The following is a 70,100-nucleotide window of genomic DNA, read 5'->3' on the forward strand; positions in this document are numbered from 1 at the left end:
ATTTAGTATATAATTGTATTGATTCCTGATGGAAAATATATAAATAAATACATGCTTTCGTATATGCTTTCGTTACGAAATTTATATTCTATATATATATATATATATATATATATATATATATATATATATATATATATATATATATATATATATATATATATATATATATATATATATATATATATATATATATATATATATATATATATATATATATATATATATATATATATATATATATATATATATATATATATATATATATATATATATATATATATATATATATATATATATATATATATATATATATATATATATATATATATATATATATATATATATATATATATATATATATATATATATATATATATATATATATATATATATATATATATATATATATATATATATATATATATATATATATGTATATATATATATACATACATACATTTATATGGCATCAAATATCAAAATAAAACTGAATAAATAAGACCGTGATTAAAAATCACTGCTTTTGTTTGTCAGCACAACTACAAGAAGATGCATCAATAAAACGTTTTCTCGTTTAAAATCCTTAGAAATCAATTTCCTTTGTGCGAAATGAAGAAGTCATTTTAAAGTGCGATCATAACGGTTTTAATTTGTGTATTCATTGATGTATTGATTGAATGATTGGAATCCCTGCGGGTGGAGTGAACATTAGTTGTGGTTCCTAACAATCATTTTTGTTTTATTTTTTTAAGCAAAAAATAATTTAACACTATAAATTGTACATGTTTTGATTAGAGTAGGTGAAAATATTCTTGAAATTGAAAAACAGATGAAGCAAATGTGTACAATAAAACATTAACGCCAACATGTAATACAGCAATAAAATGTCTAATCATTCAGGACTGCTAAACGCACCGTTTATATGGATGGCAGTGAATTTTTTTAACTGGAAAATGAAAGATATTTGGCACATTGAAATTGTTAGCAATGAAGACCAGACATTAGTCAGTTCTTTCAAAAGGTTACAGTGGAAAATATTCATCCGTATTTATAATCAGTTTAAAAGTATAACTTTTAAAGATTAAAAATGTGCATTTATTATCATAAAAGGCCGAGGAATTTGAAGAACTTGAGTTGAAGCTAAAGAGAACCATTATTCAGAACATTTTTAACCACAAAAACGGTTCTACTTTGTTTGTTTATAGGCTTTGCCACCCTTTGATTTGAATGTGTTTTTCTCCTGTTGACCATTTTTACGTTTTATACAGACGCAGGTTTTATTTATTCATTCCCTTTGTATTTTCATTACAAATGGACATTTTTACAGATCTATCTACTTTTGGGCCCGCTGTATAGATGTGTTATTATACGGTGTCAAACAAGTAGAATGAAAAATTTCGAAAAAAAACTTGTAATAAAGATGTTTTTCTATTTAATTTATAAAAAAATATTTTTAATCGATCTCATAAAATGTGAAAAATAAACGATGTCCTGGTTGTGTCGTTTTTAATAAATCCACCTCATATCTTTCATGAGGTTTTAAAGGAGTGTGTAAACACACACACACACACACACACACACACACACACAAATGCACACACACACACACACACACACACTCGGGTACAGACTCCAGTATTGTTCCACAATAAAAGGTTTTAACCCCAATTGTTTTTTTGGTTCATCACACACGTTTAAAAACAAACACTTTATTTTGATCAATATTACACATTTTAACAAGAGTCATCTGATATTATTAATTGAAATAAAACAGGTACACATGCTTGCAGCCGGAAATGTTTTCCCGAAATGAAATCAATCGCGAGATATTTTAGGAAGGGAAATGGACTGTGGTGTTGAAACTATTTTTTACTATTATTATTTTTATCGTTGTTTCACCAGAACTGCGGCCAACGGTTTGAAAACTAATGAAAAGGTTGATATAATCTTCTAGTTCAAATTTTCAATAGAAGCCCCAAAGATCGATTCTCAGTAGATTCAAATATAATTTTGCATTATCATAACAGTTTCGAATTCAATAGAAAAAGCATACCAACGTTAATTAATTCATGACGTTTCTGCTCTAAGAGAGACTCAAATTCTATTTTATTCAATTCGTTTTCATTGGAGGAACAATTTCCTGAATATTGAATATTAATATATAATAATAGCGTTATCTGTTATGTCTTGTGGTCTACAAATCATCCATTTCCAAACAACTACAATTGATATCATTTTAATGACAGTTTTATATTTTCCTTTCCTCTTTAAAGACAAAAGAAGAATGCATTGTGAATAGAACCCCTTCAACACTTTTAAAAATGTTATTCGTTTACCCAAAATTAATTGAAGAATAATTCCAGAAGATTTGGTTTGATTTCCATGCAAACGCAAAACAAAGTTTTTCAATGAATAAAAAATTGCTAATCCTAAAGGTGAAGTACACTTTGAATTTGAACATTTCTTTTTCATTTATTTTAGTGTTTACTTCCGCTAAATGTTAAAAACAGTGACGCAGTCATTTTAGAGTTGTTGTTTAATCAAAATACTGACACATGCGCACGCAAGTTTATGTCCCAGATCTCAAAACCGGAAGCCTGTGACACACTGTAATGTGCTGCTAACCTACATACATGAACGCGCATGGTGGATGTATTTTGTGCACGTGCACGTCAGCAGCAAAAAAAATGACAAAGAATTTTAATAAGGTCAGCTAGCTTTATTTCGTAAAGATTGGAACTTTTTCTTTTTCCTTCTCGCTCTTGTTTTTTTTCTTTTGAGGTTAAAGCGACACAAGAAGAAAAAGAAAAAAGAAGACATTCAAAAGACAAGCAGCAGAACATTTTGGGGAGCCCAGAAGACGAGCAGACATGTTGTTGGTGTCTTGGCAACAACAAAAAAAGTCCAGTCTGGTCAGTAGAAAAGGGAGAAAGAAAAAAAGAGGAAACAGGAGGGTTGGTTTGCGTCAGTCGACTGCATTTTACATTTCTTCAGTCAGAAATTAACAATTGTAAAATAAAAACTTTGTCACGAATAATACTGAAACATGTTCAAGTGTAAATGTTGAGCCGAAATAGGAAAAAAAATAAAAACTAACATTCTAGTCGACATGACACCCGCACGCACTATTTATACACACGAATCCAGAACACGAAGAATAATATTAATAATAATGATAATAATAATAATAATATTACAAAATACCTGGAAACTTCCCGTTTTCTTTTTTTCTTGTTCTAAACTTTTTTTCAGTTTTGTTTTCTTTATACGGATGTAAATGTTCCACTTACAGTTGCGGAGGCTCACTTGCGCCAGTTCGGTTAGTGGATCAGCGGGTTGGGCGCAGAGGCTTGGTTCTGGTGTGTGAAATAGTCAGAGAGGCCGGCGGAGAGTCCGGACGAGAAGGCCGGTAGAGAGGCGCCCATCGGCGGCCTGAGGGAGTCACACGAGGCCGCCTGCGGGGAACCAGATGCCGGTGCACGGACAGTGGGGCCTCCTCCGCTTCCGCCTCCTCCTCCTCCACCACCACCGCCCGGCGTGCTCACTGGGACGTGCGGGAAAAAATAGCTGGTCTGTCCAGAAAGCAGGTTGACCGAGCACGGGTTAAGGGAGTACGTGGTGCCGGAGCAGGGCACCGACAGCCCGCAGGGCATCGCCGAAGCCGCCAGCGCTGCCGCGGTCAGGTGGTGCGTGGCGTAGGGCAGTTCGCCGCCAACTAGCCGCTCCATGCTTAGGCCATTTGACGGCGGGGGGAAAGGGTGCCCGGCGCCGTGAACATTCTGGCCGAGCATGGCGCCATACGACATGGGGTGCCCTGGGTAGGCCGCCGCCGCGGCCGCGGCCGCCGCAGCCGCTGCCGAAGCGCCGTTGTAGCCCACCGTGGCGCCGGCCCTCGGGTGGTGCAGCGAGAGGAAGGGAGACACGGGCCAGTAAAGCGAGCCGGCCCGCTCCATGAAAGTGAGGCCGGAGGTGAGGCGGGCACCCCGCTTGAAAGCCAGTTTGGCCCGGGAGGTGGTGGAGCGGCGGCGGAGTTTCCCGGTGGTGCCGCCGATAAAGACGTCGTCGCTGCTGGGGTCCAGCATCCAGTAGTTGCCCTTGCCAGGGTCGTCGTAATGGCGGGGCACCTTGACGAAGCACTTGTTGAGACTTAGGTTGTGGCGGATGGAGTTCTGCCAGCCCTGCTTGTTCTCTCGGTAGTACGGGAAGTTTTTCATGATGAACTCGTAGATGCCGTTGAGGGTCAGTCGTTTCTCGGGGCTCTGGCGGATGGCCATCATAATTAGCGCGTTGTACGAGAACGGAGGCTTCTCGAACTTGCCGCCCTTTTTCTCGGGTTCCTTGCCGCCGCAGGCGTCCGCCGAGGAGGCGTCTTTTCCCTCCTTCTTCTCTTCAGGCGTCTCAGCAGCAGTAGGAGCCTCGGTGGCCGTCTCGGGAGCTACCGGCACGGAGTTTTCTGACCCCGACACCGGCGGATCGCTCAAGGCTTCCGCCTTGCTGTCATGCTGGGCGGCGGCGGCGGCGGCGATGGTGGTGGTGGTGGGCCCGGCGATGGTGGTGGTGACAATTGCGGGCTTGAGTTCTGCGTCGTCCCCTCGGTTCTGGACGTGGTGATGGTGGTGGTGATGGTTGTGGTGGTGGTTGCTGTTGTTGTGGGGGTGATGGTGGTGATGGTGGCTGTGGTTGTCGCTCTGCACGGCCTCGGGCACCAAGCTGTGGATGGTGAAGGACGATTTGGGGATCATTTTCAGCTCTTTGCGTTCGCCCATGTCCAACATCACCGAACGGATTCGGAAGTGTGCCGCCGAGCAAAGCGCGCAGGACGGGAAAGGGAGAAAGGAGGCTAGGAAGGGGGGATGGATGGAGGACAAGGAAAGTGTAGCCCGACAAACTATTTCATGTTCGCTTTGGGGAGAAAAAGGGAAACACACACTCTCATACACACACACACACGCATGCAAAAACACGCACCCGCGCACGCACACACAAGGATAGGAGACAGATAGCAGCAATTAATTAGCGAGCCGCAGAGGCTCAACACATTGGTCGGCCTTCCTGCTCCTCGGCCAATCAGCGCCACGTCATCTCCGGACTGCAGCCAATAGGATTCCGCGGGGAGCTCTCGCGCACGCGCAAACTCGAAGAAGTTTCCTCCCAGCAAGGACGCGATAAGGGAAAATGTTTTCTTTCCTATCGTTTCCAGTTCACTTCACGTCCGCAAAATGTTCGCGTGTTGTTACACAAGTAAAAATACTCGCGTTAGTCAAGACCACAAATATTAATTGTATTCTTTGTCGAAAAACGAAGAACTAAAAAATAATATATTCAATTACAAAAAACTCTTGTCTGATGTACTAATTTAATCATTCATCAAGTGACTATGTAACTAAAAAAGTAACATTGGACATTATATATATATATATATATATATATATATATATATATATATATATATATATATATATATATATATATATATATATATATATATATATATATATATATATATATATATATATATATATATATATATATATATATATATATATATATATATATATATATATATATATATATATATATATATATATATATATATATATATATATATATATATATATATATATATATATATATATATATATATATATATATATATATATATATATATATATATATATATATATATATATATATATATATATATATATATATATATATATATATATATATATATATATATATATATATAATTTGGGTCGCAGGGGGTGCTGGAGCCAATCCCAGCTGTCCCCGGGCATATATATGTAGGCATAATGAGGATTAGCGGGTTGGAAAATGAATCAGTGAATGAATACACTGGTTGTGGCTTAAAACACCCTTCAAAGTTGATTTTGTAAATTAAAATTAAGTTTAGCAATGAATGAAATATTTATAGAAACGAAATTCACTTTAAAAAAGAAATATAAAGAGAAATTCCCACTGGATATAGCCCTTATAACCCTCTGAAGTTGATTCTTATATTTAACCCAGTGTCCATCCATTCTAGTGATAGAAATCCAATGTATTTAAACGTGGAGGCCTGCCAGTAAATATAGATTTTTCCGTGCCTTAGACGTTCAATCCATTATGACTGGGACGGTTGGCAGCAATCATTTGCGCTTAGCCTGTCTCCGTCGAAGTGGATCGTGTCGTCAATAGTAGCCAATGTTACATGAATGCCTTACGAAAGTCAAAATTGCAGAATCAAATGCAAATGAAGTATAAAATATTTTCCATGGTTAGAGAGAGTATACAGGCAAAACTCTTATTTCCGTTTGGAAAAGTACTCCAGGATAAAAGTGTGAACTAAAATTTCAACAATAAATGTAATCTGCTGATTGACTCAATCAAACACACCCAATCAAAATATTGGGGCTACTTTGTTTGGGTCAAATTGATTTGAAGTTTATTGCAGTCAAAGGTTATTTTTTGTTAGCGTGACAACTTCCTGCTTCCTGTTTTTTTTTTTCGCCGTCACCAAAAACCATGGTGACAATAATGTCCCTGGAGATGACCTTTGAACCGTAGGGTTCCTAATTAAGTTCTTCTACCTGAGAAGGATGCTGTCAATTATGATAAAGTTTCAAAAATATTAATAAATCTAACAGTTAAGTCTATATTTGTTTTTGAATTATATCTTGAGGCTTTAGTTTTGTTGTTGAGTTTTTATGTTATTAGTCATAATATGAAGTAATTTTTAAAGTCTTTGCATTAATTCCATAGGTTTCATCAATGTGAAAAGTTGTTAAGAAGTTCCATCTACATTGAAAGTCTTCATGTATTTTGATGTCGCATATTCGGGTGGCCCAGTGGAGTGAGTGGTAGCACATCGGCCTCACAGCCGTCCATCTGTGTGGAGTTTGCATGTTCTCCATGGGCCAGCGTGGGTTTTGTCCAGGTACTCTGATTTCCTGACTCATTCCAAAAATATGCATGGTAGGCTGATTGGACACTCTAAATTGCCCCTAGGGATGTGTGTGAATGTTTATGGTTGTGTGTCTCCTTGTGCCCTGCAATTGGCTGTCCCCTGCCTCCGGCCTGGAGACAGCTGGGATTGGCACCAGCACCCTAATGAGGATAAAGAAAATGAGATGAGACAAGAATTTAAGTATTAATATGTTATCAGTTTCCATGTTCTATTGTTGCATTCAAATATTGGAAATGTTGAAAAGTTGAATATTAGTGGTTTTCTAGGATTATTCATGTTCCAAGCTGCCGAATGAAGAGGACGCGGGGTATAGCCTGAATAATTTGCCATCCATTTGAAGGCTACAAGTAGACGACCAACCTTTAAGACACACCTATACCAAGAAATAATTTGGAGAGCCTACCATGCTTGTTTATAGGATGTATAGGAGGAAACCAGAGAAATCCCATGTATATGTGCCTGTGTGTATGTGTGTGTATATATATACATAAATGTGTATAGGAGAGAGAGGGGGAGAGAGAGAGAGAGAGAGAGAGAGAGAGAGAGAGAGAGAGAAAGAGAGAGAAGAGAGAGAGAGAGAGAGAGAGAGAGAGAGAGAGAGAGAGAGAGAGAGAGAGAGAGAGAGAGAGAGAGAGAAAGAGAAAGAGAAAGAGAGAGAGAGAGAGAGAGAGAGAGAGAGAGAGAGAGAGAGAGAGAGAGAGAGAGAGAGAGAGAGAGAGAGAGGGGGGGGGGGGGGGGGGGTATCCGTTTGGGGTTTCCTTACTTCGACGTTAGAGAAGAGCAAGGGCGCCCCCCAGGGGCCAGAAGAAAAATACGGTCATGCAGTAAAATGTAAGTGATCCAAAATATGTCCTTTTGCATTTACATAATCATAAAAGTGTATAAAGTATACATAATCATGATTTTTTTAAATATAAAAATCAAAGTGTTTTGGTTTAGTCTTGTGATTTCTTTATTCAATAATGTATGAATGTGATGAATTGGAAAAGTTTTGGAGCTGCAGTAGCGCCTGCTTCAGGTTAGTTAGAGCGTCTGCAAAGTAAGATACTGACATCAGGTGGCCAAAACATAAACTACATCCATCCCACAATGAGAGGAAAGTGATGAAAGCAAATAATTTTACGATTCAACGATTACATAGTGATGTCTTGATGTTTTGTTGTTGTTGTTGTTGCTGTTGCTGTTTTTGTTTTTCTTGTTTGAATGAAGATTTGACATGTGAAGTCAGTTTGGATTCAAAGTAAGAGACTCTTTTAAAGAAACTGATTTTTCTATTTAAAAGTCATACTTAGATAGAAACTTAAAATTGAAGTCAGTTGTAGTTATTATTTAAATCATTAAATTATGAGAAATTATCAAAATCATTTTTAAAATTGCAATTCATTATCATCCAGGGATCAACTATCTCCACAACAAATGTAACATTTAATTTAAATAAATTAGAATAAATATAAATAAAAACGCAGCCTGGCAAATAAGGGGTTAGCACCTCGGCCACACAGTGGGGGTCTTGGATTCAAATCCAGGACAGTCCACCTGTTTGCATGTTTTCCCCGGGCCTGCGTGGGTTTCCTCCTGGTACTCTGGTATAGGCTCCAGCACCCCCCGCAACCCTGATGAGGATAAAGCGGTTTAGAAAATGAGATGAGGCCTGATATAGAGAAAGAGAGTGAAAAGATTTGTCTGCTTTGCATATTAACCCTCATGTGTCCCCTGATCAATCACAGGGGGTCTTTCAAGAGAGTTGGCAACCCAATTAGCACCTGACAGACAGATCTTCAATTAACGTCTGTCAAGTTCTCTTGCTAAGCAGGAGTATGTCGCTCCTAGGTGCCAAGGTGTTATTATGTGCACAGCCCATTGGAAAGGCCAACCCTTTAAGACAGTGACTAGAATTCACTGCAAAAAAAGGTTGCTCTTTTATTTGTGCGATTGATGAACAGAGGAGTTACTTAAGTCTTTTGTTGAAACAACAGCTGTCCATCTGATTAGGAAGATTTGGTTTGTGCATGGCTTGAAAGCAGTTTTTGGTTAGGTACCTGGATGAGTGTCAGAGCATGCTAACTCTGGTCTTGATGAAGTCCATGACGTTGCTCTGCCTGGTTCCTCCCAATATGTGCTGCAAAAATAGGTGAAATCACAAATATTTATTCATTTCCATACTGCTTAACTGTGCAAGGGTCATGGGGGAGGGGGTGATGGAGCCTATCCCTGAATTGGTTGCCAATTATACGGCACAAGAAGATGGACAACCATTCATGCTCGCAACTCGTGGAAATGTATCCTGTTCAAACAGTCTACCATGCATTTTTGGGATGTGGCGTGGAAACCAGAGTGCCCGGAGAAAATCCACAGAGGCCTGGGAGAACATACGGCTTTCACAGGATTGAACCTTAAAACTGTGAGATGGATGAACTGACGACCATATCTTAATGGGTCACCCAAATCTCAAATATCAAACTGCAAGAATACAAGGCTAACTACTGCAAATATACAAGGGTAAATAACATACTAGAGGTTCTGTATCTCTTCCCGAATGGCAACATTCTGCAGGTGTGTTGGCGGGCATTGAGTTGGGTCCCCTGGTTGCCACATGAGTCCAGTCGCTTCTCAGCCAAATCCAGTTGCTTCATGAACTCATCAAACGTTCTCAGTCTTAATCTGTAATCCTCATAAAGCGTGATTTATGAGTGAGTGTGTGTGTGCGTATGTTAAGATTCTCTCGCTACGTTTGTCCAAGCCATGCAATGCAGAGAGTTTATTTTATTTATGGTGGCCAGAAACGGCTGTCGGGCCCTAATAGACAACTGCATTTCTTCACCTTTTCTTAGTGTGGGAACTCAATCTTTTATTTGCCAAACACCAATTTTTCAAAGGAGAACCTTTTAAATGGCACAACTATTCTTTTAAATTCCTCGCTCATCCTACTCCAGTCCTCCTCTTGCTCCTTAAAGTCCACCTCTTGTTGTTTACTCGAGATATCTACATCAGTCCTTCTTTGGATTGTTTCAGTACTTTCCATATCTGAAACTAGAGTTTCAGGCCTTCAATTAAAAAAAATGTTAAAGGTTTAAAAAAAGCAATTCCTAGACAAGTCCCTTTCTAGTTTCGGTGGAGTAACAAGCAAGCTGTTGCTTGCTTAGTCGAGACGGCATAGCAAGATATTCCCAGGTCATTCATGTTAAGAAGGTCCAAAATCTCTGTCGAGCGAAGACCGTCCAGTATCAACTGTGTCACAGTAGAGACCAGACACCATTAGACCTCTGCATGAAGATCCTACCCAAGCAGAGAAATCCTTCAAAAATCCGGCCCGGTGGCTAGATCCAGCTCATCACATCATTTTGCATGTAAATAATGTGCATCAACTTCGTGTTCCTTTCTAAAATAATACCTTTTGTTGTCCCCAATGAAAGCTCAAAGAATACAGAAATCAGAGAACCTATATTGTATTTTCTGCACTATAAGACGCAACTAAAAGACTTTTTTTTCTCAAAAGCCAGCCGTGCGATTAATAATCTAATGCGCCGTATAACTTGATCAATATTTGTTCATCATTGAATGAAATTCCCTATAGCACAGCTCCATTTAGTTGATGTATAACACAAGTCATAACCACTACTATTACTATTACAACTCCATCTAGTGCTGTGCTTCTCAAATAGCAAATTCCAAGAGGGGGAAATATAACAAAGCAAATGCATATGAAAACACACATCTGGAAGCAGTGCAACAAGGGGGAAAGCAATGAAAGGAAGCTAACATACAATTTGGAATTATTTAATAAGTATTGATGGACAAATTAAAATATATGATTCAGATATTTCTTAGACCAGCAGAGAAGGCCTTGAAGGCCCTGACGGCCCGCCACTGTGAGGGCTGCCCCTAGTTGGCTGGGATAGACTCCAGCACCTCCCTACTACCCAAGTGAGGACAAAACGGTTCAGAAAATTAGATGAGAAGAGATGAATTGATTGATGAAATGATGTTTCATCGTTGTGTCCAGAGGGTATAGCATGTTAAAAACTATGTGTGTGTTAAAAACTGTGTGTGTGTATATGTTGGGGGATTACATGTCACGTTTGATTGGTGGCAATCAGATCGCCACCTTGCTTCTCAGGAAGTTAATGGCAACGGGATTGTTCTCCAGGAAGTTGACCCTGAGTCTGTGGCGGCTAGGCGGCGCCAGCACTTTACCGGAGATTAGTTCCAACAGGCATATCAGAACCATATGGCTCTTGAGCTCTGTGTACAAATCCATCAGATCCGCCTTCTCCTGTACACAACGTACAGTTTAATATTATCCAAGGCTTTGAGCTACACTTGAACATGTTGACAATTAGTTTGACATATTTTGACATTTCCTTTCAAAATAAAATGTGGGATGTTTCCAAATGGAAGGTGACAGGTTATCCTACGAGAGAAGTCCTCGGCCAGACTTCCTGCAACTGTTGCACAACTTCCTGTTGGCAAAGGCAGAGAGGCTAAATGTGTCTCCAAGGCTTTGAGTTGACATTTTTGATGTATTTTAACGCTCCCAATAAAACTTTACCAGTTAAATTAACTTAGCTGTGTGTGTTAGAGGGAGGACTAGGAGGGCCAAAAGGAAAAAAAATACATTCATTCGCCTGACTTCGGTACAGACAAACATGAGAGGTATTGTGAATGCAAATGTAATTTCAATATTTATGACAACATGTACTCATTTTCAACACATTTATCCCCCTAAGGGCTCATGAGAGCTGGAGCCTATCCAGGTGGCTTGGGCCAAAAGGAAGACTACACCCTAAATCGGGGGTGGGCAAACTATTCCACAAAGGTCTGCAACGGGTGTGGGCTTTCATTCAAACCCATAAAGAGGACATCTTTTAACCAATCTGGAGTCCTACAAGTGCAATCAATCAATAGCAGTCAGGTGCTTCTTATTTTCCGAAAATATCATTGGTCAAAATGTCTTTGCTGGATTGATTGGAACAAAAAACTGAACACACAGGGGCCCTCTGGCCCGGAGTCAGTTGGAATAGGCTCCAGCACCCCCCGTGAGCCTAATGAGGATAAAGCGGTTCTGTTAATGAGAGATGTATATTGCGAGCCATTCGACAGACTTTGGTGCGGGCAAGCGCGGGCTCGATTCCCACACGGGGCGGTATATTGTGAGTGTAAATGTTCATCCGTCTCTCTTTGTGCCTTACAGCTGACTGGCGACCAGTCTAGGGTGTAGTCCGCCCTTCACCCGAAAGCAAACAATTATGAGGATGTGTGGTATGGAAGATGAATGAATGACATTAATTGAAGTTATTCAAGTAACAAAAAAAACATGTTTTCCGAAACTGCTTTGTTCTAATCAACCAATCAGAAGGCAGAAAAATATCATCATGTGATCTGTCCTTATACTGAGGACCAATTTAAATTGCCATTGGTTAAATGAAATAATAAGCATCATTCCAAATAACAGAATTATGATTGTAAAGATTAGGTTGACACAGAAAGATATTTTAGAATCTGATTGAACTTAAACAAGGTGCAGCAAATAGAAACATAACATAATGGATAGAAATACATGAAAATTATACATAGCATTTGACGTAATATTGTGTATGATTCCTCAAGAAAGGAGTCGGGTAGGATAAATTAGATTTTTGTTAACTGCTTTTAAATATATTTCCGTTGGCAAAGCTTTTATTGTGAAAAGGGGTGCAGAAGAGGAAGGCACACACGTAAAGAATGCACTTTCTCAAAGACCATTCCTCAAAGACCACAAAGAGGTTTTGGTGATCTTTTCATGAGAAAAAAACCTGGCACAATATGAGGAACAAGTTAAACAAGGAGGAAAGAGAATAGGAGGAAGAAGACCAATAACAAAAAAAGAAAATGAAAAGATCAAGAACACATGAGGAAAATAAACAATAAAGGAAAAGGAGAAGAAAAATTGAAAACCAAGAAGCCATCAAGATAAAAAACAAAAGTCAGAAGAACACAAAATAACAAGAAAAACAAGATGAACAAAATGAAGGAAAAAGAAGAAAATTTGGTATAAAAAAAATTAAGAGCAAGAACCAGAAGAAAAAAAATCAGGAACAACCAAAAAGACAAAAGAATATGAAGAACAACTTGGACAATGAGACAAAAACGATATTTGGAGAACCACGGCTTTGGTCCGAGCACAGGAAAAACTTTTTTTTGTGAATCATGAAGAACGGGTTCATCCCCAAAAAAATTCTGTGTGTATAGCATATAAAATAACAGAAGCATATTCCTGCCAAACCCCCCCAAAAAGGTTCATATGCTGTTTTTACATATTAGTGTCAGGTAAAACCTTGCGAAATATCATGTGAAATTGTGATAATGTATCATATAAAAACATGTGATGTAAGAATGTAAAATATAAAAGAATATTTGGACACAATTTCTGTACGATTTGGCAGTCAAATTGTTTATGCGCCCACTTTTTTTTTTAATCTTCCATTCCGCTTATCCTCACAAGAGTTATGGGATTATTGGAACCCATCCCAGCCAACTACAGGCACCAGGTGAAAGACAGTCTGAATCGGTAGCTAGCCAATTGTAGGTCACATTGAAAAGAGTTTGCATTCAATTCCCAAAAAGAATAGTATGTAAAAATGTCATCCCTTTTTATTTTTTAGTTTGGCAGCAATATGCTTCAATAGCAAATTAAAGCAGGTGCGCTCGGGATATTTAGTTATTTTAGTCTTCGGTGTGGTTATAGAGGGCATCAGCTTCATGGTGCTTGCGGTGGGCAGGTGGCACCAGGTGCAGTGGAAGCTCGGTAGGTAGCTCATAACCTTCCAACTTAACCTTGATGAGGTGCTGAGCTAGCGCAAACTCCTCATCGTCCAGACTTCCATCCTGGTCACAGTCAGCCAGCTTCCATATCTTTCCCAGCACGGTGTTTGGCAGACGCGAGTTCATCATCTCCTTCTTAGCGTTGACGCCGCTGATTTTGCCATTGACCGGCATGAGCGTGTAGAAGATCTCATCGTAGCGATGCTTGTCCCGACTCACGATCCAGTCCTCGGCATCGGCTCCGGCGCTGATGCCTTCCCCATAGCCGCGGCCGAAGGGCCCGTCCTGGGAACCCTCAAAGGCACCACCCGACACCATGGCCGGCGGAGCTTTAGACTCCTCTTCGCGGATCATTGCCATCAGACCGGAAATCTTGGAAGACAGCATTTTGTCCACCGATTCAATTAGTTTCATCTTCAGAGAGGGGAACTTGCTGAAGTCGTAATGCTGTAGCATGTCCTGGCGAAAAAAAGGAAAATTTGTGAAATCCTTAACTTACAAATTTAATTGATTTCAAAACTCTTTTCGTAACTTGTATTTTTTATAAGCAGAGTAGTACAGTGTTCCCTCAGTTATTGCGGTTAATGGGGACTGGGACCACCCGCGATAAGTGAATTTCCGCAAAGTAGGGATGCCCCTTCAAAAATGCTTAATTTTAATTTAATTGATTTTTATTTTGTTTATTTTACTTTAAACCTGTATACAGTACACCATATAGAATACGGGTAGAGACTGAAATTCATGTTATAACAAAAAATACGTTGTCTCAATGTAATATTTGTATTTTTTTTCCAATAAAAAACGCAAAGCTCTGAATCCGCGGTGGCTGAACCGCGAAGTAGCGAGGGAACACTGTACTTAATATGTAAATTCTGTAATTTGTTCCACAGTCCTAAAAAAAGCTACCAAATAAACCCTTTAAAAATGAACAAAGTGACCCAATTTTGTATAAAAAAAATGTAAGAAACACAAAAATTTGGGAAAATATGAGAAAAGGTTTCTTTATAGGACTAGGTGTTAAATATCCCTAATGTTCAGCACATCAATTGACAGAGATTGGAGATAACGTCTTACATGGGGTGGGATTTGGCTAGGATCACGCGGTGCCACCTGCACGCCACATCATCAGTTGTTAGCCCCACACGTCATTGGGTGTTTCAGCCACTTATAACAAGACACCCTCTGCAGAGGTTGGCCCACCACAGGATGATCAGCCCCAGGTGTGTGGCGCAAGGTGGAACCACGCGGTCACACCCCAAATCCCTCCGAACCATAGCTCCCTTTCAGGCCTTCAAGATGGACAAGGTCTGTGTCGGTGGACTCATGTCCGTTGGTGGATCCGTGCTTGGTTGAGCTTCGTCTGGGGTTCTGATACCCTGTGGACTGTGGTGAGTGTCCCGCCACTGGGCTTCACTCGACTTATTTGTCCTACCTCTGAGGAAGTAGTGGTCAATGCGAGGCCCCTCGCTAAGCTCTTCCAGGCACTTTTTCCTGCCCTGGTGGATCTTGAGACCCCTCTCTGATGTAACCTTTTCCCGGCCACAGATGCAGCTTTGTATCTTGTGTCCTGCCAGTGCTGTTACTCCGTCAACTGTTGTGCCGATCATCTGATTCGTTGTCGTTTCCTTTGCAATGTTCGTTACCGTGTGGTCCGCTGATGAGTCATCTTCCGCCCCCGCTCTCGCAGACTCCAGGGGTGTTTTTCCTTTAGAAATCTTCAAAGCAATAATTGGGTGGATCCAAGACACTGTGTAGTGAAAGGCTCCTGCCAGCAAGGGTAGCTAACCCTTGCCAGCCCCGTTGGGGTCTATTCCCTCCTGCCAGCAGTCTCTTCAGGCCGTCACCAGGTCTTTCCCAGGTTGTCAGCTGCCCTTTCGCAGCGGTCACTGGTTTTGACACCAGACATCAGGTTTCTTTATAGGACTAGGTGTTAAATATCCCTAATGTTCAGCACATCAATTGACAGAGATTGGAGATAACGTCTTACATGGGGTGGGATTTGGCTAGGATCACGCGGTGCCACCTGCACGCCACATCATCAGTTGTTAGCCCAGTTGTTAAGTATTGGAACATAGCCAATGAGAAAGCAACTCCACCATAACAATTTTAAACAAAAATACCAGATAAAAGAAGTATATTTACATTTTGGGTTATAATTGATTCTTTTACTTAGATTTTTATCTTGGGACAAAATGCTTCCCATTGAGGCTTGTTGTAGCCTGGATATTTTGTGTACATACCTGCATTTTGGTGACATTAGGGAAATCTCCTGGACTGATATGGTGCTCCCTCTGTAGGATGGCATAAATCTCCGGCAACCTCATGATAAGCTCCTCCTTTTTCTTCTCTCGCCCGAACAGTGATGGCATCTCCTTTTTCAAGTAACTGATGATGTAGGCGTGTACCTAGCACGCAGAAGGCAAACGGGACAAAGTTTATCTACGGGTGAGGGGTAGGAGTTGACACCAACCCAGTATTAAACAGACAGGAATGTCCTCCCGGTACATCGTGGGAAGGAAGGATACAGCACTTCATGCATCATGATCCACATATAACAGCAACGCCTGATTGCGTCAGCCGCTCCACCGACAGGAGACAAAGTGCAGGAACATACTGATAACGAGTCCACTCCGCATGCCGTTTGTTTTCACAGGAATATTACATGGCGCCAGCAAGTGAGCCGCCAGTCACCATCATGGAATGGAACATTGTGGGCATTCCACAAACATTTAAGGTATGTTTGGTGCCTCATTCCAATCAAGTTTAAATGGAAGGCCTGGCAGTGACTTATCAGGTTTCAGTGCAATTGATAGGAAAATACATATGGACTTGGAGGGATGGGAGCAATTGGTGCGTATGCATATACATACGCCTCTACATACGCGCCTACGTACGCGTCTACGTACACATGTACATGTATAGATACAATATCTATACAGTAATACCTCGACATACGATTGTCCCGACATATGAGCAATTTGAGATACGAGTAAAACTTCGAGCAAATATTTTTCTTGAGATACGTGACAAATTTTGGTATGCGAGCATGCAGCGGATACGAGAGGTAGCTCATAAGAACATCATGGGCACTGTCTTTCTGGTCACAGCTACCTCGTGTTATGTCTATATGAGCACTGGGCGGAGCGTTGCATTTTTCAGTGTTTTGGAGCTTGTTCATGAATACGAGAGGAGTACCACTTTCCAGGCAAGTTAAACGGAGCAATCATGGGGAAAGGGGTTAAAAAAAAACTAATAAAAAGTTTGGATTTCATTTACTGCGCGCCATATGATTGCTGCTGCGCAGAGAAGACTAGAGTAGTGCGCAATCGCGCACGCGCGCGGCTTAGAGGGAACATTGCATAGGAGCTCAGTCCCGGAATGCGTTAAGCTTGTATCTTGAGGTACCACTGTATAAAATGTTTGCCTATGGAAATAACCCTTTATATACCATCCATAATGGAGCCACAGTGTGCGTAGGAACCATGTGGGAGACACCTGGGATACAAGGGCCCATGTTAAGCCCACCTAGGCTTTTTTACATAAGGCAAATGTACAATAAACTTCAAATAATAAATTGCAAATAAACAACACGGTAAAGACATCCCATCTCACCTTAGCCAGCCTGGCTCGCTTGATGAGGTCGTTGAGTTTCCGCAGCGCCGCGTTCCTGGGAAGACTTTGAATGTCCCGAAAGAGATCCTGAGATTCCGCCTCAAAAAGACGCCTGAGGACCAAAGAGAGGTTGAATTTTCTGCTCGATTGCGTGATGGCCATATCGCACTGGACTATACCTATTCTCTGTATTCTGCAGAGGCTTGGCCCAGAAAGAACCCAAATAAACTCGCACCACCTCAGGTGTGTTGATCACTTTACCCAACGACCACATGAGGGCTCCGTATACTCGCATCAGCTGCTGTGTGTCCACCTGCAATACAACAGAACTGATTGAGAACGGATAGGGGAAGTTGATAATTAGAGGGCAATGGGGAGATTACTGACTTGATCTGCTTTGTTAAGGACCACCCTAATTTTGTCATCTTGTCCTTTGAGGGCTCGGATGGCCTCGGAGAACTCATCCGAGATGTCCAACTTGTGTGCGTCAAACAACAGAATGATTCTGTCTACTCGCTCACCAAACCAGCGCAGAACCTCAGCAAAGTCGTAACCTATGTACACGCACCAAAAAATATTTTGGTACTGGAATCAAAGGTTATGTTCCAAGACACAACAACAATCAAAATCTAACACTTTGTTACCAAAATATTTGCATTGCAGACCTGGATGATTATATAATCATCATTGTTGATCATGAAAATGTGAGGTGGATTTGGATGAGCAGTTTAATTCACAAAAGTTCTGTCGGACTAGAAAGCCAAAAGTCCCATGTTGATTTAAGACATTTATTAACCCAGTTGAACTAAACACATGACGAATCAATCACACCGCGAGAGAAATTTAGTCTACTGTCATCTGTTGAGGATCAAAAACACTATACAAAGTCCAGTAAAAAAAAAAAATAATAATAATTCTGGAATTCTGGAAACATTTTAATCACCATAAAATAAAATAAAAACACTAATGTCTATGACATTGAATTCGTAAGTCTCCATATAATACTTTGAGGGGAAAAAAACAAAAAAATTTGGGAAAACCTACACATGAAGTACTGCTGATTACACAACTGTTCATCTAATAAACCCAAAATTTCCACATGAACATAATCACTGATTAGGTTCTTAAATGGCTGTCAATTTACAGTTGGTTACTATGAAAATAGCTGCCATAGTAAGACTAACTAATTAGTTAGCATTACCAGTGAGGGGCTGCAAGTAAATAATAACGTTTTAGAATAAACATCTAATTCATGGAAATTGAGTTTCTGGTTCAAATAAATTGGACGTCTATCGCCGAAAATAGCAGGCATTCATTAAACTGCCAAATACAGTAATCCCTCGAATATTGCGGTTAATGTAGACCAGACATGGCCGCGATAATCAAAAAAAATCGCAAAGTAGTCTCACCCATATTATAACTACCTTTTTTTCCTTTAGTGCTAAGTCCTAGTAGCAAGAGTGACTTCCACTTACGGGTTTCAGCGTTTTTTTATGAATTAATTTTTTTTTTCAATTTAATTGATAGCAGAAAAAAAATTACGAAGAATTGAATTCACGATAAGTGAATTCGCAATCATCGAGGGAAGACTATAATCCCAACATTTTCTGTTTGTCATCAATAAATCAAGAGTGTGACAAAGACAACACTCTCCGGTGTCAGGTTTCATCAGTGTTTACTTCAGAAATCCTGTTGTTGACTTCACAGTTTCCATTTCCTCTTCTAAAGAAATGCTAGTTGTCAAAAATCCTGCTTCCCCTTTCAAACGACAGTGACACACAAACATGCGGCAACTATCGTCGCGTATTGACTCAAGAAAAACACACGCACTTTCATTCATTGTTTGTTGCTCCACAGACACATCCTGGTGTAGATCAGGACCTGCAGGCAGAGCTCGCCAATTGAAAGGCGTGGATCAAATTTCACTTGCTTGATTTTGCGATGTCATCACTCAGCTTGACTTTGTAATTGTGAGACTCGACTACATTAATGTCCTTTTGTAATTCAATTTCTAGCCAACTGAATGTTTCCAGATGACTTGAACCCTTCGCCCCCATGACTCCACCCATCTTGCTGAAGCTTTAAACTGATGATGTCATTACACAGCAGAGCACCAAAAAGCCACTCGGTTTGGACTCAATAGCGTCTTTCAGGCATTGAGAATATCGAAGAGACCCACCGGTGTGTCTAAAAGCATAGCATTGAATGCTTCTCTTTCATTGGTATTGATTTTGATTCTTCCAATTTAAATGAATTGAACATTTAACACCATCAATGGCAGTCAATGCCCTAATTGTTTAATTCTCTAGGTCAGTGTTTCCCAACATTTTTTGAGCTGCGGCACTTTTTGCATTGAAAAAATCTCAAGGGACACCACCATCTGAAAATCTTTTAATTTAAAACTATGTTGTCTAAATTAACAGTAGTCATTCTCATCAACGTTTTTTTCAGCAGGAATGACATAAACCTCCAAAATTAGAAAAATAAGCAACAAAATGACTTTTTCACAATTTATATATACATATAATAATAGTATAATCTATAATTTAACATTCATCATATTTTGATTTGAACCTTGTAACAGTTCAATTTTAATCTCATTATATTCATATTAATTTTCTCTCTGAATATTACATTGTATTATGCTCTAGGTTAGGTATTCAAAATAATAGGTAAATTTTTTTTTTTGTTTACCTGTGTTGCAGTTATATATACATCCATTCATATAAAATATGTATAATTAAATTAGAAATATTACATAAAATAAATTTAGGAATATTACATTCATTCATTCATTTTCAATTAAAAAAAAACAACAAAAAATGATTTTATAAAATGATAATAAATTATTAAAATAATAATGCATAGAATTAATACTCATTAAATAAATCAAATAGATAAAAGCACAAACCTCTGCTGATGCGCTGCTTTTCTCCGGAGAGAATCCCTGGTGTGTCAATGATGCTGATGCTTTGAAGAACCTGATTAGGCATCTGTGAGCAGATAAACCTAAACACACATATAAATCAATGGTGAGGTTTTTTTTAATCAGCTCATTCAACAGGCGACTAACTAGCGGTAATTTCATCTCATTTTTCTGAACCGCTTTATCCTTACTCGGGTCGTTGGGGGTGCTGGAACCTATCCCAGCTGACTTCGGACCACAGACCAGAAGACACTGTGAATTGGTGGCCAGCCAATCGAAGGGCACAAGGAGACAAAGAACCATTCACGCTCACACATAGGGACAATTTAGAGTCTCCAATCAGCCTACCACGCATGTCTTTGTAATGTGGGAGGAAACCGGAGTACCTGGAGAAAACCCACGTAGGCCCGGGAAGAACATGAAAACTCCACACAGGTGGACCCACCTGGATTTGAACCCAGTTCTAACCCTAACCCCTAACCCCTAACTCTAACCCTAAAAAAGCATAAATAGTAGTAAAAAAGTATAAAAAGTCCCATCCCGGCCGGCTAAGTGAATTCTAAAATATTGCACAGAATTTTAAAATATTGCACAGATTTCTAAAATATTGCACGGATTCTAAAATACTGCACAGATTTCCAAGATATTGCACATTATTATTGCACACCCCAAAGTTATTGCACAGAAAGGAAAAACAAAACCAGACAGCATTGAGCCACTGCACCCTCTTGGTTCCATTTCTAAGGACCTTTAATTTATAATTGTGGTAATTGAGAACTGGCGTCCACTTCTATTAAATCTTAATATTGCGGCATTCATGACCCAAAATATGATGTCCACATATGTGGACACCAGGGCGTTATGAAGTTAAGATTTTTTTTTAAATGGAATCTCTAGTACTCAGTTGGCAGTTAGTTAAGTCAATTTTCTCTTGAGCACAATTTCATACTTTTCGGGAAGCAGTTGTCGGTTAAACAAAAGAAAAGAAATCTGAAAATTGTGACCTCCTGCTCAACTCACATGGCGACCATAAATCATATGGCAGTCGAGTGGCAGGCGGGAAAAAACAAGAGTTTGCTGCCGCTGCATGTGACGCACAAACGCTTCCCCCCAGGAACAATTGTTACAATAGCATCTTATTTTTGGGGTGGTGTCTAGAGGGGAGCTCTCTAGTACAAGATAGGTGAAGGAACGCCCAGATTTCCGGGACAAATATTTCTGGATGTAGGAAACGCAGTTCAGACTTAAGCTGTCAGCTAAATTTAAAATCCTGGAATGTGCACAGTGAAGTGTGAGGATGCACAGTGATGATGTCCCTTCCTTTGCGTGCACACAAGTATTTATTTTGATAGTAGATTTACCAGTTATTTGTGACACTTCAAATGTTTGACTCTTATATAAATTACAAGTAATTTTCTAAAATTTTACTGGGAGCTTCACATTTTAGCTTGAAATCTGCAGTGAAACTAACAAACAGCAAAAGGAGTATGAAAGTTATGTAAGTCTATCATTGTTTTAAATAAATGAATCAAGGACTATATCAATCGGACAATACTTTTTTAATTAAAATGAAAAATGTTTGAAATACAATTAAAAAGATTTTAAAATACAGTAATACCTAGCTAGACATGCAAGGAATTTGAGAAATGAGTAAAATTTTGAGCAAATATGTACCTTGAGATACGAGAGAAATTTTGGGATACGAGCATTCGAGAGAGCCAGGTGGCCTTGGCCACCAGAGGTTGCATATGATTTCAGCGCCGCATTTCCCTCATGCAAAGATCTCTACGAGCACTGGGCAGAGCGTTTCGATGTTTTCTGAGTAAATCAACATACGAGCTCACCATTAAACTTGTATCTCAAGGTATGATTGTACAATTGTCAATTAATTTGATTAGTTAACTGATTAGTTCAATCATCACACTTTCACAAGTCCTTCCCGGCTGTGCTAACACTATTACAATGAACTCAAAACTTAAATTTTTCGTCAACTATTTTGTTACTTTTTTATACAAATAACTTTTGACTGATCTCACTTAAAATACACGAGCAACATTTTGTTAAGCTATCAGTGCTTATATTCACCCTCACTTGGGCAGTTTTTTTCTGTCCTCTGATTGACGAGTTTCAATAAACTACTGTGCGTACGCAATGCTCAACACGTTGCTTACCTGTTGAGGAATGAATTTCCAAAAGCATTGAGCTTCCGGAAGGGCTTTTTGGGGTCCACCACCAGGGCATTGCCAGGGACGACACCTTCATTGTCACCATACATCACAGCAATGAAGCCGTCAGTAGTGGGCTCGGGTCCTATCCGCATACCCGGAAAGTCTTGTTCCAGAAGATACCTGCCAAAAGAGAAACAACCTGTCAGCATAATATAGTGGTACCTCTACTTACGAAATTAATTAGTTCCAAAACTTGTTTCCTCACTTGAATTTTTCATAAAGAGTAGTATTTTATATGCAAATTCTCTAATAGTATGTCCTCATAAAAACCACCGAATAAAATCTTGAAAAATGATCCTAGTGTCCCATTTTTTTTTACAAAAGACATGGAAAGCATGCAAAACGAGAGAAAATGAGATTGATTTATTAATTTATTCAAATGAATGAGAAGCATGCAAAATCATTTTCTATTCGTGTAGGTTCATAAGTGTAAGGAGGAAGTTAACGTCAAGAGAGCCATGACATTATGTTCTTCACAAGTGTATGTAAACTTTTGACCACAACTGTAGCAGTAGTTGTCAGTAATTAAGAGTAAACAGATCTTTGAACACAAATTATTTTACTATGATACTCCCAGGTATTTCTCCAAACAGTCCAATAACCTATTAATGACAACTCAAACACATAGCGATATCATAGGCTCAGCAAGCTTCCTTTTGGCATAATTCCTCATAATCCTTCTGATTCCCATGACTCACAGCATTCCAGCAGAACAGGGTGGGGCCTCAGTAGTGGTGTACGTCCACATATTACAAAAGGACCTCACTTTCTCTGCAGTTTGGATCTGCAGATGGTGTCTTGCCAAAAAATGTTACCACATACACACAAAAACAAAGTTTCGATTCCTCCGCTTAGTCCACAAAAACATTCCACCTTCTGTTCACTCTTAGTAGTTAGTTACATTAAAAATAATGGTATAAGTTTTCTTGTGTATACTTCTTTGAGTATTCAGTGAAAAATTATCTCCCATTCACGGATGCCTATTCCTCTCTGACTGCAAGAGGCTGCTGATAACTGTCATTCCTAGGGCCTTTGTAGTGACCAATCCCAGTGCTTTCTACTCAAAATGGTTTGGATGTCTATCTATGAACATCCTCATTCTTGCATTTTCTCATCTGAAATAATTCCAAAGATATTCATTTACTTGGGCGGCCCGGTGGATTGAGTGGTGACCATGTCAGCCTCACAGCTCTGGAGTCCTGGGTTCAAATCAAGTTCGGTCCACCTCTGTGGGGTTTGCATGTTCTCCCTGGTCCTGTGTGGGGTTTCTCTGGGTGCTCCGGTTTCACCCCCACATTCCTAAAATGTGCATTCTTGCATGATAGGAATTGCCCCTTCGTATGGGTGAATGAGTTTGAATGTTTGTCCATCTGGTTGTGTTATGGATTGGCCACTGATACAGGGTGTCGCCGCGCCTCTGGCCCGAAGTCAGTTGGGATAGGCTCCATCAACCCCTGCTACCCTAATGAGGATAAAGCGGTTCCGAAAATGAGATGAAAGATATGAGATCTTTTTGGAAAGGAAAAAAAACACTCAATTTAAATCTTCCCAACATTCTGTTCTGAGATGAAGTGTTCAATATCTGACGACTTGCAACCTTCCCATGTGGAGTTGGAATTTCATGACTGTGTGGGTTTTCTCTAGGTATATTGTGGTTTCCTCACACATCACAAAAACATGTTTGGTAGATGATTTAATGAATGAATCTGTGTACAGTTTCTTTCTTTCATATACATACACCAACAGAAAAGCTTCCAGCACCTGGTATGCCCAAATTGTGTCCTATCTAAGTACTAACAAGGCTTCAAATTCAAAATTGGGCGTTTTCAGGGTAATATGGCCGTAAGCCGACAAAAGCTCCTGAATGTTAAGTTTCTGAAGAACTGACGTGTAACCCATCAGGCGGTCACCCAAAGTATAATAGAGATTTGGCCCCGTTTCCCAACTGGTAAAGGAACTATTAAAAAATGTTTCGATTAGCAGCATTAGTAAAGCGCTACGCTTCGAGGCAGATGTTGGGGAGATGCTGGTAGTGCAGTTTACCCAGCCCTCTAGGAGGCCATGTTTTTGAGCAAAGGTAGCCGATGAGAGGGTGTTCTCTCTATCTTTCCGTAGGATTTCTGGGTTCTCCGGTTTCTTCCCACATCACAAAAACAAGCTCGGTCGATGATTCAACAAATGAATGTGTGTGGTTTCTTTCTTTAATATACACTAAGCAAAAAGCTTACAGCACCAGCAACTTTCAGCATTATCTTTGATGGCAATAGAAAAGAAGGAAGAAAGAAAGGAGGACGGATATTGTGTGTAGTTAAAAAAAAATGGTGAGTAAATTGTGGCTATATTCCTGAATAATATTTCAATTGTGGGCCCAGTTCTGATATCTGAAAAGCTCTAGTGTTTGTATTTAGTGTTTGTATTTCATTAAATGCTGCTCGGAAGTGGAATTTACCCCGTTTTAGTGCAATTTTTGCCGTTTACCGGCAGACGTTGGGGGGAAAGTTATGGTTACGATGATAAGGAAATGTGTTATTAGCTTAGTTAGCAATAAAGGCTAACATTGAACATGAATGCAAAAGGACAATAACACAGATACAAGCAAATTCTCCCTGGCGTTTTTTTTAATGCCTAATAAGTATCTGTGCACAGAGAGCAGCCTTATTGATATTGTCATTAACTCATCGTCCACATTCGAGGACAGCCTGTCATATTTTTCTAACTTGATATCAAGGTGTTTCCCCATTATATGTAAATATTCTGAAACCGTTGCAAAAATCTAAAAGCTGTTATCTTGCGTTATTTTATTTATTTCAGATTGCACATATTTTTGTTTGAAGGCAAGTTTATAAAAATAAAAATGCCTGTCAACATTTCTGCAGGGTTTCAAATTTGATACAAAAACAATAGGTATTGTTATAATCATCGATAGACTGATTCATTTTTTTAATCATGATAACATATTTTGTCATATCTCCCAGCTCTAGATCACACTAACTTCACTTAAAATACCTCAACTTTTCCACTGTTCTAACATTTTTAATGTCATTTCATTAAATAATTCACTGACTACTCCCTGTCCCAATCTAAATGAATTTGGGGATAAAATCATCCCTAAAACATGAAGTGGTTTTGAGGTCTATTACTGTCAATGTCAGCAAAAGACTAAATCAGGCCCTGTTTACAATGTTTTGCAATGAGTCCAGCAACGGTTGTGCTTGTGTTTCAAGTGCACACATGACATTCAGGAAGTGCTGACAATAGGGGTGTCAACAACGGGAGGTCTGTCATCAAAACCAGAAATTGACACCGAGAGGTCATTGAGGCCTGAAAGGAGTGTTCGAAACTCGCATGTCTGCTTGCACGTGTGCTGACAAATATGCGAAAAAGTTGACTTTCATGGGGAAAAAAATGTTTTAACAGATGGGATAAGCTCCAGCACCCCTGTGACTCTAATGAGAATAAAGCCGTTCAAAAAATGAATGAATGAATAAATGAAACGTCATTTAGGCTTGAAAGGAGTGTTCGAAACAAGCATGCACATGTGCTGAAAATATGTGAAAAAGTTGACTTTCATGAAAAAAAAGTTTATACAGCTCAGATAGGCTTCAGCACCCTACGCGACCCTAAAAAGGATAAAGCGGTTCAGAAAATGAAAGAATGAACAAAAGGTCATTGAGGCCTGAAAGAGGTGTTGGAAACTCGCATGTCTGCTTGCACGTGTGCTGACAAATATGTGAAAATGTTGCATTGCATGGAAAAAAAAACTGTTTTTACAGCTGGGATAGGCTCCAGCACCCCTTGTGACTATTATGAAGATAAAACGATTCAGAAAATGAATAGATAAAAAGGTCATTGAGGCCCGAAAGGAGTGTTGGAAACCCGCATGTCTGCTTGCACGTGTGCTTATAAAATATGTGAAAAAGTTAACTATAAGAAAATGAATGAATAAAAACTCATGAGGCCAGAAAGGAGTGTTCGAAACCCCCATGCGTGTTGACAAATATGTGAAAAAGTTGACTTTCATGAAAAAAATATGTTTTTACAGCTGGTGTTGAAACTGGTCAGTGAAATCACGTGACTTCACCGCGCGCGCGCGCACACACGCACACAAAAAGCTTAATGAAAAATATCATTTGTGAATAGCTGGCATTTAAAAAATATGTTTACGACTGGAATTAGTACTGATTTATTCAAGTGTTTGGAGCGTGTGGGGCGTGTTTGATAACCTGAAGAAGCATGCGAATTTGCGGAAGTCCTCGACGCTAAAGGAAATAGATTTAAAGATTTATTCAGAGAAAACACGGGTTAGACTTTTACGACGCATTTTGTTGATTTGTGCCCCATTACCAAAACGACAGTGAAAAAGAGCTGACTTAAAACTGAGAATTTCCCCACGAAGTCTGTCGTTTTCCCCTACCTGATGAAGGTGGTCTTCCCGGTGGAGTACTGCCCAACAAGCAACACCATGGGCTTGCTTTGAAAATCGGCCGGCTCTAAGGCAGGCGAATGGAAGTCATGAAAGAGGTAAGTCTCTTCCAGAGGCAGGAGTTTCTTGCTATAGAGGCTCTGGAGCCCCTCGGTGACGGTTTGGTACATCTCGCCTTCCTTGTTGCGACCGGCCTGATCCTGCTTCACCCAACTGAACATCACCGAACGAAGCAGGAAGACCACCACAAGACAGAATTATAGCTTTTTAAAAAAAAGGAAAAAAAGAAGAAGCAGCCCGCGTGCCACGGGATACAACTTCCTTCTTCTCCGACCTTCACCCGCACTGTTTGCGGACAACTGGGACTTATTGGGCCACTTGTGCACCCGCATAAACAGTGCCGCCTCTGTCACAGCGTGCCCGCGCACGTTCTACCTGCAGGAGGGGCAACGCCCTTCTCAACCCCCATTACTGTTTAAAAAAATCTTTACCACTTATATAATACATGTCGGAGAGACAGATGTAATAGTTTCAAATTTTAAAAGGGGTCTTGGCGTCCCCTAGAGGACACATTGGTACAAATATACACACATGATTACGCATTTTAACCTCTTAAGACCGATACTCATTGTTATTTTCTCTTTGATATTTAGGCTGATTGGGACCTAATGAGTGTAAAAACAATTAATTATCTTTTTGCATGATGTAATTTATGAGAAAATTATGTCCACATGATAAGTGAACGCCAGGTCCTTGTAGTCCAAAATTTAACATTGTAGTTTTCTGACAACCAAAATGTGATGTCCACACATGTGGACGCCAAGTCTTCAGAGGTTAAGTCTCATTATTTCATTCATCTTCTGAATCCCTTTATCCTCATTAGGGTACTGGAGCCTATCCCAGCTGACTCCAGGCCAGAGACAGGGGACACCATAAAATCGGTGCCCAGCCAATTTTGGGGTACAAAGAGACAAACAATCATTCACGCTCATCCTCACCCCGAGGGGCAATTTAGAGTGTCCAATCAGCCTACCATGCATTTTTTTGGAATGTGGCAGGAAACCAGAGTACCCAGAGGAAACCCACACAGGCCCAGGGTGAACATGCAAACTCCCCACAGGTGGATTAACCTGGATTTGAACCCAGATTCCCCACCTGAGGCCCACGCTTACACTGCTGAGCCGCCGAGTCGCCAGGCCGATATATTATGAATTAATTTATATTTCTCCATGGAAATGAACCACCAACTCTCCCTCTTAGCAAGGATTAATATTTTAAGTGTGGCTACATATCGCTCCACTTCTTACACCAATAAAACCGCATAACTATAAAATGCATGCTAATCAAAACTCCAAATACATTCATTATTGTGCCTCGTGTTGCATATAAAAACCAGTTGTTTGAAATTAAAAATACCCAAAAATCACAGCTTTGTTGCAAGATTTGGACATTAAATTGTCACTGCAGTTTGTACATCATTTTCCATAATAATTTTTGCACGTTTTTCCATTGGTTAAATATAAATAAAGTTGTAATTAACATGTCCACCGAATATCCACTTCAATATTAAAATCATTACAAAAAAAATACAGTTGATTTCAGATATCAATTGCCAGGCCGAAACAAACAGACAAAAAACTTAATACTTAATTCTTCCCAAAAATGTGTGCAGAATCTTTTTGACAGTTTTGAGATCAAGTGTTACAACTGTGGTGGGTTTGTACCTTTCTGGTTGCCTCCCACATCACAAAAACATACTTGGTCGATTATTAAACGATTGGATGTGTGCGCTTTCTCTCATTTACATCGACCAAAACAAAAAGCTTACAGCACCTGGTATTCCCAGGCGGTCTCCCATCCAAGTACTAACCAAGCCCGACCCTGCTTAGCTTCCGAGATCGGACGAGATCGGGCGTATTCAGGGTAGTATGGCCGTAAGCCGTCGGGTGCTTTCGAAAATACTTATTTAAAAGTTGAAAACCAAAACAGACTCCAAAAAGCCTCCTAGAGTAATTATCAGATTCACCCCTGATTCGTGACCAATAGAGGCTCTTAATAGCAAGTATTTTCATAATTCTTTATTTCTCTCTTTCTCTCTCTAATTATATATATTTAAATTATGAAATATATAATGATAAGCAAACACCCAGATACAATATCTATTGGTATTATATCTTGTTTTTAGGATTATACGCGATGTCAACCCAGTCTTCAAAATTTTAAATAAGTATTTTTCAGAGTCTCTTGGCTTACGGCCATACAACCCTGAACTGAAATGTGCTGTAAGCTTTTTTTTTCTTTGGGTCGGTGTAAATGAAAGAAAAGAGAGCGCACACACATTCAATCGTTGAATAATCGTCCAAGCATGTTTTTGGAATGTATGAGGAAACCAGGGCAAACTCATGCATAGATGGGGAGACCACCCTCTCATCGATTGTCTTCGCCCAAAAATAGGTGTTAACTCAGGACTGCCCGGGTTGACTGCACTGCTAGCCTCCAACATCATCCGCCTTTGAGCTGATCACATTTCTTATGCTGCCGGTCGAAACATTTTTCTCTATGCTCTAGATTGGTCGCCAAAAAGTGGTAAACTTTTAAATAGGTATTTTCAAGATGGTCACTCGGCTTACGGCCATACTACCCTGAATACGCCCGATCTCGTCCGATCTCGGAAGCTAAGCAGGGTCGGGCCTGGTTAGTACTTGGATGGGAGACCGCCTGGGAATACCAGGTGCTGTAAGCTTTTCTTTTTGTTAGTGCAAATGAAAGAAAGAAAGCGCACTCACATTCAATCAATTGAATAATCGACCAAACATGTTTTTGTGACGTGGGAGGAAACCAGAGTGAAACCGACACATGCTTGAAAATTTCCCCACACATTTTTGGTAAGAATTAAGTGGAGTGTTTTTTGTTTGATTGTTTAATATTGTTGTGCAAAATTCTTATGGTAAATGATCCACAAACTGTAGTGACAATTTAATGTTAACATTTTGCAAGTAAGCTGTGAAATTGGGCTATTTTTAATTTCAAACAACTGTTTTTTATGTTCAACATGATGCACATTAATCAATAAATGTTGAGTTTTGATTAGCATGCATTTTATAGTTATGTGGTTTTACTGATGTAAGAAGTGGAGTTATATGTAGCCAAACTTTATAATCCTGCGTGATCAGGATAGTATGGCCGTAAGCCATCAGTACGAACGAAAAATAACTATTTAAAAGTCTAAAGACCTGATTTGACAGCCTATACGTTTAATTTTCATGTTATGTTAAACATCTAAATTTTACATCTACATTGACAAAACAATCGAATTTACTTGGGCATTTTGGACAGCCAGGGGTTGTAATGGGCATTCGCACACAAACCAGACCAACGAAGAAGAAGAATATAACGTCATCGTGCGGCGACCAGAGTAATTATAAACACATGGAAGGTAAAAGAAAATACTTTTAAAACTAAGCTAATACATTTTCGTGTGTTTTAGCACCGCCACGTTTCTGTACCAAACACCGATGTTGATGCACTAATCCAATAGAATATGTTTTTTTTTTTTTTAATAAACACGCATTTCAATTGTGTTCCTATGTGTAAATTTGTTTTCAATTTTTTTTGATTGTTGATAATGGCTACAAGAGAGATAATGTTACATAAAATGGTCAACCAAAATGTTACGAAATCAAAAATGTGTAGTAGTAACTCTTCGATGTTTGTTTGTTTGGATGATCACCTCATTTAGTCACTCAAAGTATACAGTCAAAATTTGATGGATTGGACGTCAATTGCTGTCAGTTGCAGCCAATAAATTATGGCTGCAGGGAGGTTATTGTTGTGATTCCTTAGTTTGAATGTTGTAAAGTGTAATATGCCAAAGTTACTATGTTGTCAAATACAGAACATCTTATTTTTGAAGCAACCATAAATCTTTGATATCTTTCTTAAAACGTCCTAATTTTCAAAATTAATTCTCATTTTTTAGATAGAAAGGTAATAACAGTGACGAAAGCCAACATTTTCTCAATTAATATTTCCCCACATTAATTGCCGTGTAATAATGGAATGTTGAAAGTGTGAATTACAGTGTTGTGATTTCCTCAGGCGAGATTGTTAACGTGAACAGAAAGTCCTCAGCCGTAACTGGAAGTGGGCGGAAACTGAAGGATAACGCCGCCGACTGGCATAACTTAATGCTCCGCTGGGAGAAACTCAACGAGGAAGGCTTCACATTTGCGAGTTCAATCGTCAACGCCAGGAGAATCAGGTAATGTCTTCCTGTTGCCGTGCATAACTACCCATCACGTTGGGCTGACAACCGATTTGGCCTCGTGGCCAAAAGACAGCTGGTATAGGCTCCAGCAATCCCCGCGACCCTAGTGAGGATAAAGCGGTCCATAAAATGAATGAATCACAGTGGAAAACATCAACACAAATGTCTGTCTTGAAATAAATGACCGAGCGTGCTAACATTTACGTTACTCGCTACATTTTGTGCAGCATCGAGACAGAAGGACCCACACAGGATCTGGTTTTTGAGAATTGGTCACTTCGTGAGAAATGCACAAAACTCGAGGGCATCGTCGACAAAATGGTGAGAAAATACATGTTCAATTTTTGCGATTGTTTTGTCTAATGTGTAGTTTTTTTTTTAGACGGCCATTGTTGCCAAGATGGAGCGCCTGATGGCATCCCACCGAGGCCTGGTGGATCTGGAGGAGTTCCAATTTGGGCCACAAGGCCGGAAGGTTCCGCTCTTCCACAGCTGGAGCACTAAAGATTTTGGTGAGGCAGCTATCCAAAAAAATGGATTCACTTTACCATATGTATGTGTGTCCCATTTGACACCTGCAGATGTCTAATCCAATTTAACTCGGAGGGGTGCTATTCGATCAGATGATCACTGCCAGTCTGAATGATTTTAGCATCTATTTGTGTTCTTTCACTCTAGTCCAGCGGTGACCAATTCCGGTCCCCGAGAGTCTCTATCCGATCTGTTTTCCATATCTCCCTTCTCTACCACACCTGAATCAAATGATCAACTCATCAGCAAGCTGTCCAGTAGCTTGATGCCAATCCCAATTATTTGACTCAGGTCTCTTGGTGCAGGGAGATATGGAAAACTGACCGGCTAGCAGCTCTTGAAGACCAGAGTTGGCCACCCCTGCTCTAGTCCTTGGGCATCTATAGTTGTCAACGGCAACCAGTGAGTGAAAAGTAACCTACCGTGTATTCTTGCATATACCGTATTTTCATGACTATATGGCGCACCATATTTAAAGGCGCAGTGTCAGTAACTAGTGCTATTTCTTTTCCTTATGATATATTGTCCCTAATAATGTGTTTTTGATCCAGTTTCTCAGAAATACCACATGCAATGATTTTTCTCAAGATTTTCCCTTCAAAGTAACACATTTGTACTCCCTATTCTCATCTCTCAAAGAACATGAATATAGAGTTGAAAGTTGTGAATCAGCTTAAGCAGGAGAAATTATAAACTTCAACAATTTTAAGGCAATTTTAAAGGTGCGGCTATACGCAGGGCAGCTCATATTCTATTTAAAGCTTTTTTCTCTCTATAAAAGAAAAAGCAGTAAACTGTCTTTTTTTCATTTTTATTTAGCAGAAATAATAGTAAATTAAAAAAAAGGTCCTCCCACATTCCAAAAAACATGCGTGGTAGGCTGATTGGACACTAAATTGCCCTTTGGTATGAGTGTGAGAGTGAATGTTTGTCCGTCTCCTTGTGCCCTGTGATTGGCTGACCGCCAGTTCAGGGTGGACCACGCCTCTGGCTCCAGCACCCCCATGACCCTAATGAGGATAAAGCGGTTCAGAAAATGAGATGAGAAGATAAATCAATTGAATAAAACAGCAGGTGCTGTAATGTAAATTGAGATTTGAGCTGTAGAGCCTGAGCATGCTCTGTGCATGTCTTATTAATATTCCCCTTCGCATGTCTACATACATTTTGAGATAAGGATACACTAAAGACAGGAGAACTGAAAAGGCAAACTCACCGTTGAGTTGTGGGAAATCTTCAAATTGATTGTTGAATATGCTCCAACTTGCGTTAGCTTCGCTGAATGTGGTCTATGTGGCGCTTTGCTTTCATACCAATGCAAAAAGACTGGCACATCCATGCTGAGCAGGCATTTTAAACAGTTGAAATTGTCAAACTATATTATCATTTAAAAGATGTAAATGTTTAAACAGTCTTGTTTAACATAGATTTTGTTACTAAAGACAGGCTTTGATTTGTTAGCATAAATCACCCCTCCTCCTCCCGAGTGAGTCATCACAAATTAAATGAGTTTTCAGGAATCATGTAAATAAAAAAACAATCATTCAATATATTATTCTTTACACCCTCCTAATTGCCAAATGTTGAAGTCCAAAGACCTTGAACATCTTCTGGTTCATATGATGTATAAAAAAAATGCAAGGTAACAATTTCAATATTGTATTTTTACAAGCTATTTCTCAAAATTACATTGAAAGTAGTTTGTAGTTTGAAGCTCATGGAACCCAAAAAACTTCCAGTACACGTTATGTGAAAATAAGCAACAACGCAACTTTAATCTCATATTACAAAATGTTGTTTTGTAAATTACAATTTTAATCTTGGAATACTACAATATATGACTTAATTATCATAATTTTAGGACTTGTCCCTCAGATTATTACAAAATGTGACTTGGCAAATAAGTTTCCACGGCACACTGGACCAGCTTTTGCAACTGGAGAACACTGAAAACACCCTAAAGAAAAACAAAAAAATCCTGATAAAATCATGTTTTGTTTGTATATAAAGAAATGAGTGACATGATCTGTTTGCCATATCGCCAATCCCTACGTCCAATTCATTTGGGCAAGCAGGTCTACCAGTGACAAACCAAAATTTGCAAGTCAATAGTTTTGTGTAATCATGAAGCCACAAAACTGCATATTTTAATTTGGTTTCCTAGTCAATAGTTTTGTGTAATCATGAAGCCACAAAACTGCATATTTTAATTTGGTTTCCTAAAGGTGATCTACTGTATTTTCTCGCTTATTAGCCTAGCCGCCCTAGCGTATAAGCCACATCCATAAAATCATTGAATTCTACAATCTCTTGCATATAAGCCACTTCACAATTTTCACCTCCATTGTTCATGGTTTTAGTCGGGAGTACAAATATGATACTTTTAAGGGAAAATCTTAATAAAAATCATCGCCTGTAGTATTTCTGAGATATTGTATTAAAATCTAAATCACATTATTATTGTCAATATCCTGACTACCAGTAGTTAAAATTTGTCTTAAACCTAAATATCTATATTCCATTAACTGTGTTTATGCTTTATAGAGGTTTCCAATGGTACCAAATTATTTTGCAATGTAATAATAATTTCAAAATAAATGTGATTGGATAACAATTTTTCCTGGTAGTCAAGAGGATATCATAAGGAAGTTAGCAATTCATCCAGTAATGGGTTTCTTCCTGCGAAACAGAAAATAACCAACAAGTGTTGCGCGCATTTGAGCCAAACCCTTGATTCAGTCATATTTTTTTTTGTTACAAATACAGCTTATATGCGAGAAAATACAGTAATTAAATCTGTGAAAGGGGCAAAAGTTCACTTTGTTTGAAGACTGTGTGTGTGAACTGAACAGTAGTGTTTAAGGGGAAAGAGGTTGAATGTTTTTCTTTTTCTGGGTCCATTTTTCAGCGTCGTCGTGCAGTATCCTACTGCAGTCGTACTCGTCGGAGCTGCGGCTAAAGCGCGTTATCCTGCGGGAAGCAGCTCACAGCACCGACGCCAACCTCGGCCTGGTGTACCTTTCGTGCTGGCTGCACCAGCCGCTAGTACCGGCCCGGGCCCGCCTGTCCCTGGAGGCCATCCTGCTGGAGACGGGCCATCGACACCTTTCCTCTTGACAGTTGCTTTTATTGTGAAAACAGGAAACGAGAGCAACGAGCGGCTGTTATCCAAAAAAGTCATAAAAATAGCGCAGCCGTGTTTCTCACTTTTATCTACATATTAACAAGGCAGATATGAAAAAACATTTACAACAAGCTCTTAAAAATCAATCCAGCGTCGTCTTGAGAAGAAAATACGGACGTACGAAATAAATAGGAACTAAAAGACCAGTTCCAAGGGGAAGAATCTTCCGTCTTTTGTTTTCCCCCCTCCCCCCATTCAGCTGGCTTTGCCGGGGTCGGCGGCCTCGATACCCAAGAGGGCCTGCACCGCCTCCAGGGGAACACCCTGGGGGGTCTGGATGTGCATGGTGGTCCCATCTGGCCCGTTGACGATGACGATGCCGTCTGCCTCACTCAGGCCGTCTGTCTCGATGTAGATTTCCTGGCCCTCCTCAACCACGCACGTTTCTGGAATCTTCTCGGGCTCTCTTTCGGCTTCCGGCAACTTCTGAGCCGCCTCGCTTGGGGTCGACGGGGGGACCTCGGACACGGTCACTTCCATAGGGGTGTCGGCCGGAGGATCTTGGCTGTAAGAGAACATACATGCTGCTTATTACAGTAGTTATATTACATGTAACATATCAATATACTGAAATGGGCGAATGCAATTGCCAGAAATTCAGTTCCAAGCTTTTTTTATGAATGCATGTCACGTTTTAATGTAAAACTTTTAACATGAGAAACTTCATGTCCTAACCTGCTTTAGACTACATTTTAAATAAATGATTTATCATGATGAATTGAATGGTTTTTGTGTTAAATGTCAACTATTGCTCCCTACTGGGGCATAAGTACATTGCATACAAATCTGAAATCCTACAACGTATTTTTTTGCATATATGACGTATTTGTCGCTCAATAAAATGATGACTGAACCGAGGGTACAGCTTAAATTCGCACAAATTAGACTTGACATACACCAAACGCCATAATGCAAGACAATATGGCCGATACAGTCATTTATTTAAAAATAGAGAAAAGATACACTATAACAGTAAAAAGCTTAGCAAAATTAATTTTGACATCTGTGAATGAAATTGAAGAAAAAAAACGTATCGTGATTAAAACGTGAAATAACGGTGCCTGCCTTTGCTCGCTCAAGGTGCCACCATATCACCTAAGGATGACAAACTAGACCGCTACGGTTGTACTGCCCACGCGACTTCCTTTTTGAATTCATCTACGTGCAGGTAACACCCTTTTCAGAATATGCAATCTAGCAGACGATCCTTTTGATTCATACAGTATGTCAGAAATACCACGTGCGATGATTTTTCTTAAGATTTTCCCTTCTAAATAACACATTTGTACTCCCTATTAAAAGCACGAATATTGAGGTGAAAATTCTGAATCGTGAAATTGTAAAATTCAACGATGTTGAGGCAATTTTAAGGGTACAACTTATACGCAGTACGGCTAATATACGACAAAATAAGGTAGTCCGGTTTTAAAGCATAATTAAATTCACATATAATTGTAATACATTTCACATTATATTCTGAGAAAAGATGTTAATGGGATAAATTAAGCATTTTATTGTTATAAGTCATATTTTAACATGATTAATTCTGTATTTTAATGTGATAAGTGACACATTTCAAAGAAATATCCATAGCGCGATCTATGATTCAGACATGTCGCATGAATTTCCTCATTGGAATGTGTTTGTACATTTTTGGATATGCTTCACTCACGGTTTGGCTTCAGCGGGAATCAGCAGGGTCTCCGTCGTGGAAGCGGCGCATGGCGTCGTTGTCGTTGGTGTCATTGGGGCTACAGAGGTCACCACAGGGGAAGCGGTGGTCACCACTAGAGTATTAAGAGGTCAGAGGTCAAAATTTGAAATTGATAAAAGGTTATCTGTCTATTCTCACCAATGCAGCATTGCAGCTAGATATAGCAATACGTTGACATACTAGCGCCTTGACATATGGAGGAATTTGAGATACGTGTAAAATTTCTGAGCAAATATTAACCGTGAAAAACGAGACAATTTTTGCGATACGAGCATAGGAGACAGCTAGGTGGCCGATACACGAGAGGTTGCTTATGAGAAGAGCATACAACTCCCTTGTGTAAAGATACCTCCAAACAATGCGATGTTTTTCCCCGTTAGTGCATAATAAAAGGAACAACAATGGGTACAAGGTAAGCCAGTGGAATGAAGAGTTGTACAAAGAAAAGGCGTATGATGACAATCAATAATAAGAACAAAATAATTGAAAAATATGAGTGGTGTACTCGTGGCTGACCTTGCTCGCCAATACGAGAGCAAGCACGCACCCGTACAAGTTGGCAAGTGGTCGTGCGTTATCCTCTTGTGAGGACATTTGTTTGCGTTATTTTCGGAATATTTTGAAGGGAAGACAAAAGCAAACAACCCTCGATAGATTCCTTTTAAAAACACCGGCTGAAAGTCAGAGCGGAGCAAAAAGAGGAAAAGGTAAAAAATATATATATAGAAACAAAATTAGTGCAAGATTACATTAATTTTTGAGTGTCTGTATCGTAATCCAAGTTTATTTAAATCTGTTTGTTATGTTACGGGCGCGTTGCCGTGCGAATTAATTTGTTTTTAGTTCATTTCAGTGGGAAACGTTCGTTCGAGTTACGAGAATATTGACATACGAGCTCAGTACCGGAACAAATTAAGATCGTATCTCAAGGTACCACTGTATTCTGTTTTTTGGTGTTAATTTTTCAGAGGGTGGTATCGAAATAATTTGCATTTAGTTCATTTCTATGGGAAAAGTTGATTTGCGATACGAGCAATTCGGCATACGAGCTCGGTCACGGAACTCATTAAGCTTGTATCTCAAGGTACTACCGTATTAAACAACCTTTAACTTTGTGAGTAGGTGCGGGCTATTGAGTTTATCCTAGCAGGCCCCTACTAACACCCACCTCGAAGCACAGGAATGCTGTACTCCTGCTGTATGTGGAACAACACTGCTTCACTAAGTCTGTCATTTGGTTCACCAATTGAAAAATTGAGGAATTTGTGTGGGAAACTTGACATATTGAGCTTTTGATTTTGCACCACTACGCCACGTAGTGCGCAAATCCCACCGCCTCGCCGCAACACTGCCAACGTACCTGCTTTCTCAATCCCGTTGTGCTGCAGAGGAACGCTGTTCTCCATCTTGAAACGCTTGGACGGTGGCAGCATCTTGGAGTTCTGCGGGAGCAAATGGGAGTTTTTGATTCAGAAGGGCCAGGGCGGCAAGTTTGGCTTCTCACCTCCATGTAACGGCTACTTTTGTTGCCGACGCTGGAGACAGTCGGCGCGCCGGGGAGAATTTTCATCCGGTTGACCTCGTCAAGAATGCCCAGGGAACGTGCCACCTGCAACGTGAATGGTAAATAACCCCTTTCAAAATGTCCAACTTCAAAACTCTGACCTCGATGTTCCTAATCTCCAATGGCGCCGCTCCTCCAAGTGGGGCTACGATGTAATCCTGCGCGGCCTGTCTCACTTGGCCTTGCAGGGACTCAAACTCTCGGTAAATATCCGGGAAGTGAGTACGCGGCGGGGTGCTGCGCTCGACCTGGAACAAAGAAAGAAACCATTTTAGAAACCAGTTTGACACCAAATTTAGAATCATTCCTAAATTAACTCCTAATGCTGTTTCTTAATTTTAATCTCAAAGCAGTGGTTGTCCAATTGCGATTAGGAGTACCATCAGGTGTATGGCCTCCCACTTGTGGTACACAAAAAGAAGAATGTTCTATAATGTTAAAATGCTCCAACTGCCTTTGTTTAAAAAATTGCTACAAAGTATTTATTACTTGAATTTCAGTTGTATTCAACTTTAACTTTGAAGGTTTGATAACTGTTTTCCTCCCCTGAATGTTCATCAATAACTTTTAGATATAATACCACTTGACTAAAATCTTAAGTACACAATAAATCATTTTCTTCTTAAATGAAAGTGCAGCGTTATTGTATGCTGTTCCATTCTATGTTCAAACTGTAACATTGAAATTTAGCTTTTATTTCTAAACATTTTGGCCAAGTATACTACTGTAGTTTAACTCACTGCCTGCCATTGATGGCACAAGACATAATTCATTTATACTGGTAGTACTGCAGTGAATGGGTTAGTCATTTTACTTCCTCTTTTTTCGCAATAAAAACAATTCAACATATCATGATTGAGAAATTCAAATATTTCATTTTTTATACAAAATATTGTGTAATAAATATGTTAAATGAAATGACATTTTTTACAATTTCCTTATTATTTTTTTAAATCAAAAAGCTAAGAACATTTGCACTTTTAAATCAAAGCTATTTTTAATCTTATATATATATATATATATATATATATATATATATATATATATATATATATATATATATATATATATATATGTATATGTATATGTATATGTATATGTATATGTATATGTATATGTATATGTATATGTATATGTATATGTATATGTATATGTATATGTATATGTATATATATATATATATATATATATATATATGTATATGTATATGTATATGTATATGTATATGTATATGTATATGTATATGTATATGTATATGTATATGTATATGTATATGTATATGTATATGTATATGTATATGTATATGTATATGTATATGTATATGTATATATATATATATATATATATATATATATATATATATATATATATATATATATATATATATATATATATATATATATATATATATATATATATATATATATATATATATATATATATATATATATATATATATATATATATATATATATATATATATATATATATATATATATATATATATATATATATATATATATATATATATATATATATATATATATATATATATGTATATATATATATATATATATGTATATATGTATATATATATATATATATGTATATATATATATGTATATATGTATATATATATGTATATATGTATATATATATATGTGTATATATATATATATATATATATATATATATATATATATATATATATATATATATATATATATATATATATATATATATATATAAATCTATTTTACCGTTAAAAATGTGAACATATATAAAACAATATTTACTGTTTTTTCCTTTCTCATTCCTAAATTCCCCTTTTTGTTTGCCATTAAAACAAAGCTAATAAAATTGTGAATAGATTAGAATATTCAGATTTATTATGAGTTTATAACCTATTTAACAAATATAAAGTTTAGCATTATAATCAATAAGAAAGTATTTCTATGAACTCCTTCACAGCCATTGATGGCACTTAGACACCATGACTTTATTCCTGATGACCCCGATGGTTTGCGTACCTTGGCAAGCAGCATCTCCCACACGCTTAAGACTTTGGTGAGACGAGGAAGAACGATGTCCATCAGATCTTCGTCCTCACATTGATCCACCAGCTGTGGACAAGACCAGTCGTCAAAAAAAAACATTATTTCCACAAACACAGCGGCGATCAAGCAAACCTCCTGCAGCCGCTCCCGTCTCCTCTCCTCCTGTAGCTCAGCGCTCACCAGGTTGCTCAACTTTGGGGGCCGTCCAGGGCGCCCCCGCCGGCCCAAGTAGCCGACCGAGCCCTGAAGAAACTTCACCGCGTGTTGACTTGTTACTGGCTTGTTTTAGGGGATTTAAAAAAAAACGTCTCAGGTGATTTTTTTTACCTTAGGTGGCATCCCGAGAGACCTGCCCCGGCCCCGTCCACGTCCCCTCCCCCGCCCTCGGCCGCGGGGCCTGCCGGGACCTCGGTGGTATAGTTCTCGGATTCCTCCCGTCACAGCTGCCAACGGGCCTGGCTCCTGATATGGCCAGACAGACAATAGACATGATGGGGTAACAGATAGGAACAATAATTCTGTTTCCTCTGACCCCTCCCCATTAAAAATACCAAATAAACTAAATAAAGAATTAAATACTCATTAATAAAAAAATTTTCAAACTAATTTTCTCCAGTTAGTTCATTGATTCATGTTTTAAATAATATGTTTAATTGGCTGGCCACCAATTCAGGGTGTCCCCGCACCCCACGTGAACCTTGTGAGGATAAGCGGTACGGAAAATAAATGAATGTTAGCTTTTTTTTACTTTAATAAAAAAAACTGTATATAAATAAATAAAATAATAATTACTGAGAATATTTAATGTTAAAAGAATGAGTGGGGTGAAGAAATGAAGAGTGGTTAACGTGTTGACCTCACAGTTCTGAGATCGAGGGTTCAATACCAGGTGTGTTCTGACCCTTCCTGTGTGGAGTTTGTGTTTTTTCTCCCTGGGCTTTGCATGGGTTTTCTACAGGTATTCCAGTTTCCTCCCACAACATGTCCAAAAACATGCAGGGTAGGCTGGTTGAATACCCTAAATAGGCCTTAGATATGATTGTGAATGATAAGATATTTACATTTTTATCCTTGTTTTAATTTTTAAATATTGAAGTAATAAAATAAAGAATTTTTTTTTTTTTTAGTTCTTGAATTAAAAAAAAAAAAAACAAGGAAAAAAATGGAAAAAAAATCTTAAAATAATCCATAATATTTATTACAACATTCACTGCTAAGAGTCCAAATGTTTCTTTTACTCTTTGTTCCAATTTGATATCAATATAGTCAGATTAAAAATGAACTATTACAAGATTAAAATGAAAATATGATGAACGTTAAATTACACATACGATTATAAAATTCAAATTGTGAAACAGTAATGTTGTTCCTTATTTTTATCTAACATGAACTGAAAGTTGTTTGGTTTGTAGGGCATCAACTTTTGGCAAAAAATAAAGTCTGTGTATAATATAGGTGAGATAGTAAAGAAAAATAATTCAGAAGGTGATGTCCCTTGAGATTTTTTTCAATGCAAAAAGTGTGCTGCAGCTCAAAAAAGGTTGGTAAACACTGCTCTAGACTGTGAAAATCATGGTAAATGAATTCCGTACCTTGTCTGTTTCCACAGGAGCAGCTTTTTCCTCCATTTCCTCTTCTCCATCGGCATCTGCTGTACTGACATCTGCCATACTGGTTTCCATCGTACTGGCTTCTGCCGTCTGGTTGGCAAGCGTTGACACTTCCCCGTCATCGCCTTGGCCTTGCGCCGGTGCTTCCCTGACGGGCTCAGGCTCGGGCTCCCCGTGGCTAGGGTTGAGCTTGTAGTGGCGGTTGAGTCCTCCCTGACCAATGTAGGCCTTGTCGCAGGTTTGGCACGGGTGGCGTCTGGACTTGTGGCTGTAGGCCAACGAGGAGTCGGCATCATGGGCGCCGTCCTTCCTCTCCTCGTCCTCCGTGCTCATGTCCGAGTAGTCGTCGGAGTCGGACTGGTGGCTCTCGGCCAGGTCCTCAGTCTTGATGAACTTGTAGTCTTTGGCCTTGTACTTGGGCGGTCTGGACACTCGGCCTGATCGGGTCTGTACCTTGATCGCCTTCTTTTCTTTCTTTTTCTGCTTCCGAGCCTTTTCCTTTTCTTTGTCTCGATCTTTAGGTACAGGGGGGGCAACTGCCGCCACAGGGCTGCCCACCACCACGGGGGTGCTGGGCTGAGCAGGCAGCGCAGCGGCAGGGAGGGACAACGTGGTGCCGTTGCTTTTGAGAAGCGACACATTGGCTAGCCGAGCTGTGGGGTTTGGAGTCGTCTTGGCGATGGAGGTGACTGTGGTGGACGTGGGGGTCGACAGCTTTTGGACTAACGGGAGAAGGGAACTCACCACAGGGGTAGTGCCCTGGAGTACCAGTTGGATGGGGGTGTCGCCCAAATTCTGCTGCAAGAACAATTGCTGGCCCTGCTGAGACACTACTGGTTGGATGTGGATGATCTGAGTGCTCCCATTGGCTGACAGCGTCACCTGTGGATTGTTGTGCTGCTGGGATGTGGAACGGATCTTCAGGTCCTGTTTGGGAGGAGCTTGAATCTGGATACGAACTGGTTCCGACTGTGGATTCAAAAGGAAAATCACACTTTGAAAATGTTGCAATAGATACCAAGCTGGTATCAAAATGTGCAGATCTAAACTCGTTCACCGCAATTGACGGTGATGGGCATCCAAGCCACGTTGTGGGAAGGAGTTAGAAAATAAAAGACCAAAAAAATAAAAATAAAAATCGCTTCAATGTTTGTTTTTATTGATAAAAAATCCTTAACTGTCATTGACGGTGATAGATTTAAAATTTGAAGTAGGACTGTTTTCTGCCATCGCTTTCGCTTCAAATGGAATGGATGATTGTCCAAGAGTGAAAAACTAATTTAAATTCACAACAGTACGTTCATGATTTTAAACTGCAAATGTATTTATTTAAAATGTTTTAATTAAACCAAAAAAGGAATTACAAAAAAATTGCAAAAGAATGTTATTTTATTTTTTGGTTTTATTTAAAATATTTTGTAATTTAAAAACAAGAAAGAAACAGTAAACATTTAAATTTTAAAATTCAGAAATGTATGAATGTTCTTAAATGAAAAAAATTACTAAAAACATCACAGTCTGCGGCTTTCTTGGTGCCTTTTCTTGGCGCGTGCTAAAAATCTCAATCCTAAAGTTTCAAGTTTTAAACTGTACTTAATTTTGACCTCTGGGACTGTACTTACTTTCACCAGGAAAGTACCATTTACAATTGGTTGGTTATTTTATGTTTTGCAGTAAGAAAACAACCATTACTGGATGAATTAATTTCTTATGTTATTGAGCCTACTAATGTGCTTTTGATTCATACACTATCTCAGAAAGACCATGTGTGTTATGTGTCATGATGTTTTTTTCTCAAGATTTTCCCTTCAAAGCAACACATTTCTACTCCCTATTAAAACCATGAATATGGAGGTGAAATTTGTGAATCAGGTGGTGGCTTGCATGGGAGAAATGGTGAACTTCAACGGTTTTAAGGCAATTGTGTGTGGCTCATATGCGAGTAAATACGGTATTTTTTTTATTTGTGTTCTCATAGTCATCGCAAGTTTTGCAATATCACAATATAATTTTGAGGCCATATTGGACATCCCCGCTTACCTTGGGTGGGGTCACGTGGACTGTGCTGCTGCCGACGGTACTAGTGCTCCCGTGCAAAGCAACCTGTTGGGCAACGCTCTTCAGCTGCTGAGAGGCATTCTGCACCTGAACTATCTGTCTTACAGACTGCTGCGGGGCCTGGACCTGAACCAGATGCTTCACTGTCTGCTGGGGCACCTGGACCTGGACTAGCTGTTTGACCACCTGCTGTGGCGTGGACTGGATCTGGACTATTTGCTTGACTGGCTGTTGAGGAGGCTGGACTTGGACTATCTGATTGATTTGCCGTTCCTGGACCTGCTGCAGCTGCTGTTGTTGCTGCTGCTGCTGGCACTTGCTGCTTACCTGGCTGATAACTTGCTGCAGCTGGTTTGCGTTGAGAGCCACACTTTGGACGGGAGTGCTTTTGACACTCTGGCTGTGTTGAAGCAACTGGGCGGCCTCAGTGTCCGAGACCTGAACTACCTGCTGCTTGCTGAGTTGCTCCAGCAGAGCCTGTTGCTCCTCAGGGGTCAGCCCAGAGCCCTCCATCAGGGTGCCGTCCGGTTGCACGTAGATGATGGTGGTGTTGCTCATGTCTGCGCCCAAACTGGAGAAATCGGTGCCCACCAGAATGCTCTGTTCCGTCTGTAAAAAGTCCACCAGCTGAGTCTCGGCGACCACCGTCTTGGGCTGCTCCCCGGGATGGTCGCTCTCCCCTGCGGATACCACTGGCGAGCCTTCCCCGGGCTCTACGGGCGCCTCGGCGAGCATACACTCCTCCGCCTCGGCGTTGGGGGCGACAGCCGCCAGTGGGACGTCGTCCTCGGGCTGCGTGGAGTCCGCGGCAGGGGTCTCATCCGCGGTCGGAGAGAGCAGAGGTTCCGCGGCTGTTATTGTTCTCTCGGAGCCACTCTCATCCTCGTTGTCCGCCATTTTGGCTGCGCGGCTGCTGTTAGCTGAGCGGCTAACGGAACCAGTCTGTATCTCAAAGTAAATGCAATGGCGACGCGATACAAACACGTAAATCGACGCGCGTGCAGAATAGTTCAAGTGAAATATTCCGCTGCTGCGCAGAACAACATGAACACCAGAGCAGAAAGCACGCAGCAGATGACGGATCCGTGGAGGAGTTTTCAGATAGCTTAGCTTAGCCTTCGCCTAGCTGCTCTAGGCGGGAAGGGAAGCCGACGTTCCGGACTGGATCACTGGAGCGAACTGCTACTTAGGTTACACCACCAGTCTCAAACTTGCGGCCCGGATGCTAGTTGCGGCCCGCGAGACAATATGTTGCGGTCCCTGACGCGATATCTTAGTTAACCCATTGACTGCCATTGACGGCGATAGCTGCCAATCCCCTAGAAGTATGACATTGCCATTAAATGATTTACTCCCACCACTATCCAAAGGAATTGAACGTCTACTAAAGACACACTTAATTTAATTCATAGAAAATGTATGAAAACAGCCCGATTGGATATATATTGTCATCAATAGCATTAAAAAGTTCATATTTCTGCAGATGTTTTTTTAATTATAAAACTATTGCTAAGAACAGAACAAGAAAGCATTTTGTCAATCTGTTATCCCCAATGTTAATTAATTAACCACAGTTGAATATCTTTGGGGGGGGGGGGTCGTAACAGCAAGTATTTTCATATTTCTATTTATTTTAATGTATTAAAAAATGCAAAAATTACAAATAGTCCCCTATTTTTATTATTCATTCATATTCTGAACCACTTAATCCTTACAAGGGTCTCAGGGGGTGATGGAGCCATCTTTTGTTATGAGAATTTTGCACAACAGTATTTTTCTAATGGTTGCACATAAATAAAGTCGTGATTAAATGTCTACCGAATATCAAAAAATCTAAAACATTCCAAAAAAATACAGTTGATTTCAGATATCAATTGCCAGGCCAAAACCAAACAAAACAAAAAAACACTCCTTAAATCTTCCCAATGTTTTTCACATCTGCTTGACAGTTCTGAGTATGGTGGGTTCCAACTTTTCTATGTGAAGTTTGCATTTTCAAGCCTGTGTGGGTTTTCTCTAGGTATGTTCCAGTTTCTTCCCACATCACAAAAACATACTTGTTTGACGATTTAACGAATGAGTGTGCGGTTACTTTTCAAAAGCTTACAGCACCTGGTATTCCCAGGCGGTCTCCCATCCAAGTACTAACCAGGCCCGACCCTGCTTAGCTTCCGAGATCGGACGAGATCGGGCGTATTCAGGGTAGTATGGCCGTAAGCCGAAAGTAGTTCTTAAAAATTGCTATTTAAAAGTTTGCCCCACTTTGGTGACCAATACAGAGCATTTGTAAGGTCTAATCACTCTAATGGCTGTTTACCAACGGGGAAAGGAACTATTTAAAGGAAAAATGTTTCGACCGGCAGCATAAGAAAAGTGGTCAGCTCAAAGGCGGATGTTGGGGGAGGCTGGAAGTGCGGTCAACCGGGACAGTCCTGAGTAAACAACTATTTTTGGGCCAAGACAATCAAGGAGGTGTTCTCCCCGTCTTTGCATGAGTTTTCTTGTCTGCCCTGGTTTCCTCACATTCCAAAAACATGCTTGGTCGATTATTCGACGATTGAATGTGTGTGCGCTCTCTTTCTTTCTTTACAGTTTACACTGACCAAAACAAAACAAAAAAGCTTACAGCACCTGGTATTCCCAGGCGGTCTCCCATCCAAGTACTAACCAGGCCCGACCCTGCTTAGCTTCCGAGATCAGACGAGATCGGGCGTATTCAGGGTAGTATGGCCGTAAGCCGAGGGGACGTCTCAAAAATACTAATTTAAACGTTTAAAGACCTAATTTGACAAACGATAAATCTGTATGCAGTCTCTTAAAGCAATCATCAAACTCGCCCCTCTTTGGCGACCAATATAGAGCATTCGCAAAGTATAACGGCTGTCTAGTCTAAGTAAACACTCCAAATTGTCCATAACCGTGTGTGCAAATCATTGTTTGTCTAGGTGTGCCCTTCTACTGGCTAGCAGCCACTTCAGGGAGAAACTGTCTCACCTGCTGTGGCCACAACTCTCAGGGCAATTAACGACGCAAGCACGGAACAAGGCAAACAGGGACATATCCCTTCGAGATTCTGAACATGGATTTCATCGAACTGAACTAAAGTGGCACATACAAGTACTGTCTTGTGATCGTTGACACACTTACCAAGTGGGTTGAGATATGCCCATCCAAGAAAGCCGACGCCTTGGCAGTCGCAAAAGCCATATGCACAAGGATCATTCCAAGCCATGGAATACCACCATTCGTTTGGAGTGATAATGGTGCTCTCTCCGTGAGCCACGTGGTCCAAACTGTGGGACGGCATCTTGGAGTCAACCTGAAATATCGTTGCACATGCCGCCCCCAGTGCTGGACTCGTTCAAGGAACCAATAGAGCAGTACAACTCAGACTCAGAAAAACCATGGAAGACACAGGAAAACCATGGCTAGAAAGCCTGTTGAGCCTGGTATAAACATACATGAGAATCATTCCAACAGCACAGGGATGCACACCATTTGAGGCAGTGAAGGGCAGACCCTTCCACCTACCTATGTGGGAAAAAGATCCGGGTGGTAGAAGAGAAAGGAGAAACAGATCCCCGCAATCAGTGGTTATGCAAAATGTTACTAGAAAGAACTGTAATGAATGCAAATAAATGATCTGCCGATATCTTTTCTGTCTCCCACAAAGGAGGTCCTATCCCCAGGCAAGTCGAGGTGAACAAAGGAAAGTGCTGGTCTTCTCCTTGTGGGGACGGACCTCACCGTGTGATCTTGACCGCTAACTTCACCAAGTTGGCCACCACCAACAAAGCTGATGAACGAGTGTTGGAGCTCACGACCATGATCCAATGTGGGGCTCGGATGTCGCCCTCGAACACAAACACTGGTCAGTCTCCTCCACAATCCTGATGGCCCTGTTCCCCTGGGTAAGAACAGCAAAGAACACCCTCCAGACCCAGAACATCTGGAGGCCATTGACTACGGATTTCAGGCCTTCGTCAACGCATCAGTCCGGCTGCCGAGAGGCCCTAGGCGCCATGGCCCAGGAGACTCATGCTGCACCTTCATCCTTGCCAACGCATCCTACTCAGTCGATGATGCCCTACAAACAATGAAGAACATATTGAACGCTATGACAAGAGAGCCAGTTCCACAACGAGGATGGCTTGACTGGTTCCTCAAATGTACCATTGATGCCACAGTTGAATAGATCGTGGTTGTTGAAACCCAGCTAATGCTATTTCGTATACACATGCCACAATCCATACCCCAATCAGACCCTGATGTTGTGCTACTGTCTGACAATGATAAATATGTCTTTCCTATTCTAACACACCAGGCCATTAGGCGATCCTCCCAAGCGGGAGGTCAAAGGAGGAATTATCCCTCAAATAAACAAGGGTCTTTCGCCCACTCCTGGTCGGTATAAACTCCAGTTCAAAGTAATTTGTGAAGAATTTTGTTCAAAAGTAGTACCTATAACGAACGAGTTTCCAATGTATTTATACTCACAAGAGGAGGGAATAGTAAGATTATATCAGCTTTTGTGAGTATAAAAGCATCATCCTCATACAAACTGTGATGGCTGACATGTCAGCATAAACACTCACCAGTCTGACTGATCAATCAATCTTAGTCTTGTGATTGAGTTGACATGTCAGTGTCAGACACTGATCAATTACTTTTTGCCCTGCAAATGACTAAAATGTATCTGTCCAAAGTCCTGCTGACAACTGTCAGTTTTGCCAGCATATATAACTCACTGGACATTCGGAGAGAGCTGCAAGGACAACAGACTGTGAGCGGTTCACGCTGTTTGAGCTCTCCCCATTTCTGCAGTCTGGTAATAAACGTATATCCTTTAAATTGCTCTCACTCTTTCTCAAACCTGCTCCCTAGGTTGTTTTTCAGACCTATCAGTCGATTATTAAACGATTGAATGTGTGCGCTTTCTCTCTTTCATTTACATTTTACACCGACCGACCCCCAGAAAAAAATAAAAAAGCTTACAGCACCTGGTATTCCCAGGCGGTCTCCCATCCAAGTACTAACCAGGCCCGACCCTGCTTAGCTTCCGAGATCGGGCGTATTCAGGGTAGTATGGCCGTAAGCCAAGAGAATTTCTCAAAAATACTAATTTAAACGTTTAAAGATCTAATTTGACAAACGATAAATCTGTATGCAGTCTCCCAAAGCAATCATCAAACTCGCCCCTCTTTGGCGACCAATATAGAGCATTCGCAAGGTATAATGGCTGTCTAGTTTAAGTAAACACTCCAAATTTTCCATAAGTATCCATGTGTGCAAATCATTGTTTGTCTAGGTGTGCCCTTTTACCGGCTAGCAGCCACTTCAGGGTCAACCCTGCCCTTCGGTTGCTGGGATAAGCACCCCTGCGACCCTCGTGAACATAATTGGTTTAGAGGAAATTTATCGATGACTATTTCAAATTGTATTAAGTCTCACCCGAGCAAAAAATATCGAATCTCCTTCATCTCGCTTTCTGAACCGCTTTATCCTCTTTAGCGTCTCGGGAGTTATGGAGCATATCCCAGCTGTCTCCGGGCCAGGTGACTCCCTGAATATGTGGCCAACCAATCGCAAGACACGAGGAGACAAACCAACATGCATGCTCACATTCATACCTAGGGGCATATTAATATGTCCAATCAACCTACCATGCATGTCTGTGGAATGTGGGAGGAAACAGGAGTACCCCAAGAAAACCCATGCAGTCCCACTTAGAGCATGCCAAGTCCACACAGGTGGACCGATCTGGATTTGAACCCCTTTCACCCACTGTGAGGCTGACGCGCTAACCCAACATGGGCAAACTGAGGCCCACCGGCCGCAATTGGCCCATTAGGCTTTTTAATCCGGCCCGCCAACACCGTCCATTTTTTTTTTATCCCTAGATGACACTGTCACACGGAAGCCAGCGACATTAGGTGTCCACTCTTGTTTGTTTTTCGTTTTACAGCCCTTCTATCTTTTTTCAAATTACATTTAATATTTCTTATTACTTTTCTTTTTACTTTACTTTGTTCTCTATACTCTTTACTTTAATGATGTGTGATGAGTATGTTATTACTTTAATCCTTTTTTCTGTTCATGTTTCATATGTACTGTGACGGGATAAAAAAAAATATATATATCCTATCTTGTGCGGACACGGTCCGTTTGTCAAATTATTAAAGTCAATGTGGCCTCTGGGCTGAAAAGTGCCCATCCCTGCACATACCACTCACCCGTCAGACCGTCCAAATTATAAATTAATTTAGATTTCCTAATGGAAATGAACCGCCAATCCTCCCTTTTAACAAGGAATAGTATATTAAGTTTGGCTACATATAACTCTACTCCACATCAATAAAAGCATACCTATAAAATACATGCTAATCAAAACTACAAATGTAATCATTAATGTGCATCATGTTAAATGATGCTAAATATCTTGTTTGTTAACATTTTTGCTTAATTTGAACATTAAACAGTTACTGCAGTTTGTTCATCATTTGCCAAAAGAATTTTGCACAATATTTTTCGAATTGTTAGACATAAATAAAGTTGTAATTAAATCTGTACTGGATATCCAATTCCAACAAGTAACAAGGTTGTAACATGCGACCCACCAACATGAGCTGTACTCTAGAAAAAATAAACAATTCAACACAAATAGAAGTGTATTTTTTATTCATGTAAATGGTTGATACATGGCATCAGCATTTCATTTTAGATTATTCTAAAATGTCACAAGAGGCACTTTCATTTTTGAAAGCATTATATACAACAAAAATATAAAAAAAAGTTTTTGGATCACCCAAAGGGCAGAATTTGAGTCTCACTCGGAAGCTTCTTCAACTTTCTTCTTCTTCTTTTTCTTTTTGCCACTTTCCGGCTAAATATAAAGAGAAGAAAAGTAGTCAAAAGACATAATTTAAAGGCATATTAATAATATGGAAAAGTCCAGGTGGAAAAACTTAAATCTGACCTCTGCTTCTGGCTCGGCAATAAGTTCCTCCGTTTCTGGTTCGTCGTCTGTCTTGGCACGTTTCTCTTTCTTCTTCTTTTTCTTTTCTTTGGGGGTCTCTTCAGCAGCAGAAGTGGCTTCAACTTCACTCTTTTCTGAATCCCTCTTTCTCTGCACACAGACGAAATAAAAACTGAGCAAGAGCACTTCCTAAATGTTAGGGGCCCGTTTTTTCTTCTTTTTTTACCTTTGCAGGTGTGGCAGACGCGTCTGTTTCCTTGGCAGCAGGGATTCTGTGAGGGGGACATTAAAAAAAAAAAAAAAAACATGACTCAGCAAAATGTCTACACCTTTAAATGGCACAACCCCTCCCTAAACGCCCCTCGAATGTCATTACTTGTAGTCCACGTACTCCCCCTTCCATGAGTCAGGTGTGTTTTCGTTAGGTTTTCCGCGCTTGTCCAGAAGCCCTTTCTGGATCATCGTTTTCTTCAGACTTGCCTAACAAACGGGGGAAGAAAAATATATAATTACAAATAATTCGAAAAAAGGCCATGTGCCGCTCTTTGCTAATTGACGGACTCCACTTGAATTTACCTTTGGTCCGAGCCCCCACTTCCGTGGGTAAGTGTCCCTCTCCATGATGACCCGTTTGATTTTAGCCACGATGCCGTGATCGCACGTGGAGATGACCGCCGTTGTCATCAGGGCTGTGGCTTATAGAGAGAAATTAGAGAGATGGGGGTTACTTTCACATAGACTTTGTCAATCCAAGTGTGATTTTTTTGGGTGGAAAAATAGTTGAAATAGTTGATTTCATGGGAATACGAACTTGGTGCAACGTAACTTAATGCAACAAAATGAAAATTTGAAGGTGACTTGTAGCCAACTATTGAAATGCCTTAGAGAAAAGCCGAATGACCAAAATCCCATTTCCGTAGGTCAGCACAGCCCGAGGGCTTGTGAGTCTACAAGTCATCATGTGGCCTCTCGTTGCACGGAGACGAGGGAGAAGGAAGGCTTACCTGTGCAGATGGCTTCCCCTTTAGTGGTGATGACTACAATGTCCTCGTTGACCTCGATGCCATCCTCGTACCGGAGGACGCCCGGCAGCATGATTTTGGCTCCGTAGCAGATGGCGTTGACCTGAATGATGGAAGTCAAAATTCAACAACACTACAGACGGGGGCGTTAGAACAGACGACTGGCAAGAGAATACTCACGGAGCTGTCCTTCATCACCAAGCGCTTGTGCGACACGAGCAGTTTCTCCAGGGGAAAGACCACTCGCCGCAGGTACGACTCATCTTTGTTGTGGTCATACTGCCACTGAGCGTCCAGCACGTCGTGCATTGTCACAAGGTTGTCCTGATTGAGAGGAGGAGGGTGTCAAATTTATTCGGATCGGCAAGGAATCACGTGAAGAGGTTTTAGGTCGAAAAATTGTACAATTCGAATTTTTCAGCGCGCTTATGGCTTATTAGTCCATTTCATTGAAGACTACAGAAATATAAAATATACAGATCTGAACTCCATCCGAGACCCGAGTCGGATGACAGAATTCTATGCAAAAAGCTTTGACTGACTTAATTTCCTTTTCTTTCTTTTTTCAACGTGTCGTCAGTGAGACTTTACAAGTAAAATCTCAGCTGCACATTTGCTTTCCCCAAGATTAATTAGCAGTCCAACATTGACGGTCGCACTGCACTCAACACTTGGGTGGGAATTTTGACGCTTCATAACCAACCTTCTCTCCCATGACTCCAGAGCGAACCCTCCTCAGCTCTTGCATCTGACCACCGACCCCCAGCACCAGTCCCAGGTGCACGCAGAGGGTCCGGATGTAAGTTCCAGCCTCACAGCTGACCCAGAAGATTCCTGAAACAAGTCACTATCAGCGCCGACTCCATGCAACATTTACAGTCGATCAAGCTTACCGAGCCTCTTTTCAGGGTCATATTCGATCATTTTGCTCTCATAGATGGTTCGTACTCGGAGCTGCCGCTTGACGGCGGCGATGAGGGGCGGTCTTTGGAAGAGGGCCCCAGTCAGTGTCTCCATTGCCTAAAGGAAGACCAGGGGAGGCGATTCGATTTAGCAAAGCCCAAGGAACACCAGATGAAAATAGCAGAGCACATCATGACCTACTCTGGCTAGCGCGTGCTCGCTTTCGATGGCGTTGTGTAGCCGCACAATCCCCACGTACTCTTTACCTGCAATACAGCAGAGAGGAGTGGGCACAGCGGCTTTTTGTTGTTGTTGTTGCCAACTCGGACGTATAGATGACCAAGAGTGCCAAAATTAAATATTTCAGAATTATACGATTCAAGCACTTCAGATTATATATATATATATAAAAAAAATACATTTCATTTTTTGTCATTGGTATTTTATATCTATAAAATTTAAATCCATGTTTTAACTACTTTAAACTTTATACAATGATTTAATTCTTTGTGATATTCATTGAGTTAATTTATTATTTTTCCCCATACATTTGATTGTTTGGCTCAACATTTATCCAGATTTTGCCATAAAAAAACAAAATATTTTGGAATAAATAAATGTAGCTTGAAATACATAAGTTTAATGCCTTAATTAATATTAAAATAAATCTTGAGAAAGACTGAAATCGTGAAATGTTATTATATTTAATTTTGGCACACGTTGCAGTCTATGACAGCTTGGCAAGGTAGGGACTCAGGGAGCCGACCCAGCACGCGCCACTGATGGTGTCATACCTGCACTCTGCTGCGATTTGACTAATCGCGTCGCTCGGTCAACGCAAACGATCAGGCACCCAGTGACTTTGGGATCCAAAGTGCCGCTGTGACCCGTCTTATCCACGCGCAGAATTCGACGTATCCAGGCCACCACCTCGTGAGATGACGGGTTGGACGGCTTGTCGAGGTTGATGAAGCCTGACCTGTGGGCGGGTGGTCGAAGCAGAGTGCGCATTAAGTTAACCCTGGATACAAAATGGCCACCATTGCCCCCAAAAGCAGGAAATGAGGGCGCTTATCAAATTCATTGCCTGCCAGTGACGACGCTAGACAAACAAAGGTATTTGGACTTCAAGTGCTGTCAACGGCACTGAAAGAGGACCATTCAGTAGGTCTTCATAGTTTAAATGAATTAGTTATCAATCCTTTATTTGTTAGATTCAAGATGTGAGTTAATCAAATGTGTTCACATTTGTAAGGCCTCGTTTTGAAGATAATGAATTCAAGCAGACTTTTTAAGGATGTGTAGGAACTGCTGACTTGGAATAATGGCAGTGGCTCCTTAGCCAGTAACCTATTATTTAACAGTGAGTGAATAGGGGATTCAATCAGTCTTATTGCCAATTGATAGGTTTTAACATTAGGTGACTCGGGATTTAATGACTATCATATAGGCAGTGGCCCAGTAGCCGTAGTTTCTTACTATTTACCACACACAATCATTACCGGCTAAATAGACATATAGGCTATTTGACCGGCCAAATAGCCCCTGGGACTATTTGACCAGTTACCGGCTAAGGAGCCACTGCCTAGAATAATAGGTTATAGATGGTGTACAAGAAATCTTATATTCATAAATTGGCTCTGAATCCATTAAAAAAAATTATATACCTACAAAGGCGCTATTTAAAATTTAGTTATACTTCCAGAAAGTCGCCTTACCTGACATAGTCCTGGATGTTCCTTTTAAGTGGGTTGCAACCACTAGGTATTGGCGTGTAGTGGGCTGTGCGCACATTCAGCTTGTCAAAGTTCTACAGGGGGAAAAAAAGCAAGTTACTACAAGAATTTGAGTCAAAGCAAAATAGAAATAATAAGTAGTGCGATCAGATTAACAGTCAATCATCTTTGAGGCGACCCGCCCAGCCCTCAACACCGCGCCGCTACAGTGCTTCGCCCCGGCAGAACACCGAGGCTCGTCTCAAGCGGCGACGGTGAGGTCCTTCCCCCAGAACGGGAGCAGGGTTACGGGCAGGGACAGGTCGCCGCTCGGCGAATGGATAAACTGATTCATCACGCCGCACTGCCGACAGGGGAAGAAAACAGGCGAAATGGTCACCTTGAGAAGGAGAGGCCACTGAGATGTGTTCAATGCTGCAACTTGGCTTTCGGGTTCGATGAGGAAGTTGCCGCTCTGCTGGATTTCCTGGTGAACAGATTTTTAAATAATAAGAATTCCAATTTTTTGGGAACACACTTTCAAATTGTTATTTAAATACTCACGCCAACATCATCAGCTGTTGTTTTCTTAGCCTTCTTTGCTTTCTTTGCTGAGGCTGCAAACACAGTGGCTATGAGTACTGAGCATGATTTTGTAAAAGACCATACATTTGCGTAAATGAGAGAAATTCGGTACCGTGAATGCACCCAAAACGTCGTTCGTCAAAGAGTCAAATATTTGTGTTTTACAATTTGGCATGATACTAATTAATCAAACGCCAAAAATGTTTAGTAAGTTCTGACTAAATTTACGCCGCTCGATTCATGAACCCCAACCCCACGGCCAACAGTGGTCTGAAATGGTTTGATTTAAGGGGAATGAAAAACGTAAACCACGTGGAGACTGCCGCAACACGTGTCAGCTAGCACGTGGGGCTAACAAAATGCTACCCCATCTGCAAAATAACGATTAAAAGAATTTAACGCAACATCGATTAGAAAGCGATGAAAATTGGGCTGCAGTGGACGGCAGTAGACGACAGAAAACGAAATTTTGGTCGTGATGGACGGAAATTACTTAAGTTAAGTTCTGCTGGCCCACACGTGGCTTCGCCATTGAAATAGTCGGAAGCCACCATTCGACTCCAACAATAAATTATTATATCCACGCCGTTGACTCAATACCTGCGTTCATATGGTTTGAAATCTAAACGGAATAAAAATGGAATCCTAAACACTTTGGATGGAAAATTTGATCAGCGCAAACCACCTACTTGCAAATACGTCACCAAGAGGAGCCTTAGAAAAACCCGTATTTAGCTCCATAATATGTTAATTTTATATATAAAAGAATAACATCGAGCTTCAATTTTGATATCCTCGCCGAAAACCGTACAATACACTTTTGCAGGAGCGAACGTCATGACTCACCGCTCTGGTCCGCCATTTTGGGGTAACTAGTTGTCGCTTTCCACAAAATCAACGTACAATACACGGTCCGTCTTACGCCTGCCCACAACGTGACCCATCTTTGTAAGGTAACTACGGCAATACATTAGTTCCAAAATACACTGATTTGCGTTCAATGACTGCACGTTTGCATACAGAAAGACAGACAGTAATAGAAGATACAAAAATAGTTGTAACACTGCCAACATATTTATTGATGTTAATAACTTCTATGTAGTGTTTACTTTGTTATTTGTTTAGTGTATTGGACGTTATAGAGGTAAGTTGTTTATTGATGATCTTAATCATATAGTATTTATCTAAATATATTTTTTATTCCTCATCTATTTAATTTATTTATTTGTTTTTCACAAAGGTGAGTACCATTTTTATTTTATTTTTAAATTAAATCTTTTAATGGGACGACAATGTAGAAATGGCGCTGTGATGCAATGTGAAATAGTAGCCTGGGTAACAAGAGATATTTCGGTATCTTGAAAATAACTTTAAAAAAAGCAACGAATGTGTAAAATGCTGCCAACAAAATTGATTAAACCCAGGTAAAAGGTGAACTGCCCTTTAAGTCGATTATTTTCTTCGTGTTGGTGCATTTATGAGACAACATACACATCACATGGACTTCAATTCTATTTTTTATTCAAAATATAAAAATAAAATGATAATAAAATGTGTCATATTAACAGCGGCATGTCAACATCCGCGCCTTGTGATGACGTCGGTATTTGGCGGCTACGAGTCAAATTGCTTTCCCGCAGCTGCATCAAAGTTTGCAAGCTAGCAGGGGAACACGATGAACTTTTGTGAAGCTCAACTTGAGCTACGACAGCTTTTGGGAAAAGTGGAGCCTTCTCAACTGCCAAAGCTGCTCAACTGGGTCAGAACCTCAGGTAGGTTTCTCTCTTTTGCTTGTATTCTTTGCTTCGACTGTCGAAACGGCCGCTTCCCGTGCTGACTTGTTTTACACTAAGTTCCCCACAATGCTTTGCGTTGGCTCACCCAGAGGAGCTGGATCTACTGCAGGACAACAACCAAGTTATTTTGAGTTGCATCGCCGATGACATCCGAGAAAGCCTACCTCTGGACGCCATGTTGCCTTCGGAGGCCGATGCCAAACTCAAGGTCTTTCACAGCAGCATTGTCCATTTCCTGACTACTATAACCAAGATTGACAGTGACAAACGTCCAATCCATTTGAATGGGAAAAGGCCACTTATTTACACATATCCCACAATGAAACGGGGGCCTTTTTACATCCCCTTTCATCATTTAAAGTCACTGCAAATGAGTGTTTTTCCCCAATCTCAAGAATTTAGAATAGTACACACAGATCAGAATCATCTCCAGTCAAATAAATACTTGGATGAATTCATAAAATTGATTTATGGCTCAGGCTTAGTAAATATTTTTTATTGGTATTTTTTTTCCATCTCATTGGACCTCTAAAAGTATTTTTTCCATTGATTTTCTGAACCACTTGTCATCACAAAGGTCGTGGGGGGTGCTGGAGTTTATCTCAGCTGACTTTGGGCATGAGTCAGAGAAAACCCTGAATTGGTGGCCAGCCAATCCTAGGGCACAAGGAGACAGACAACCATTCACAGTCACACTCATAACTAGGGGCAATGTAGAGTGTTCAACCAGCCTACCTGGATAATTTCGGAAAGTGAGAGGAACTGATTAATTGTTTATGGCACATCTTATTGAAACTGACCATAACTTGTGTGTTTTTGTTGCAGTTGCAGCGGTGGTCGCAGTTTTCCGTCCACGTAGATGCCTTCTTGTACGATGACGAACACGTGGACGCACTTTGCAAGGAGGAACGCATGAGTCGCCACTTTTGTCTCGAGTGTGGCTCCAAAAGAACGAGTCTTTTAGGTGCGTGACATTGATGATGATGGTGAAAAAAGTTCTGATGCAATTGATAATTCTTAATTGCGTTTGTTAACAGAAATGGTGTCACACTCTTTCTCTGTGTGTGAGCTCCGCTTCCTGTTCCAAAATGTTCTGCCGGACCTGAGCGGTCGTGTACTGGTGGACGTCGGATCGCGACTGGGTGCCGTGCTCTATGGGGTTCGATTCCGTGCATGCGCTTTCACGTTGACGTGACTCTTGCAAAATAAATATAGACTTTTGTTTTTGACACATTGAGGGGTTCCTGTACAGCTCAGCATCTAGGTTGGTGGGCATCGAGTTAAGCGGCGACTTTGTCCAACTGCAGAACAAAATGTTGCACAAGTACTCAATGGACGCCAGAGCTCAGGTGAGCCCTCTTCAATGTTTCAGAGCCATTTTAAGAATACTGTATTTTCCCGCATATAAGCTGCACCCTTAAAATTGTTGAATTTTACAATTTCTCTCGTATTAGACACCCCTGATTCACAATTGTCACCCCCATATTCATGGCTATAATAAGGGAGTGCAAATGAGGTACTTTGAAGAGAAAACAAATCATTGCATGTGGTATTTCTGAGATACGGTATGAATCCTTAACTTGATTTGTAGGCCCGAGCCCGAAGCAAACCCAAAATTTCATATTTATTTGGGAGGACTCAAAACTTCCGAGTCGGGAGGAGGAGGAGGAGTGATTTAAGATCATGGATTAAGGCCTGTCTTTTGTAACGAAATCTAAGTTAAACAAGACCCTCTAAACATCTTTTATATGATAATATAGATGTTTGACAATTTCAACGGTTTAAATGCTTGTTCAGCGTCGAGGTACCATTCTTTTGATCACATATAAGAGGAAAGCATCACATTGACTACATTCAGCGAAGCCATCGCAAGTTTCTCTAGCATATTCAACAATTAATGGAAATAACTGACGAATGCACAGCAAGTTTTCATTTGAAGCTTTTAAAAAAATCATTCTCACCAGTACCAGTACGTGCTTAGTTTATCCTTAACTTCTTGCGGCGTTCACGTGACATGCGCAGAGGATGCTCTGGCTCTACGGCTCCGCCTCCAATTGCAATTACATCACAGCGTCTTGTTTTGACCAAAATTACAAATTACTCAAGTATTCCTTAATTTAGGGTCCACACATCATTTTAGGATACATTTTTATAAACATTTATTTAGATAAAAAAAGTCATCGAAGATGACCACACATCAATTTAGTATACTTTTTTTTATCCAGCGAAATAATGATTGACGTTTTAGGCCCGGGTCGGGTACAGGTTTGGGCTCAAGAGTTTACCTCTATGCTAAATCTACAGTGTTGAACAGTTTTAACCAGTTAAAGTGGGAGTATCTTTCAAATGCTTTTTTTTCTTTTTGCCACAGGTTGTCCACGCTGATGTGTGCTCGCAGGATGCTCTTCTTCAGAATGCAGATGTCGTCGTTATGAACAATGTCTTTCAGTATTTCATGGAGGTGGAGCAACAAATCAGGTGAAAATGCGCAGGCTCCAGGTTTTCATTGTAGATTTTTTTTCAAAATACATTCTTATCAAATTTATTTTTTCTTACAATAAAAAAAAAAAACTATTTCCAGAACAGACCATTTTTTGGTTGGAAAAAAGCTTCAAAGCCAAGGGTGCTTAATTGCAGTTTTGTACTATACAGAGCCTGGAAATTCATTATGCAGACATTGAGGAAATCTGGGACTTTGCTGGTGACCGTACCCAGCTTGCACGAGTCTCTCGAACCCCTGGAGGTGAAGTTGTCATACATAAGACCATCTTGCTCCATGCAACAACTGCTTTGCATTACTTCTTTTTGTGCAACAGGAGGCGCTACCAGGCGGCTGGGTGGAGGAGATTCCACTGAATTACGATGTCTTCGTCGGCAAAGATGCCGACCCTGAGGATCTGCAACAAATCCATCTGTACAGGATCTTATGACCATTTTTGAAAAACTGCAATTTAACAATGTTTTGTTCCCTAATAAAAGCTGATGTATGATATAAATATGATTAAAATTTGTGTTTGAAAATTTGAACTTTCTACATTCCGGGATCATTCAATTTATGATAAACTGACGTTTGCGAGGAAATGCCACTTTCCTGTAGCGGTACAGATCTTGGACATTGGAGGGCAGTAAAATGCTGTGCATCCAGTTTGAGCTCTTAAGCCAAATACTATACGTCAAATCTATTTTTTAAAAGGCCTTGCAGACATGACAAACAAACTACAACATGGTTTGTTTTGGCTACACACTTTTGTAATGACGTCCAATTAATAGTGCGTGGCGCGGTAAGTTGTTTGCTCGCCAACAGCTGTTTGGATTAAACGGATGAATGGTTGTCAAATGGAGATTAAAATCACACCAAGCAAGGAAGGCAATTTAAAAAATTCTTGCCTCTTATTTTCCTCATATGGAAATAGGACATATTAAATCGTGACCAGAATTAAGGTCTTTGGCTGCCATTAACAGGTATAGATGCCCAATCAGTTTGGAAGATCTATCTCGGTCAATGGCTGGATTTCTTAAACATTGTTTTTTTCCAATTCAGAAAATGACAAAAATAAAAAAAATCACGGTGAAGTAAATGTCATGGCTCTCTTGAGTTTCCAGTTATTTCTACAACTCTGATTTTTCTCTGATAGAGTCATTAAAACAGATACTTTGTCACAAAAACATTCATGAAGTTTGGTTCTTTTATGACTTTATTATGGGTTAACAGAAAAAGTGAGCAAATCTGCTGGCTCAAAAATATACATACAGCAACACAAATTTGCAATTTTGGTGACTTAGAAAGTTGTGTCAGTGAAATGAGCTTCATAGCATGGCCTCTTAACTTGTGAGTGATTATGAGTTACTACATCTGGTGACTTCTTTGAGGACATTTAAATAGGGCTCATTGGATGCGACCAACCACAAACGCTACAATGGGAAAGTCAAAGGAGCTCAGCATGGATCTAAAAAAGTGAATCCTTAACTTGAACAAGTCAGGAAAGTCACTTGGAGCCATTTCAAAGCGGCTGCAGGTTCCAAGAGCAACAGTGCAAACATTTGTTTGTAAGTATAAAGTGCATTACACTTTTGTCACTGCCATGCTCAGTAAGAAAACGCAAGCTATCACTTGCTGCTAAGACTAAATTGGTCAGGAGGTTGAAGATTCAACCAAGAATCAGCAAAAAGCAGATATGCCAAGAATTAGAAGCTGCTGGAACACATGTGTCAGTGTCCTCAATCAAGCGTGTTTTGCATCTCCATGGACTGAGAGGCTGCCGTGCAAGAAGAAAGCCCTTGCTCCAAAAGCGGCACCTTAAGGCTCAATGGAAGTTTTCTGCTGGTCACATGGACAAAGATAAGACCTTCAGGAGGAAAGTTCTGTGGTCAGACGAAACAAAAATCGAGCCGTTTGGCCACAATGCCCAGCAATATGTTTGGAGGACAAAATGAGACGAAACAAAAATCGAGATATTTGGCCACAATGCCCAGCCATATGTTTGTAGAAGAAAAGGTGAAGCCTTTAACCCCTAGTACACAATGCCTACCGTCAAGCACGGTGGTGGTAGTATTATGCTGTGGCGCTGTTTTGTTGTCAATGGAACTGGTGCTTTACAGAGAGTAAATAGGATGATCATAATAATGTGAAAAGAGTAGTGACTGGACGTCTGTTTTCATCAATGGAAACTAATGCTATGAGGGTGTTTGTAGAGATAGGATTGGGCAATCCCGTTATATCGCTGTTATATATATGATAAAGAATCAATTTGATATCTGTAGTCATAATCTCCGTGCTGCTTGTAAAAGTGTTACAAATCCTTCCACCTGTAAATTTACATCTGGCTACTTTACAGTCAGATGCTGTTTATGGCCAAATTTAACGGCCACTAAGCTTCCTGTCCGCTTATCCTAGTGAGCCGTCAATGTCCGGCACGTAAAAGGAACTTTCACAATTCCGATGTTAATTTCCAGCGCCGTAAATTGTGTGTTTGTACTGGTAAAGTCCAATTTTTTTGCAACAAAACTGAAGTTTTAATGATTCATATAGTGAAGATCTTCATCCCACACTTTCACAGTGGTTTTAACAAAATTATGTGTTAAAATTATTAAATATATTTTTGGTGAAACATTTAAGAGCATTGTGAGCTCAAAAACTTAAAAAAACCCTCTAAAAACATGTTAAATTAGTGGAACAATTTCATTAACTTATTTTGAAGTAAAACACTGTATGCCAAACTGTAGTACAGTGGTACCTCTATATACGAGCACTTCTACATACGAGCAGCTCGAGATAAATTTAGTGCAAATAATTATCTCTAGATACAAGAATAATTTTGAGATGCGAGAAAGCCAGGTGGCCAAGACATGAGGCTGTTTATCATTGTCTTTTTTTCTGCATCTCTCTCGTGTATAACAGATATCTACGAGCACTGGGCGGAGCATTGCATTCTTTTCAGTGTTTTGTTTACGTTACTCAGCGCGAATGCTGCAGCGATCGCTAATACGAACAGTTTAGTATATTACTTCTCGTTGGCTCCTCATAAGCACATTAGGGGCACTAGCTCTCTCCCGCGCAACTCCTCGTGTAATATCTTTAGTTGCAACTACCTTTTTGTAACGTCTCTGCGAGCACTGAGCGCAGCGTTGCATTTTTTCAGTGTTTCCCCCCCTAAGCTTGTTAGCTCCTATTAGCGGAGCGAAGCGATCGCTAATTCAAGACTACGTCTCGTTGGCAAGTGATCGTGCGCTATCCTATTGTGAGGACATTTGTGTGCATCATTTTCGGAATAGTTTGAAGTGAATATAACAGCAAACAAAAGTCTCAATAGGAAAGTTTTGTCTCAATCTGAAAAATGTAAATAAATATATGCTATATCCTGTGTTTTTTTATGGAATTGGCATGATAGAGTTGCTCTCTCATTATCAATCTCCCAACACCTCGCTGGCCTTCCATTGGCTGCCTCCCAATATCTGCTGAAAAAAAACAATTTTGCACTGCATGAGACGGACGGACCGAGTACCTTACTGAGGAACCACTAATTTAGTGCATCAAGTGAATGATTCGGTACCATGAGCGCTGGGAGAAAGTTGGGCGCAAAGTGGCTGATTACACTGGCTTTCCAAATGAAATGGGCGACATGTATTATTTATACACACGCGTATGTACAATCCTGAGTGGCTTAGGTAGGGAGTGACTGTGGGGATCCTGCGGGCCGTCGCGCATACATTAGAGAGTAGACTGCTAATAGTGTCTCGATTCCACTGGCAAAATGCAACGCATTAAGCTCGGGTTAGCACACCATTTCCACTATAAACATGGATCCCATTTACATGGTGCCCGCTTTGAACAAGATTAAACATTCATGTTACACTTGTCTTTGTTTGCGCGAGTAGACTCTCAGAAATCTAAACGAATTCCTCTTTGTGCAGTTTTTGTCAGTCAGTTGTTTCATCTCGTCTAATTTTCAGAACCGCTTTATCCTGATTAGGGTCGCCGGGGGTGCTGGAGCCTATCCCAGCTGACTCCGAGCTAGAGGCGGGGGACACCCTGATTCGGTGGCCCGCCATTCACAGGGCACAAAGAGATGGACAACCATGCACACTCACACCCAGACGTAGGGACAATTTAGAGTGTCCAATCAGCCTATCATGCATGTTTTATATAGAGCTCAATGTATATATGGAGTATGAAATATGTAAACAAGGATATTTCAGATATAAAATGACTTTGAATATGTAGAAAAGTGCATCACAAGTCCAATGTAAAATGTGTAAATACAAAATGAAAGATATAAAAATCTCATATTAATGCTATTATGTGTAAATAAAGTAAACTGTTTTGTAATTGTTTTCTAACTGATTATAAAGATAAATCATTTGCTTTTTTCTAAGGGCTACAGAAATCAGTCTTCTCCTTCTGTTTTACTTTAATCAAAAACGATTCAAATAAGTAAAAAGAGAATCATTTTTAAAAAATGAATATGAAGTATGAAAAAATAAGAAAAATTAAATACGATGATATTGATTAATGTTTTTAAGCCAAAGATAATTTAAAATTAATATGGAAAAGTAATATTGTCAGTAGTTTGAAAAAACAAGTTAGTAAAAGAAGAAAACGTGAACACATGAAACACAACAGACATTTGATGTCTATTGCTATCAAGGAGCAAACAAAGGGATAGAAGCGGTTTTAATGTTCTACTCAAGCTTACTGAAAATTGGCTTAAAAACAACCGTTGACATTTTCGTGTACTGTTGACTTCCCACGAAATTCCGCATGGAGAGGAATCAGCTGCGCAAGGCCGTATTGGCCGAACGTCAAAGTAAAGCAGTGACAGCATCCAGCATGGGAAAACCCTGGAGGGCCTTTTCACATAACAGCTATGCTGGCCATTTAGTCTGCTCTCATCTTAATTGGACAAACTCGATGGCGTCAGTCAAACAACACACCTTGGATTTCTTTTTCAATTTACACAAAAAGAGTCGCTATTTTACTTTCAAGTAGTGCTCAACCTTGAAGTGGAGTTTGTCTTAAAATGCCTTTGGTTTGACACTCACATGACTGGAATTTAACTAATTGGCCACCATTGGCAGGGCGAGACGTTCATTCCATTTTGACTGAGTCAAAGTGGATTGGACATCAAGTGTCAGCAAACATGAGCATTCACTGTCATCGACTATAGCTGTTATACTTATAATTGTTATATATATATATATATATATATATATATATATATATATATATATATATATATATATATATATATATATATATATATATATATATATATATATATATATATATATATATATATATATATATATATATATATATATATATATATATATATATATATATATATATATATATATATATATATATATATATATATATATATATATATATATATATATATATATATATATATATATATATATATATATATATATATATATATATATATATATATATATATATATATATATATATATATATATATATATATATATATATATATATATATATATATATATATATATATATATATATATATATATATATATATATATATATATATATATATATATATATATATATATATATATATATATATATATATATATATATATATATATATATATATATATATATATATATATATATATATATATATATATATATATATATATATATATATATATATATATATATATATATATATATATATATATATATATATATATATATATATATATATATATATATATATATATATATATATATATATATATATATATATATATATATATATATATATATATATATATATATATATATATATATATATATATATATATATATATATATATATATATATATATATATATATATATATATATATATATATATATATATATATATATATATATATATATATATATATATATATATATATATATATATTATATTTATTTATTTATACACACAAAAATGTGGGAATATTTTTACATTTTTTTTACATTTTTTGTGTGTGCTTTCACTATAAATGTGTCAAAATTCTGGTCTTGCAAATGGATTGTCCAGATCTCAACCTGAAAAATTGCCGACTTGTATAAAGAAGAAGGTATTCCCTAGCAAACTGTAGTCTCGGACACTACTTTCTACACAACACATAGTCTGTCTTATACTTGGACTGTGAGAAGGCTATTTCCTCATTAATGTGTGGTTTTGTCAACATTAGTTTTGTAATAGCCATGTTTTATACAGGTTTGTTTTTTTTTACCACCCTTGAAATATTTTTGGAATCTGGATTCTCCCAGATGAGGGAGATGACGGACCCCGCTTGATATCGACCGACCCTGACGGCTTCCTGACTCCAAAGAAGATCATCCCTGACTCCTACTACCTCCCCGATTGAGTAGGATTGTGAACTGCATCTGCAGTAGAACTTGATGGGAACGAACAGTGCATTTTGACCACTCTTTTTTTTTTTTATCTCGTTGTCACTTGTTTTGAGGGGACAGATTGATTTTATTATAGGACACAAACAAACAAATGAACAAACAAACAAAAGAAAACCCTTGAGTGGGTTTTGTGTCAGTGAGCCGGTTTAAAAGATAGTGACTGTGAAAAGTTGTATATTGTCCAGATTGTAATTAGGCTTCTTTTATAACACTTTTGTGGCTCCTGTTTCTTGTTGTTTTTAAGTCAATTGTCCGTTCACTAATGTTTCCCTCCCAGAGACGAACCTAGTGCACAAGCCCATTGGGGCCCATCGCGTTAACAGGGGTTACACTTGAGTAACAACTTGCTAAGCAATGCAGCCATGTTGGTTTACTGAAATCTGTTAAATGTAGCAGCCATTTCTGCTCATTGTAATGTGATCCTTGTATGCAAATGTACCCACTTTTATATTTGTTCGAATCAACATGTTTTGAGGGTGCAGTGATCAAAGTTTGTCTTACCGTGACGGTGTGCCGTCAGGGCCTTCAAGGCCTTATTTGCTGGGCTAAGAAATATCTGAATCACAGACTGATGTTAATTATATTTTGTCCATGAATACTTATTAAATAATTCCAAATTGTCTGTTAGTGTCCTTTCATTGCTTCCCCCATGGTTGTACTGCTCCCAGATGTGTTTTAATATTGAAGCATTTAACCAATCACATTTCAGCCAGTATTTGTTACCAGGGTTAGAAATCTGCCCCAAGGCCTTCACAATCTGTTCTGCAGGCTCTGCTGCATTAAACAAACGTCAATAAGACTGTGGCTTTAACCAATCAGAATGCAATTTGGTGACACCAAGGCCCTCTCGCAGGCGGAGTGATACGTCATTTGCTTCTCGCCGGTGTGGGGATACGTCATCGATTTTACCATATATGATTGGCTAGTGATAGAGTGGACTAGCCAGAGCTACCAAACTGTATCTGGAGCGAGCTGCACAAGCAAATATATTGTTGTGTTGCGGTTTTGTCAACCTGCAAAGGCTGAAGGAGGAGAAGAAATTGATTTGTTTGCAGATTTACTGTCAAAGCCATTTTCAAGACGGCTCTTTTCAAGAAAAAAAACTTTCATTAAAAAAGGTTGGACAACTCCAAAGAAAGCAAGCTTGTCATAACCGGGAACAAACATTTTCAGCACTAAATCGAATAAAAACGTTTGCCAGAAATACGACAGAATAGGCTTGACTTTCAGCATTAGCTTCGATGGCGATAGAAAAGAAGGAGGAAAGAAAGGAGGATGGATATTGTGTACAGGTAAAAAGGATTTTTGGTGAGTAAAATATGGCTATATTCCTAAATAATCTTTCAATTGCATGAGGTTATTATTGATGATTTTTTTATATGTCGCATGCTGTAGCTGCAGTAGAGGTTTTATAGCCATAAAATAGTTTTTGAGGGTTGGATTAATACATGCCAAAAATACATACCATATGTACTCACGTATAACGCGCACCCATAATTTGTGATTAAAAATTGGTATACATTTTTTTCCTCTCCAGTTTTTATTAGATCACACCAAGGATTGCACCGGTACTGGTAACTGGCAAATGCTGAACACATGTTGCGATGACATAACATTTATTTACAACATATGGTATGGAAAGCTGTTAAAGCAAACTACTACCAATATGAACACAATTCTCCATCCTTAAAGACTAATTCATCATCATAATATTTAAAGGCTATTTGGGGAGAGCTAGCTTTTCAAAAAGAAGGTAGATTGTCGCCATCTGGCGGTGAAACTAATTACGTGAGGACTTTTCTTTTACCTGCGGAGGGCAGTTTTTTTCATCGGGATTCGTGTATACCGCGCACTCTAACTTTTTGGTACAAGATTTTACAGGTTTATACTCGAATAAATATGGTAATGCCTCTCCTGAATGTTTTTTCCATACTTAGATTAGATAAGAAAAACACTTAAATGTAGAAAAAGTCAGCCCCGAAGGTTTGAAAACATGATAATTTGTAGATGTGTTCATTATGAGCAGTCCAACAAAAAAGCTTTTGTAAACTATGCTTCTTAAAAAGTGGCAGAATTTCTTCCATTTCAAACTGCAATTTTTGGCCCTGGCGAAGCTTTTTCGTCATAAAACATAAAACTTTACCAGCGGAAATTTGTAAATGCAGACTCACATCTGAGCAATCTGGGGAAGAAATGAATTTATAAATATCTAAAAGAATGAATAAGAACAAACAAAGGCGGTGGGAGGCTAAACGTTGACAAAAGAGCAACAGCCCATTGCCCCGCCGTCTTGTCAGCGTGGGAAACCTGTCATCTCGGGCACACAAGGGATCCGGAAATAATGAGCAGGTGAGGCATGGGGGGTCTATAAATCTGGACGGAAAGAGGCCCTCGGCCAAATAGCTTTCACACGTGTCAGCCGGAACTAAAAACATGCTGGTGGCCCGACGGCTTGAGTGGTTAGCGCTTTGTCCTCACAGTTTTGGGGTCCTGGGTTTGAATCCAGGTCGGTCCACCTGTGTGGAGTTTGCATGTTCTCCCCGAGCCTGCAAGTACTCCAGTTGCCTTCCACATTCCAAAACACATGCATGGTAGGCTGATTGGACATTCTAAATTACCCCTAGGTATGAGTGTGTGTGAAAGGTTGTCCGTCTCCTTGTGCCCTGCGATCAGCTGGTCATCAATTTAGGGTGTCCGCCGCCCACGGCCCGAATGGTCAGCTGGGTTACAATCCAGCACCCCAGCTACCCTTGTGAGGATAAGTCTTTAAGAAAATACAAATGAATGAATGGATTATTTATTAAGACACTAAAATGACAAATGCAAAAACATTTTCCTATGGAGGATGAGTTGTTGGCACGTTGGCTTCACAGTTCTGTGGTCGAGGGTTCAGTCCTCACTGTCTGGCATTTGCATGTTCTCTATGGTTCCCTCCCACATCCCAAAAGCATGAAGGGTAGGCTGGTTGAACCCTCTAAATTGCCTTAAAGCATGAATGGTTGTCTGTCCCCTTGTGCCCTGCGATTGGCCGGCCACCCATTCAGGGTATCCCCTGTCTGGTGCCCATAATTAGCTGGGGTAGGCTCCTGCACTTTCCTTTCACAAAATGAATGAATGAATAAAAACATATAAACATTTAAAAGAATATTTACGATTTGGTTTTCCAGTTTTTTTCAATTCATTTGGAGGTCTGGCAGCAAAACATGTTTCAGTGGCATTTACGATGTCCAATCATTTTGGACTGGGAGGGTTGCAGTAATCATTTATGATTTGAGCATCTAAAAATAAACTGCTACATAAATAACACAGTCAGACTTGAAGTTGTTTTCACATCAGAGTAGCTTCACAACAACTCCTAACTTTGAGTATATTTCAACTTTGAGATTATGTAATACAGCGTTCGTGCGAAATGTTAATAAAGGTGCTACCCTTTGACGCCTGAAAACATTAAATGTAGCAAATGGAGTACACACCGAAAAACAAGTGTGCAGCCTCCATTGGTTTGAACGTTGTTAGGTAGGAGACGCTTCAATCCCCTTTTCGCCTTACTCCACTCTGGGGCAGGATTGCGTCATGTTCAGCAGGTAGAAAAGTGCCTCCTGCTGAGGCCCAAGCTGCATGAGGCAACATTTCGCCAAGAAATAAATCTCATCATTCCCTCTATAGGCTTTTCATATCTTAAGTTAATCATGAGTAGACTTACAAAAAGACTGCTGAGCTCATACCTGAAATGATGCAGGAATTCTGCCATTTTGGATGATTCGCCTGATTTAAACTTTAGCTAAATAATTCCACCCTGAAGCGAGTTTCACTTGGCAAGAATTTTTTTGGCTGTGTTGATGAAAAGTATATACACAAAATATATCAAGAAAATATGTTTTAAAATAAAAGGTATTAGTGTATTAGAGTCTCCTGGATGCTCCTAACAACCCTAATTGTTGCCCAAGAACAATGTTCCCTCTAATTTTCCGTTGGTTTGGGCAGAAAGACAACCTCACTGAGCGCACTGAGTACCAGTGTGAGCGACATCATCATTGCTCGCTATGGGCACACCTGTATCACACCTGCCATAAGCAGGTGCATGTCAATGTTCCCTCTAATTTTTCATGTAAAACATGCTGTAAATCACAAAAAAACATAAGAGTGGACAGAGCTACTGCCACTGGCTACTGCGTAAACAGCGCCATGTGCGCCATATGATTGCTGCTGCGC

General features: G+C 39.7%; 6 protein-coding genes, 5 non-coding genes and 1 pseudogene across 15 annotated transcripts; 3 read left to right on the plus strand and 9 right to left on the minus strand.

Annotated features, from left to right (window-relative positions):
• Positions 1-2,701: 2,701 nt before the first annotated feature.
• foxg1a (forkhead box G1a) lies at positions 2,702-5,057 on the minus strand. The gene is made up of 2 exons (XM_077731910.1): positions 3,294-5,057; positions 2,702-2,912 (listed from the first exon to the last, which is right to left on the minus strand). Exon 1 carries the CDS (start codon positions 4,776-4,778, stop codon positions 3,324-3,326), a length of 1,455 nt encoding a protein of 484 aa, XP_077588036.1. The 5' UTR covers positions 4,779-5,057; the 3' UTR covers positions 2,702-2,912; positions 3,294-3,323.
• Positions 5,058-13,074: 8,017 nt separating this feature from the next.
• ehd4 (EH-domain containing 4) lies at positions 13,075-27,413 on the minus strand. Its single transcript, XM_077731810.1, has 8 exons — positions 26,952-27,413; positions 22,481-22,657; positions 20,295-20,392; positions 17,771-17,937; positions 17,563-17,696; positions 17,384-17,495; positions 16,012-16,176; positions 13,075-14,230 (listed from the first exon to the last, which is right to left on the minus strand). Exons 1-8 carry the CDS (start codon positions 27,179-27,181, stop codon positions 13,673-13,675), a joined length of 1,641 nt encoding a protein of 546 aa, XP_077587936.1. The 5' UTR covers positions 27,182-27,413; the 3' UTR covers positions 13,075-13,672.
• A 1,368-nt stretch (positions 27,414-28,781) lies between these two features.
• On the minus strand, positions 28,782-28,900 carry LOC144206968 (5S ribosomal RNA). The gene has a single exon (XR_013328527.1). It is a non-coding gene; the product is annotated as a 5S ribosomal RNA (ribosomal RNA).
• A 684-nt stretch (positions 28,901-29,584) lies between these two features.
• LOC144206934 (5S ribosomal RNA) lies at positions 29,585-29,703 on the plus strand. Its single transcript, XR_013328493.1, has one exon. It is a non-coding gene; the product is annotated as a 5S ribosomal RNA (ribosomal RNA).
• Positions 29,704-30,200: 497 nt separating this feature from the next.
• On the plus strand, positions 30,201-38,811 carry cinp (cyclin dependent kinase 2 interacting protein). 2 transcript variants are annotated; one of them, XM_077731290.1, is made up of 5 exons: positions 30,201-30,396; positions 31,059-31,221; positions 31,455-31,548; positions 31,610-31,739; positions 38,045-38,811. In XM_077731290.1, the coding sequence occupies exons 1-5, from the start codon at positions 30,309-30,311 to the stop codon at positions 38,065-38,067; spliced, it is 498 nt and encodes a 165-aa protein (XP_077587416.1). In that variant the 5' UTR covers positions 30,201-30,308; the 3' UTR covers positions 38,068-38,811. The 2 variants fall into 2 exon arrangements, with proteins under 2 accessions (XP_077587416.1, XP_077587414.1); XM_077731288.1 differs by lacking the exon at positions 38,045-38,811 and adding an exon at positions 34,667-35,550 and having other exon boundaries at positions 30,207-30,396.
• znf839 (zinc finger protein 839) lies at positions 34,953-45,483 on the minus strand. Of its 2 annotated transcripts, XM_077731287.1 has the most exons (11): positions 43,928-45,483; positions 42,770-42,856; positions 41,870-42,706; positions 40,605-40,739; positions 40,410-40,529; positions 40,251-40,343; positions 38,322-38,468; positions 38,161-38,265; positions 38,017-38,098; positions 36,615-36,729; positions 34,953-35,447 (listed from the first exon to the last, which is right to left on the minus strand). In XM_077731287.1, the coding sequence occupies exons 1-11, from the start codon at positions 44,840-44,842 to the stop codon at positions 35,138-35,140; spliced, it is 2,946 nt and encodes a 981-aa protein (XP_077587413.1). In that variant the 5' UTR covers positions 44,843-45,483; the 3' UTR covers positions 34,953-35,137. The 2 variants fall into 2 exon arrangements, with proteins under 2 accessions (XP_077587413.1, XP_077587412.1); XM_077731286.1 differs by having other exon boundaries at positions 41,870-42,856; positions 43,928-45,482.
• A 562-nt stretch (positions 45,484-46,045) lies between these two features.
• On the minus strand, positions 46,046-46,164 carry LOC144206945 (5S ribosomal RNA). The gene has a single exon (XR_013328504.1). It is a non-coding gene; the product is annotated as a 5S ribosomal RNA (ribosomal RNA).
• Positions 46,165-46,564: 400 nt separating this feature from the next.
• LOC144206962 (5S ribosomal RNA) lies at positions 46,565-46,683 on the minus strand. The gene has a single exon (XR_013328521.1). It is a non-coding gene; the product is annotated as a 5S ribosomal RNA (ribosomal RNA).
• A 2,250-nt stretch (positions 46,684-48,933) lies between these two features.
• On the minus strand, positions 48,934-49,042 carry LOC144206916 (5S ribosomal RNA; annotated as a pseudogene).
• Positions 49,043-50,606: 1,564 nt separating this feature from the next.
• Positions 50,607-56,107, minus strand: dkc1 (dyskeratosis congenita 1, dyskerin). 3 transcript variants are annotated; one of them, XM_077731847.1, is made up of 15 exons: positions 55,993-56,107; positions 55,126-55,178; positions 54,962-55,048; positions 54,565-54,656; positions 53,641-53,825; positions 53,048-53,112; positions 52,837-52,963; positions 52,647-52,777; positions 52,124-52,267; positions 51,926-52,046; positions 51,498-51,616; positions 51,298-51,401; positions 51,148-51,193; positions 50,922-51,071; positions 50,607-50,828 (listed from the first exon to the last, which is right to left on the minus strand). In XM_077731847.1, the coding sequence occupies exons 1-15, from the start codon at positions 56,006-56,008 to the stop codon at positions 50,772-50,774; spliced, it is 1,497 nt and encodes a 498-aa protein (XP_077587973.1). In that variant the 5' UTR covers positions 56,009-56,107; the 3' UTR covers positions 50,607-50,771. The 3 variants fall into 3 exon arrangements, with proteins under 3 accessions (XP_077587973.1, XP_077587972.1, XP_077587974.1); XM_077731846.1 differs by lacking the exon at positions 55,993-56,107 and adding an exon at positions 55,836-55,929; XM_077731848.1 differs by lacking the exons at positions 50,607-50,828; positions 50,922-51,071; positions 51,148-51,193; positions 55,993-56,107 and adding an exon at positions 55,836-55,928 and having other exon boundaries at positions 51,294-51,401.
• LOC144206923 (small nucleolar RNA SNORD17) lies at positions 54,725-54,924 on the minus strand. Its single transcript, XR_013328483.1, has one exon. It is a non-coding gene; the product is annotated as a small nucleolar RNA SNORD17 (small nucleolar RNA).
• Positions 56,108-56,127: 20 nt separating the features above from the next.
• On the plus strand, positions 56,128-59,963 carry LOC144206720 (uncharacterized). The gene is made up of 9 exons (XM_077731850.1): positions 56,128-56,290; positions 56,715-56,918; positions 57,032-57,150; positions 57,768-57,906; positions 57,980-58,101; positions 58,181-58,291; positions 59,314-59,420; positions 59,595-59,685; positions 59,759-59,963. Exons 2-9 carry the CDS (start codon positions 56,822-56,824, stop codon positions 59,870-59,872), a joined length of 900 nt encoding a protein of 299 aa, XP_077587976.1. The 5' UTR covers positions 56,128-56,290; positions 56,715-56,821; the 3' UTR covers positions 59,873-59,963.
• The last annotated feature ends 10,137 nt before the right edge of the window (positions 59,964-70,100 follow it).

The sequence above is a fragment of the Stigmatopora nigra genome, chromosome 13, assembly GCF_051989575.1.
Source record: "Stigmatopora nigra isolate UIUO_SnigA chromosome 13, RoL_Snig_1.1, whole genome shotgun sequence".
NCBI classification, from domain to species: Eukaryota; Metazoa; Chordata; class Actinopteri; order Syngnathiformes; family Syngnathidae; genus Stigmatopora; species Stigmatopora nigra.

Bases quoted from the DNA above. Each gene is read 5' to 3' on its own strand.
- foxg1a (XM_077731910.1), bottom strand. From the start codon at position 4,778: ATGTTGGACATGGGCGAACGCAAAGAGCTGAAAATGATCCCCAAATCG.
- ehd4 (XM_077731810.1), bottom strand. From the start codon at position 27,181: ATGTTCAGTTGGGTGAAGCAGGATCAGGCCGGTCGCAACAAGGAAGGC. The intron at 17,697-17,770 runs GTCAGTAATCTC...GTTGTATTGCAG, and splicing joins TCCTTAACAAAGCAGATCAA to GTGGACACACAGCAGCTGAT. The intron at 16,177-17,383 runs GTGAGATGGGAT...TCTGCGTGCTAG, and splicing joins AGCGAGCCAGGCTGGCTAAG to GTACACGCCTACATCATCAG.
- cinp (XM_077731288.1), top strand. From the start codon at position 30,309: ATGGGCATTCGCACACAAACCAGACCAACGAAGAAGAAGAATATAACG. The intron at 31,222-31,454 runs GTAATGTCTTCC...CATTTTGTGCAG, and splicing joins GTCAACGCCAGGAGAATCAG to CATCGAGACAGAAGGACCCA. The intron at 31,549-31,609 runs GTGAGAAAATAC...TTTTTTTTTTAG, and splicing joins AGGGCATCGTCGACAAAATG to ACGGCCATTGTTGCCAAGAT.
- znf839 (XM_077731286.1), bottom strand. From the start codon at position 44,842: ATGGCGGACAACGAGGATGAGAGTGGCTCCGAGAGAACAATAACAGCC. The intron at 40,740-41,869 runs GTACGGAATTCA...TGGCCATATCAG, and splicing joins CTCCTGTGGAAACAGACAAG to GAGCCAGGCCCGTTGGCAGC. The intron at 35,448-36,614 runs GTGAGTGAAGCA...GTTCTCTTACAG, and splicing joins ATTCCCGCTGAAGCCAAACC to CCAAGATCCTCCGGCCGACA.
- dkc1 (XM_077731846.1), bottom strand. From the start codon at position 55,887: ATGGAGCTAAATACGGGTTTTTCTAAGGCTCCTCTTGGTGACGTATTT. The intron at 52,964-53,047 runs GTAGGTCATGAT...GTCTTCCTTTAG, and splicing joins GCGAGCACGCGCTAGCCAGA to GCAATGGAGACACTGACTGG. The intron at 51,402-51,497 runs GTAAATTCAAGT...CCCGTTTGTTAG, and splicing joins AGTGGGGGCTCGGACCAAAG to GCAAGTCTGAAGAAAACGAT.
- LOC144206720 (XM_077731850.1), top strand. From the start codon at position 56,822: ATGAACTTTTGTGAAGCTCAACTTGAGCTACGACAGCTTTTGGGAAAA. The intron at 57,151-57,767 runs GTCTTTCACAGC...TTTTTGTTGCAG, and splicing joins AGGCCGATGCCAAACTCAAG to TTGCAGCGGTGGTCGCAGTT. The intron at 58,292-59,313 runs GTGAGCCCTCTT...TTTTTGCCACAG, and splicing joins CAATGGACGCCAGAGCTCAG to GTTGTCCACGCTGATGTGTG.